The sequence below is a fragment of the Oncorhynchus nerka genome, linkage group LG6, assembly GCF_034236695.1.
Source record: "Oncorhynchus nerka isolate Pitt River linkage group LG6, Oner_Uvic_2.0, whole genome shotgun sequence".
NCBI classification, from domain to species: Eukaryota; Metazoa; Chordata; class Actinopteri; order Salmoniformes; family Salmonidae; genus Oncorhynchus; species Oncorhynchus nerka.
This window is the reverse complement of record NC_088401.1, coordinates 90,328,078-90,389,025: the sequence shown is the minus strand read 5'-3', so window position 1 is coordinate 90,389,025 and position 60,948 is coordinate 90,328,078. Positions and strand designations below refer to the sequence as shown.

General features: G+C 43.8%; 1 protein-coding gene across 1 annotated transcript; it reads right to left on the bottom strand.

Annotated features, from left to right (window-relative positions):
* Positions 1-1,937: 1,937 nt before the first annotated feature.
* LOC115126396 (protein FAM193B-like) lies at positions 1,938-48,201 on the bottom strand. The gene is given in 12 exon segments (XM_065019997.1): positions 1,938-2,559; positions 3,046-3,121; positions 3,972-5,292; positions 14,492-14,731; positions 17,098-17,334; positions 22,303-22,492; positions 36,101-36,945; positions 36,947-36,996; positions 38,612-38,824; positions 39,805-39,991; positions 45,685-45,963; positions 47,908-48,201. Coding segments are annotated over 12 exon segments (3,882 nt in total). The 5' UTR covers positions 48,055-48,201; the 3' UTR covers positions 1,938-2,462.
* Positions 48,202-60,948: the final 12,747 nt, after the last annotated feature.

The following is a 60,948-nucleotide window of genomic DNA, read 5'->3' as shown; positions in this document are numbered from 1 at the left end:
CAGTATGGATAACCAGCCCACACATGGTGTCTATGACAGTATAGATAACCAGCCCACACATGGTGGTGTCTATGACAGTATGGACAACCAGCCCACACATGGTGTCTATGACAGTATGGATAACCAGCCCACACATGGTGTCTATGACAGTATAGATAACCAGCCCACACATGGTGGTGTCTATGACAGTATAGATAACCAACCCACACGTGGTGGTGTCTATGACAGTATAGATAACCAGCCCACACATGGTGGTGTCTATGACAGTAGATAACCAGCCCACACATGGTGGTGTCTATGACAGTATGGATAACCAGCCCACACATGGTGGTGTATATGACAGTATAGATAACCAACCCACACATGGTGGTGTCTATGACATTTACATTTACATTTAAGTCATTTAGCAGACGCTCTTATCCAGAGCGACTTACAAATTCAGTATAGATAACCAGCCCACACATGGTGGTGTCTATGACAGTAGATAACCAGCCCACACACGATGGTGGTGTCTATGACAGTAGATAACCAGCCCACACACGGTGGTGGTGTCTATGACAGTATGGATAACCAGCCCACACACGATGGTGGTGTCTATGACAGTAGATAACCAGCCCACACACGATGGTGGTGTCTATGACAGTAGATAACCAGCCCACACACGATGGTGGTGTCTATGACAGTAGATAACCAGCCCACACACGATGGTGGTGTCTATGACAGTAGATAACCAGCCCACACACGATGGTGGTGTCTATGACAGTATAGATAACCAACCCACACATGGTGGTGTCTATGACAGTAGATAACCAGCCCACACACGGTGGTGGTGTCTATGACAGTATATAACCAACCCACACATGGTGGTGGTGTCTATGACAGTATGGATAACCAACCCACACATGGTGGTGTCTATGACAGTAGATAACCAGCCCACACATGGTGGTGGTGTCTATGACAGTATAGATAACTAGCCCACACATGGTGGTGGTGTCTATGACAGTATGGATAACCAGCCCACACACGATGGTGGTGTCTATGACAGTATAGATAACCAGCCCACACATGGTGGTGTCTATGACAGTATAGATAACCAACCCACACACGATGGTGGTGTCTATGACAGTATGGATAACCAACCCACACATGGTGGTGTCTATGACAGTATGGATAACCAACCCACACATGGTGGTGTCTATGACAGTATGGATAACCAACCCACACATGGTGGTGTCTATGACAGTATATAACCAACCCACACGTGGTGGTGTCTATGACAGTATAGATAACCAGCCCACACATGGTGGTGTCTATGACAGTAGATAACCAGCCCACACATGGTGGTGGTGTCTATGACAGTATACTGTGTTTTAACAGTTTTTAAAAAATGCCCGTGTCCTCCATACCATAAATCATAAACCTTGTTAAAAACCTTGTAAAATAATTCAGAGGCGATTCATCATCTTAACAGTGCCTATCCACAGACAGACAGATATCCACAGGGTTGTGCGTGGAGGGAGAGATACCCTAAACCTCGTGGGTCAGTGCCTATCCACAGACACAGACAGATATCCACAGGGTTGTGCGTGGAGGGAGAGATACCCTAAACCTCGTGGGTCAGTGCCTATCCACAGACACAGACAGATATCCACAGGGTTGTGCGTTGAGGGAGAGATACCCTAAACCTCGTGGGTCAGTGCCTATCCACAGACACAGACAGATATCCACAGGGTTGTGCGTGGAGGGAGAGATACCCTAAACCTTGTGGGTCAGTGCCTATCCACAGACACAGACAGATATCCACAGGGTTGTGCGTTGAGGGAGAGATACCCTAAACCTCGGGGTCGTGGGTCAGTACCTTTGGAGAACAGAAGCACCAAATAGAACCAACCAATGACAATCCAAGAGGTTTTCAACAATGTTAAAATGTGCCACAATTGCAATAAAAACACATTTTTTATTGTATAAGGTAACTGTTTTCCATACTACATAGTGAAGTATTACAGTAGATTAGATCTGATAAACAGAAGGGGGTCAATTCTCCATGTTTCAACCTGGATCTCTTCTCCCTCGTTGCAAAACAGCAAAGTCTAGTCTCAGTCGCCCCTGTGTGTCAATGATCCCTGGCTGTCAGCCAATAGCAATGCAGTATCGCAGTCCTGAATGGAAAATGGTTGTTGCACCAGGGTCCCTCGGCTTGGTGAGGAAAAAGAGGAGGACGACGAAGAGTGGGAATGAGAGAAGGCCTCAGGCCGTCGGGGTTGTATGGACATAGTTGTGTTGGGGGGGGGGGGGTTCTGCATTCTAGAACCCGTCAGTTACTGGGCTGGTTCTGTATTCTAGAACCCCGTCAGTTACTGGGCTGGTTCTGCATTCTAGAACCCCGTCAGTTACTGGGCTGGTTCTGTATTCTAGAACCCCGTCAGTTACTGGGCTGGTTCTGCATTCTAGAACCCCGTCAGTTACTGGGCTGCGTTGGAAGGAACCTTTTTGAGGGTAAAGTTGGACCAGTTTACTGCAACCTTCTGGCGGGGCTGTTTAGCAGAGTCGAGGCAAAACCTACGGAGAGACGAGAGAGATATATCAGTATCTGGTTCAATGAACAGGAGGCTGGTGGAGGCAAAACAACAAACAAAACGAGGGCCAGTTTCCCAGACAAAGACCAAGTTTAGTCTTCTTAGGCTAAGAATCTCTGGTCTGTTTGGTAAAGCGGCCCTAAATGTTTTGGATTGTCACCGAGGCTAAGAATCTGGTCTGTTTGGTAAAGCGGCCCTAAATGTTTCGGATTGTCACCGAGGCTAAGAATCTCTGGTCTGTTTGGTAAAGCGGCCCTAAATGTTTTGGATTGTCACCGAGGCTAAGAATCTCTGGTCTGTTTGGTAAAGCGGCTCTAAATGTTTCAGATTGTCACCGAGGCTAAGAATCTCTGGTCTGTTTGGTAAAGCGGCCCTAAATGTTTCGGATTGTCACCGAGGCTAAGAATCTCTGGTCTGTTTGGTAAAGCGGCCCTAAATGTTTCGGATTGTCACCGAGGCCGAGCGTTACCTTTTGAAGTATTCCACCTCACGATCAATCTCATCCATTTCTTTTGGGTCCACGTCTTTAGGGAGAAACACATCGTCTGGGGAAGAAAGAAACAGGACAGAAACATCACAACCAACGAACGGTCGCGCTGTCTGATCGCTTTATCATTCACACTGACGTCTCCCTTCCTACATGTATAACACAAGAGACAGTCCACTAGAGGGTTATCTAAACTAACGTACCTGTCTCCTCTCCTACAGCATGTATAACACAAGAGACAGTCCACTAGAGGGTTATCTAAACTAACATACATGTCTCCCCTCTCCTACAACATGTATAACACAAGAGACAGTCAACTAGAGGGTTATCTAAACTAACATACCTGTCTCTCCTCTCCTACAGCATGTATAACACAAGAGACAGTCAACTAGAGGGTTATCTAAACTAACATACCTGACATGTCTCCTCTCCTACAGCATGTATAACACAAGAGACAGTCAACTAGAGGGTTATCTAAACTAACGTACATGTCTCCCCTCTCCTACAACATGTATAACACAAGAGACAGTCAACTAGAGGGTTATCTAAACTAACGTACATGTCTCCTCTCCTACAGCATGTATAACACAAGAGACAGTCCACTAGAGGGTTATCTAAACTAACGTACCTGTCTCCTCTCCTACAGCATGTATAACACAAGAGACAGTCCACTAGAGGGTTATCTAAACTAACATACCTGACATGTCTCCTACAGCATGTATAACACAAGAGACAGTCAACTAGAGGGTTATCTAAACTAACGTACATGTCTCCCCTCTCCTACAACATGTATAACACAAGAGACAGTCCACTAGAGGGTTATCTAAACTAACGTACATGTCTCCCCTCTCCTACAACATGTATAACACAAGAGACAGTCAACTAGAGGGTTATCTAAACTAACGTACCGATGTTGCGGCTGGTTTTCTCTCCCTTGTTCTTGTTCTTCTTATTCTTCCCCTTGGGTTGCTGCTGCTGCTGGGCTTGGTTGTGATTGGTTGAGGTGACAGAGTGACCTTTGGCCTCTTGCTCCTCCCCCTTCCCTCTTTGGGTGCTGGGAGCACCAGAGCTACTCGCTGTCCCGTTGGTGGCCTGCTGCCGGGTGGGTCTGGTCTCCTCTGCCCTCTTTGCCCCGGTTCTCTGGCTCTCAGCCGAGTGAGGTGGTGGTTTGGAACCAGAACCAGCCTTAGAACCCACAGCATCAGAACTGTTGGAAACAGTTTTCTGCAACTCCGCAGCTGCTTTGGATCCGGGTCTGGTCTGGTTCTGTTCTGGAGGCAGCTGGTCCTGACGTTGCTGCTTCTTGCCCTTCTTCAGCTTGCCGGCCCCAGCATTAACCCCAGACCCAGGAGTAGTAATGTTCTTACCAGCCCCAGCATTAACCCCAGACCCAGGAGTAGTAATGTTCTTACCAGCCCCAGCATTAACCCCAGGAGTAGGAGTAGTAATGTTCTTACCAGCCCCAACATTAACCCCAGACCCAGGAGTAGTAATGTTCTTACCAGCCCCAACATTAACCCCAGACCCAGGAGTAGCAATGTTCTTACCAGCCCCAGCATTAACCCCAGGAGTAGGGGTAGTAATGTTCTTACCAGCCCCAACATTAACCCCAGGAGTAGGAGTAGTCATGTTCTTACCAGCCCCAACATTAACCCCAGGAGTAGGAGTAGTCATGTTCTTACCAGCCCCAACATTAACCCCAGGAGTAGGAGTAGTCATGTTCTTACCAGCCCCAACATTAACCCCAGGAGTAGGAGTAGTCATGTTCTTGGGCTCCGCTGGGGTCTCCTCTTTAGGCTTAGCTATCTTAATAGCAGGGGCCTGGTGTTTATTCTCAAGCCTAGCAGAGGGGCACCTCTCTGGGGAGCGCACCCGGATCAGCTTGGAGAGGCTGGGGGTGGTGTGGAGCCTCCGAACATCCTTCGCCCCAGTACCAACCCCTGGTCCCCCTACCCCAGGTACAGTAGCACAAGCCGGAGGTGAGATGGGGCCGATGGGGGAGTTGTCCCGGGGATGGGCCTCCTCCCAGCCGCTGACCAGGTCCAGATGGCTCTTGAAGGTACCCAGGGAGAGAGGGGCCAGGTCGAGGTCTATCTGCTGCAGGTCAGAGCAGGAGGAGCCGTTGAGGTGGGAGAGAAGATGGTTGCCCTCCAGAGTAGCCGCTTTTTTGGGGAAGTCATTCACATCCAGGTTGAGGTCGTACATGGAGAACGAGGCCCGGATAGAGTCCTGCAAGGTCAAAGGTCAACATTTTTATTTTGGAAAAGAGAAGAAAAGCGGCAATAAGTTTAATAAACCAACATTTAAAACAGCTAAAAATGCCTTAAAATCAGGGTTTCAACTGTTTGTCAGATTGCAGAGAGTTTACACACTGAAACAGATTAAGGACTGGTTTCATGGACAGATTAAGGACCGGTTTCATGGACAGATTAAGGACCGGTTTCATGGTCAGATTAAGGACCGGTTTCATGGTCAGATTAAGGACCGGTTTCATGGTCAGATTAAGGATTGGTTTCATGGTCAGATTAAGGACCGGTTTCATGGTCAGATTAAGGATTGGTTTCATGGACAGATTAAGGACCGGTTTCATAGACAGATTAAGGACCGGTATCATGGACAGATTAAGGACCGGTTTCATAGACAGATTAAGGACCGGTATCATGGACAGATTAAGGACTGGTTTCATAGACAGATTAAGGACTGGTTTCATATACAGATTAAGGACTGGTTTCATAGACAGATTAAGGACTGGTTTCATGGACAGATTAAGGACTGGTTTCATGGACAGATTAAGGACTGGTTTCATGGACAGATTAAGGACTGGTTTCATAGATTAAGGACTGGTTTCATAGACAGATTACGGACTGGTTTCATAGACAGATTAAGGACTGGTTTCATAGACAGATTAAGGACTGGTTTCATAGACAGATTAAGGATTAAGATTAAGCCTAGCACTGGACTACATTTAGCTTCCGATGTATATGCTAGATTATTTGCTAGATTATTTCCCACAAGACTATGCTTCATGTCTGAGAAACACCCCTTTAAAAGACTCCACCTCCAGATTATATTCACGAGACAATGTGCAACTAATAACATGTAAAATAAAAACAACACATCAATAGATAGACAAACAACATCAAAACAATAAGTCCTGCCATAGACTAGTGTCCTGTCCAGGGGGTGTCAAGCTGCCTCAATACAATAGGTCTGGCCATATTTATTTCACCTTTATTTAACCAGGTAGGCTAGTTGAGAAAAAGTTCTCATTTACAACTACGACCTGGCCAAGATAAAGCAAAGCAGTTCGACACAAACAACAACACAGAGTTACACATGGAATTAACAAACATACAGTCAATAATACAGTAGAGTGAAGTCTATATGTGCAAATGGCGTGAGGAGGTAAGGCAATAAATAGGCCATAGTAGCGAAGTAATTACTATTATTAGTGATAGATGAGCAGATGATGATGTGCAAGTAGAAATACTGGTGTGCAAAAGAGCAGAAAAGTAAATAAAAACAATATGGGGATGAGGTCGGTAGATTGGATGGGCTATTTACAGATGGACTATATACAGCTGCAGAGATCGGTTAGCTGCTCAGGTAGCTGATGTTTAAAGTTAGTGAGGGAAATAAAAGTCTCCAGATTCAGCGATTTTTTGCAATTCGTTCGGGTCACAGGCAATTCATTCCAGTCATTGGCAGCAGAGAACTGGAAGGCAGCCAAATGACGTGTTGGCTTTGGGGACGACCAGTGCAATATACCTGCTGGAGTGCTACCGATGTTGCTATGGTGACCAGTGAGCTGAGATAAGGCAGAGCTTTACCTAGCAAAGACTTATAGATGACCTGGAGCCAGTGGGTCTTGCGACGAATATGTAGCGAAGGCCAGCCGATTAGAGCATACAGGTCGCAGTAGTGGGTGTTATAAGGGGCTTTGGTGACAAAACGGATGGCACTGTGATAAGACTGCATCCAGTTTGATGAGTAGAGTATTGGAGGCGATTTTCCAAATGACAACGCCGAAGTCGAGGATCGGTAGGATAGTCAGTTTTACAAGGGTATGTTTGGTGGCAGAAGGCTTTGTTGCAGAATAGAAAGACTATTCTAGATTTAATTTTGGATTGGAGATGTTTAATAGAAGTCTGGAAGGAGAGTTTACAGCCTAGGTATTTGTCGTTGTCTAGGGTTATCTTACAGTCTAACCAGATACCTAGGTATTTGTCGTTGTCTAGGGTTATCTTACAGTCTAACCAGATACCTAGGTATTTGTCGTTGTCTAGGGTTATCTTACAGTCTAACCAGATACCTAGGTATTTGTCGTTGTCTAGGGTTATCTTACAGTCTAACCAGATACCTAGGTATTTGTCGTTGTCTAGGGTTATCTTACAGTCTAACCAGATACCTAGGTATTTGTCGTTGTCTAGGGTTAGGGTTATCCTAAGTCGGAACCGTCCAGAGTAGTGATGCTAGTCGGGCGGGCAGGCGGGTGCGGGCAGCGATCTGTTGAATAGCATGCATTTAGTTTTACTAGCGTTTAAGAGCAGTTGGAGGCCACGGAAGGAGAGTTGTATGGCATTGAAGCTCGTTTGGAGGTTAGTTAGCACCGTGTTCAAGGAAGGGCCAGAAGTATACAGAATGGTGTCGTCTGCATAGAGGTGGATCAGAGAATCACCAGCAGCAAGAGCAACATCATTGATGTATATAGAGAAAAGAGTCGGCCCGAGAATTGAACCCTGTGGTACCCCCATAGAGACTGCCAGAGGTCCGGACAACAGGCCTTCCGATTTGACACACTGAACTCTATCAGAGAAGTAGTTGGTGAACCAGGCGAGGCAGTCATTTGAGAAACCAAGGATGTTGAGTCTGCCGAAAGTCGAATGCCTTGGCCAGGTCGATGAAGACGGCTGCAGAGTACAATCTTTTATCGATGGCGGTTATGATATCGTTTAGGACCTGGAGCGTGGCTGAAGTGTAGCGGAGAAGGTACGGTGGGATTCGAAATGGCCAGTGGTCTGTTTATTAACTTGGCTTTCGAAGGCAGGATGGATATAGGTCTATAACAGTTTGGGTCTAGAGTGCTATCTGGATTTGGGTGAAGGAGAAGCTGGGGAGGCGAGTAGCTGCGGGGGAGGGGGAGGAGTAGCTGCGGGGAGGGGGAGTAGCTGCGGGGGAGGGGGAGTAGCTGCGGGGGGGGGAGTAGCTGCGGGGGGGGGTAGCCAGGAAAAAAGCATTGCCAGCCGTAGGGAAATACTTATTGAAATGATCGATTATCGTGGATTTATCAGTGGTGACAGTGTTACCTAGCCTCAGTGCAGTGGGCAGCTGGGAGGAGGTGCTCTTGTTCTCCATGGACTTTAGTGTCCCAAAACTTTTGGAGTCAGAGCTACAGGATGACATTTAAAAAAAAAAAATTTAATCGAACCTTGGCTTTCCTGACTGACTGCGTGTATTGGTTCCTGACTGACTGCGTGTATTGGTTCCTGACTGACTGCGTGTATTGGTTCCTGACTTCCCTGAACAGTTGCATATCGCGGGGACTATTCGATGCTATTGCAGTCCGCCACAGGATGTTTTTGTGCTGGTCGAGGGCAGTCAGGTCTGGAGTGAACCAAGGGCTATATCTGTTATTAGTTCTGCATTTTTTTAAAGGGGCTTATTTAAGATAGTGAGGAAATTACTTTTAAAGAATAACCAGGCATCCTCTACTGACGGGATGAGGTCAACATCCTTCCAGGATACCCCGGCCAGGTCGATTAGAAAGGCCTGCTCGCAGAAGTGTTTTAGGGAGCGTTTGACAGTGATGAGGGGTGGTCGTTTGACCGCAGACCCATAGCGGATGTATTTGGAGGGCAAGTTGATCAGGATGATATCTATGAGGGTTCCCGTGTTTACAGATGTGGGTTGTGCCTGGTGGGTTCCTTGATAATGTGTGTGAGATTGAGGGCATCTAGCTTAGATTGTAGGACGGCCGGGGTGTTAAGCGTATCCCAGTTTAGGTCACCTAACAGAACGAACTCTGAAGATGGATGGGAGGCGATCAATTCACAGGGCACAGCTGGGAGCTGACAGGCAGCAACAGTGAGAGACTTATTTCTGGAGATTCATTTTTAAAATTAGAAGCTCAAACTGCTTGGGCATAGACCTGGAAAGTATGACATTACTTTGCAGGCTATCTCTGGAGTAGATTGCAACTTCTCCCCCTTTTGGCAGCTCTATCTTGACGGAAATTGTTGTAGTTGGATATGGAAACCTCAGATTTTTTGGTGGCCTTCCTAAGCCAGGATTCAGACACGGCAAGGACATCAGGGTTGGCGGACTGTGCTAACAGCAGTGAGTAAAACAAAGTTAGGGAGGAGGCTTCTGATGTTAACATGCATGAAACCAAGGCTTTTTCCTGTTACAGAAGTCAACAAATGAGAACGCCTGGGGACACACAGGGCCTGGGTTAACCTCCACATCACCCGAGGAACAGAGGAGTAGTAGGATGAGGGTATGGCTGAAGGCTATCAAGACTGGTCGTCTAGTGCGTTGGGGATAGAGAATGAAAGGGGCAGATTTCTGGGCGGGGTAAAATATACTAGTGACGTTTCCAGAGGTATGTTAGTTTAGATAACCCTTTAGTTGACTGTCAAGCTGGCTCAATACAGACACAGGAGATGCTATTCTGGCTCAGACAAACTTACTTTACAATATAACAAGAGACAACCATTAGGCGATAACTACATGTTATCAGTGGGTCCATTATGATCTTTTACATTTTTCGCCTAAATATCCATTATAGGTTTAGTTTTTCTAAGGTTCAGATTTTTTTGTCCTTCAAAAATCACACTTTCTTTATAGAAAAAAACAACCAAATTGGATCTAAATCCGTAAGGATACAGAAAACAACAGCAGGAGACCACTGAGGAATCGACCACTTTTTTATTTTGGTGTGATTGCCGAGTTTACTAAACAAATCACCACTGGATTGATGCAAATAATCATGGTATCATTCTGCCGGGTAAGCCATAGACTACTCTGTAGTTAACATTTCATTAATTGAGAAGTTTTTTTGGGAAAGCCTTTCCATCTAGGGGCGGCAGCGTAGCCTAGTGGTTAGAGCGTTGGACTAGTAACCGGAAGGTTGCAAGTTCAAACCCCCGAGCTGACAAGGTACAAATCTGTCGTTCTGCCCCTGAACAGGCAGTTAACCCACTGTTCCTAGGCAGTCATTGAAAATAAGAATTTGTTCTTAACTGACTTGCCTAGTTAAATAAAGGTTAAAAAAATAAAATAAATCTACCAGAAGATGGTCATCATTAGCATCATCGCTAACGGCTACACAAAGTGGTAGAAAAACACAATTCCTGTGTTAGCATCATCGCTAATGGCTACACAAAGTGGTAGGAAAACAGACAGGGGCATTCCTGTGTTAGCATCATCGCTAACAGCTACACAAAGTGGTAGAAAAACACAATTCCTGTGTTAGCATCATCGTTAACGGCTACACAAAGTGGTAGGAAAACAGACAGGGGCATTCCTGTGTTAGCATCATCGCTAACGGCTACACAAAGTGGTAGGAAAACAGACAGGGGCATTCCTGTGTTAGCATCATCGCTAACGGCTACACAAAGTGGTAGGAAAACAGACAGGGGCATTCCTGTGTTAGCATCATTGCTAACGGCTACACAAAGTGGTAGGAAAACAGACAGGGGCATTCCTGTGCTAGCATCATCGCTAACGGCTACACAAAGTGGTAGGAAAACAGACAGGGGCATTCCTGTGTTGCCTCTTCAGAAAGTTGAAGGACAATACGCATCACTGATGAATTTTGTCCATGTCTTGTCATAATCTTGGGTAAATTAATACATTTTAAAATAAATTCAATACATTTATACTGAACGAAAATATAAAAACGCAACTTGCAACAATTTCAAAAGATTTTACCGAGTTTACATTTCATATTATGAAATCAGTCAATTTAAATAAAATCATTAAACCCTGGATTTCAATTGACTGGGCAGTGGCGCAGACATGGGTGGGCCCAGGCCAAACCACTGAGGAGCCAGGCCAAACCACTGAGGAGCCAGGCCAAACCACTGAGGAGCCAGGCCAAACCACTGAGGAGCCAGGCCAAACCACTGAGGAGCCAGGCCAAACCACTGAGGAGCCAGGCCAAACCACTGAGGAGCCAGGCCAAACCACTGAGGAGCCAGGCCAAACCACTGAGGAGCCAGGCCATACCACTGAGGAGCCAGGCCAAACCACTGAGGAGCCAGGCCAAACCACTGAGGAGCCAGGCCAAACCACTGAGGAGCCAGGCCAAACCACTGAGGAGCCAGGCCAAACCACTGAGGAGCCAGGCCAAACCACTGAGGAGCCAGGCCAAACCACTGAGGAGCCAGGCCAAACCACTGAGGAGCCAGGCCAAACCACTGAGGAGCCAGGCCAAACCACTGAGGAGCCAGGCCAAACCACTGAGGAGCCAGGCCAAACCACTGAGGAGCCAGGCCAAACCACTGAGGAGCCAGGCCAAACCACTGAGGAGCCAGGCCAAACCACTGAGGAGCCAGGCCAAACCACTGAGGAGCCAGGCCAAACCACTGAGGAGCCAGGCCAAACCACTGAGGAGCCAGGCCAAACCATTGAGGAGCCATGTCCAGCTAATCAGAATGCGTTTTTCCCCACAAAAAAGGCTTTATTACAGACAGAAATGCTCCTCAGCTTCATCAGCTGTCCTGGTGGCTGGTCTCAGACGATTCCGCAGGTCGTGGACCTCAGATGATCCTGCAGTTGAAGAACCCGGATGTGGAGGTCCTGGACTGGTGTGGTTACAACGTGGTCTGAGGTTGTGGTGGTCCTGGACTGGTGTGGTTACAACGTGGTCTGAGGTTGTGGAGGTCCTGGACTGGTGTGGTTACAACGTGGTCTGAGGTTGTGGAGGTCCTGGACTGGTGTGGTTACAACGTGGTCTGAGGTTGTGGAGGTCCTGGACTGGTGTGGTTACAACGTGGTCTGAGGTTGTGGAGGTCCTGGACTGGTGTGGTTACAACGTGGTCTGAGGTTGTGGAGGTCCTGGACTGGTGTGGTTACAACGTGGTCTGAGGTTGTGGAGGTCCTGGACTGGTGTGGTTACAACGTGGTCTGAGGTTGTGGAGGTCCTGGACTGGTGTGGTTACAACGTGGTCTGAGGTTGTGGAGGTCCTGGACTGGTGTGGTTACAACGTGGTCTGAGGTTGTGGAGGTCCTGGACTGGTGTGGTTACAACGTGGTCTGAGGTTGTGGAGGTCCTGGACTGGTGTGGTTACAACGTGGTCTGAGGTTGTGGAGGTCCTGGACTGGTGTGGTTACAACGTGGTCTGAGGTTGTGGAGGTCCTGGACTGGTGTGGTTACAACGTGGTCTGAGGTTGTGGAGGTCCTGGACTGGTGTTGGGAGGTCCTGGACAACGTGGTCTGAGGTTGTGGAGGTCCTGGACTGGTGTGGTTACAACGTGGTCTGAGGTTGTGGAGGTCCTGGACTGGTGTGGTTACAACGTGGTCTGAGGTTGTGGAGGTCCTGGACTGGGTGTGGTTACAACGTGGTCTGAGGTTGTGGAGGTCCTGGACTGGTGTGGTTACAACGTGGTCTGAGGTTGTGGAGTGGTCTGAGGTTGTGGAGGTCTGGACTGGTGTGGTTACAACGTGGTCTGAGGTTGTGGAGGTCCTGGACTGGTGTGGTTACAACGTGGTCTGAGGTTGTGGAGGTCCTGGACTGGTGTGGTTACAACGTGGTCTGAGGTTGTGGAGGTCCTGGACTGGTGTGGTTACAACGTGGTCTGAGGTTGTGGAGGTCCTGGACTGGTGTGGTTACAACGTGGTCTGAGGTTGTGGAGGTCCTGGACTGGTGTGGTTACAACGTGGTCTGAGGTTGTGGAGGTCCTGGACTGGTGTGGTTACAACGTGGTCTGCCTGGACTTATGGTTAGGGTCCCGGTTGGACGTGTGGCCAAATTCTCTAAAACGATGTTGGAGGCGGCTTATGGTAGAGAAATAAACATTCAATTATCTGGAAGCAGCTCTGTTGGACATTCCTGCAGTCATCATGCCAATTGCACAATCCCTCAAAACTTGAGCCATCAGCAGCATTCTGCTGTGTGACAAAACTGCACATTTTAAAGTGTCCTTTTACTGTCCCCAGCACAAGGTGCACCTGTGTGATGATCATGCTGTTCAATCAGCTTCTTTGACATGCCACACCTGTCAGGTGGATGTTAACAAATTTGTGCAGAAAGTTTGAGAGAAATAAGCTTTATCTGCATATGGAACATTTCTGGTATCTTTTTATTTCAGTTCATGAAACATGAGACCAACACTTTACATGTTGTGTTTATATTTCTGTTCAGTATAGTTGATTTCCTACTAAATTCGATCAAAAATGTTGTTGAATTCCTTCCGCCTTCCGGATTTTATAGTGCCCTACATATGGACAATGATCAGATGAGTCCCAGATGGCTCCCGCACAACGATCAGATGAGTCCCAGATGGCTCCCGCACAACGAGTCCCAGATGGCTCCCGGACAACGAGTCCCAGATGGCTCCCGGACAACGAGTCCCAGATGGCTCCCGGACAACGAGTCCCAGATGGCTCCCGGACAACGAGTCCCAGATGGCTCCCGGACAACGAGTCCCAGATGGCTCCCGGACAACGTCCCAGATGGCTCCCACAACGGTCCCAGATGGCCTCCGGACAACGAGTCCCAGATGGCTCCCGGTTACAACGAGTCCCAGATGGCTCTGACAACGAGTCCCAGATGGTCCCGGACAACGAGTCCCAGATGGCTCCCGGACAACGAGTCCCAGATGGCTCCCCGGACAACGAGTCCCAGATGGCTCCCGGACAACGAGTCCCAGATGGCTCCCGGACAACGATGGCTCCCAGATGGCTCCCCGGACAACGAGTCCCAGATGGCTCCAGGACAACGAGTCCCAGATGGCTCCCTGGACAACGAGTCCCAGATGAACAACGAGTCCCAGATGGCTGGACAACAGTCCCAGATGGCTCCCGGACAACGAGTCCCAGATGGCTCCCGGACAACGAGTCCCAGATGGCTCCCAGACAACGATCAGATGAGTCCCAGATGGCTCCCGGACAACGAGTCCCAGATGGCTCCCGGACAACGAGTCCCAGATGGCTCCCGGACAACGAGTCCCAGATGGCTCCCGGACAACGAGTCCCAGATGGCTCCCGGACAACGAGTCCCAGATGGCTCCCGGACAACGAGTCCCAGATGGCTCCCGGACAACGAGTCCCAGATGGCTCCCGGACAACGATCATATGAGTCCCAGATGGCTCCTTATTCCCTATATAGTATTAGTATTAGCATTAGTTTTGCCCATGGGCCCTGGTTAAAAGTAGCGCACTATTTAGGGAATAGGGAGTTATTTGGGACGCAGATATCCTTACCTTGATGGTGTTTTTGATCTCCTCTAGCCGAGAGGTCAGGAAGGAGTTGACCCTCTCTAGTTCCAGCTGGGGCCACTCCAGCAGCCGACTAGCCTCCGGGCCCTCACCGTACTCCCCATCCACATCCTCCTCCTCCTCCAGGCTGAGGTGGTCTGGGTCCTCACTGGGCTCTGGAGGGGTGGAGGGGGGGTCGCTACCAGCTCCCTCACCATCACCACTACCCGCCTGGGTCTGCTTCTCCTGAGGTGGGGAGAGACAGACAGATGTTTCGACAGGAGGCAGTCATTGTAAATAAGAATTTGTTCTTAACTGACTTGCCTAGTTAAATCAAGGTTAAACAGAAATAACATTAGACAGGACACAGTCTCACTACAGAAACAGGAGACTAGTGTCCTGTCCAGGGGGAGTCCTGGTACATCAAGCTGTCTCACTACAGAAACAGGAGATAGACTAGTGTCCTGTCCAGGGGGTGTCCTGTACATCAGAAACATGATATAGACTAGTGTCCTGTCCAGGGGGTGTCCTGTACATCAGAAACAGGATATAGACTAGTGTCCTGTCCAGGGGGTGTCCTGGTACATCAAGCTGTCTCACTACAGAAACAGGAGATAGACTAGTGTCCTGTCCAGGGGGTGTCCTGTACATCAGAAACAGGATATAGACTAGTGTCCTGTCCAGGGGGTGTCCTGGTACATCAAGCTGTCTCTCTACAGAAACAGGAAATAGACTAGTGTCCTGTCCAGGGGGTGTCCTGGTACATCAAGCTGTCTCTCTACAGAAACAGGAAATAGACTAGTGTCCTGTCCAGGGGGTGTCCTGGTACATAAAGCTGTCTCACTACAGAAACAGGAAACAGACTAGTGTCCTGTCCAGGGGGTGTCCTGTACATCAAGCTGTCTCACTACAGAAACAGGAAACAGACTAGTGTCCTGTCCAGATAGACTAGTGTCCTGTACATCAAGCTGTCTCACTACAGAAACAGGAGATAGACTAGTGTCCTGTACATCAAGCTGCCTCACTACAGAAACAGGAGACAGACTAGTGTCCTGTACATCAAGCTGCCTCACTACAGAAACAGGAGATAGACTAGTGTCCTGTACATCAAGCTGTCTCACTACAGAAACAGGAGATAGACTAGTGTCCTGTACATCAAGCTGTCTCACTACAGAAACAGGAGATAGACTAGTGTCCTGTACATCAAGCTGCCTCACTACAGAAACAGGAGATAGACTAGTGTCCTGTACATCAAGCTGTCTCACTACAGAAACAGGAGATAGACTAGTGTCCTGTACATCAAGCTGCCTCACTACAGAAACAGGAGATAGACTAGTGTCCTGTACATCAAGCTGTCTCACTACAGAAACAGGAAACAGACTAGTGTCCTGTCCAGATAGACTAGTGTCCTGTACATCAAGCTGTCTCACTACAGAAACAGGAGATAGACTAGTGTCCTGTACATCAAGCTGCCTCACTACAGAAACAGGAGATAGACTAGTGTCCTGTACATCAAGCTGCCTCACTACAGAAACAGGAGATAGACTAGTGTCCTGTACATCAAGCTGCCTCACTACAGAAACAGGAGATAGACTAGTGTCCTGTACATCAAGCTGTCTATACTACAGAAACAGGAGATAGACTAGTGTCCTGTACATCAAGCTGCCTCACTACAGAAACAGGAGATAGACTAGTGTCCTGTACATCAAGCTGCCTCACTACAGAAACAGGAGATAGACTAGTGTCCTGTACATCAAGCTGTCTCACTACAGAAACAGGAGATAGACTAGTGTCCTGTACATCAAGCTGCCTCACTACAGAAACAGGAGATAGACTAGTGTCCTGTACATCAAGCTGCCTCACTACAGAAACAGGAGATAGACTGTGCGCGTGAGTGTCCTGTACATCAAGCTGCCTCACTACAGAAACAGGAGATAGACTAGTGTCCTGTACATCAAGCTGTCTATACTACAGAAACAGGAGATAGACTAGTGTCCTGTACATCAAGCTGCCTCACTACAGAAACAGGAGATAGACTAGTGTCCTGTACATCAAGCTGCCTCACTACAGAAACAGGAGATAGACTAGTGTCCTGTACATCAAGCTGTCTCACTACAGAAACAGGAGATAGACTAGTGTCCTGTACATCAAGCTGTCTCACTACAGAAACAGGAGATAGACTAGTGTCCTGTACATCAAGCTGTCTCACTACAGAAACAGGAGATAGACTAGTGTCCTGTACATCAAGCTGCCTCACTACAGAAACAGGAGATAGACTAGTGTCCTGTACATCAAGCTGTCTCACTACAGAAACAGGAGATAGACTAGTGTCCTGTCCAGATAGACTAGTGTCCTGTACATCAAGCTGTCTCACTACAGAAACAGGAGATAGACTAGTGTCCTGTACATCAAGCTGTCTCACTACAGAAACAGGAGATAGACTAGTGTCCTGTACATCAAGCTGTCTCACTACAGAAACAGGAGATTACTACTGATATTACATCCTACTTACACAAATACACATGTAGATGTTCTGAACCAATACCAAATACTTTAATATGTATTAACTGATCTGTATTGGTGACTATTCCCACCACGTCATGTGACATCACCTTCTTCTTCTGTTTATGGCGTGCCCGCTTGGCAGCCTTAGCGCTGTTGGCTGGTTTGTGCTCTGAGGAGTTGATGAAGTCCAGCAGCTCGTCCACGTCTCGGTGGTCGATGGAGGTGGACACGGCCGGGTCAGAGTCCCGTCTCTGGGGAAGACACTCCTCCTTGCGACGCGTCAGCCGGGACCGGAGCTTCTCTCGGATCTCTGTGTAGTTACGGCTGGTCGGAGCCGCCGGGGGCTAGAGGTGAGAGAGAGATAACCCTTATTTAATAGGATGCGTTTCATTTCAATGACTTGCTGCCTTCCTTTGCCCTTTGTTCACTCCCCTTAGGTGACAGAAACAGAAACAAGCCATCTCAGATTTAGGGGAAGGATGGCAGAAGGGAGGAGAGCATCTTTATGGATTGAAACCCAGCCACAATCTGATTTAGCTTTTTGTATGTTTATTGGCTAGAGAGAGAGAGAGACCAAGATGAAAGGTAGGGCAGAGAGTGCTGAAATAGCTGTGGGTCTGATTCCAACCCATGCTGGCAGTGGTATATCGAACATTTGAACATCTTGGCCATGTTCTGTTATAATCTCCACCCGGCACAGCCAGAAGAGGACTGGCCACCCCACATAGCCTGGTTCCTCTCTAGGTTTCTTCCTAGGTTCCTGCCTTTCTAGGGAGTTTCTCTTAGCCAACGTGCTTCTACACCTGCATTGCTTGCTGTTTGGGGTTTTAGGCTGGGTTTCTGTACAGCACTTTGAGATATCAGCTGATGTACGAAGGGCTATATAAATACATTTGATTTGATCTTCAACGAGGAACAAGCAAAGTATGTTACGCTAGTTAGCTAAGTGCACCACATATACATGCTCAAATGCGTGTGTGTGTGTGGGGGGGTATATATAAAAAAACACAGACGACACGCCAACCATGTCTCACCTTCCTCCCTGCGCTTCGTAACCACAGAAGGATGTCCATATTTGACCAAGTACAGAGGACATTGTAGTAAACTAAAACAGAGGGACTCTAGCTCTGCTTTCTTTTTGTTGGCTCCAACTCATTTCTACCTCGAATTAATCATTTTGGGAAGTTTTTCCTTGGTAAGCCCGTCACATAATACATTAATAAAACTAAAATCAGACCTTCACTACCTGCCTGTATTTTGTTTTGTTGTCTCCTGACCCCTCCTGTCTCAGCCTCCAGTATTTATGCTGCAGTAGTTTATGTGTCGGGGGGCTAGGGTCAGTTTGTTATATCTGGAGTACTTCTCCTGTCCTATTCGGTGTCCTGTGTGAATTTAAGTGTGCTCTCTCTAATTCTCTCTTTCTTTCTCTCTCTCGGAGGACCTGGTCCTAGGACCATGCCTCAGGACTACCTGGCCTGATGACTCCTTGCTGTCCCCAGTCCACCTGGTCCTAGGACCATGCCTCAGGACTACCTGGTCTGATGACTTCATGCTGTCCACCTGGCCCTAGGACCATGCCTCAGGACTACCTGGTCTGATGACTTCATGCTGTCCACCTGGCCCAAGGACCATGCCTCAGGACTACCTGGTCTGATGACTTCATGCTGTCCACCTGGTCCTAGGACCATGCCTCAGGTCTACCTGGCCTGATGACTCCTTGCTGTCCCCAGTCCACCTGGTCCTAGGACCATGCCTCAGGACTACCTGGTCTGATGACTCCTTGCTGTCCCCAGTCCACCTGGCCCTAGGACCATGCCTCAGGACTACCTGGCCTGATGACTCCTTGCTGTCCCCAGTCCACCTGGCCCTAGGACCATGCCTCAGGACTACCTGGCCTGATGACTCCTTGCTGTCCCCAGTCCACCTGGCCCTAGGACCATGCCTCAGGACTACCTGGTCTGATGACTCCTTGCTGTCCCCAGTCAACCTGGCAGTGCTGCTGCTCCAGTTTATTATTATTTGACCATGCTGGTCATCTATGAACATTTGAATATCTTGGCCATGTTCTGTTATAATCTCCTGCTGGTTATCTATGAACATTTGAATATCTTGGTCATGTTCTGTTATAATCTCCTGCTGGTTATCTATGAACATTTGAATATCTTGGCCATGTTCTGTTATAATCTCCTGCTGGTTATCTATGAACATTTGAATATCTTGGCCATGTTCTGTTATAATCTCCTGCTGGTCATCTATGAACATTTGAATATCTTGGCCATGTTCTGTTATAATCTCCTGCTGGTCATCTATGAACATTTGAATATCTTGGTCATGTTCTGTTATAATCTCCACCCGGCACAGCCAGAAGAGGACTGGCCACCGCTCATAGCCTGGTTCCTCTCCAGGTTTCTTCCTAGGGAGTTTTTCCTAGCCACAGTGCTGCTACACTTGCATTGCTTGCTGTTTGGGGTTTTAGGCTGAGTTTCTGTACAGCACTTTGAGATATCAGCTGATGTAAGAAGGGATTTATAAATACATTTGATTTGATCTAGGTAGGCTATAGCCTCCATTGCTGGAATGACAGTCCTATTGAAGACAAGCTGCTCTAGCTAACGTTAGCCTAAATGTTTCACTGCCTATTTCACCAGCTGTGGTATTCTTCATCCCTGTATCCCACAAAACAAAATGAGCTAGCTAACAAGTTCATGTTAATTCATTGAGGAAAGAGAATCCCCTTCGTCTGTGTGTGTATGAAAACATTTTTCATCTCTGTGACAATTTACTTTATTGTTAGAGCCAAATAAAAAAGACTGATAAAGTACTGAAACATGTTTTTTCTCCCTCGGGGTTAGATGGGGAAGGGCAGGCTCATAGATCTGGAGACCAGCACTGGATCCAAGATGGCCGTCACCATGGAACCCTCAGCTTAGGTAAGAGTGATGACCTAGTAGTTTGTTAGTGATCTCTGTGTTCGTTTGTCTCAAGCTCTGTCAGGTTGGATGGGGAGCGTCGCTGCACAGCTATTTTCAGGTCTCTCCAGAGATGTTCGATCGGGTTCATCAAGGCGGTGGCCCGTTCCTGTAGGTTCATGCTCTACAACATCCGCAGAGTACGACCCTGCCTCACACAGGAAGCGGCGCAGGTCCTAATCCAGGCACTTGTCATCTCCCGTCTGGATTACTGCAACTCGCTGTTGGCTGGGCTCCCTGCCTGTGCCATTAAACCCCTACAACTCATCCAGAACGCCGCAGCCCGTCTGGTGTTCAACCTTCCCAAGTTCTCTCACGTCACCCCGCTCCTCCGCTCTCTCCACTGGCTTCCAGTTGAAGCTCGCATCCGCTACAAGACCATGGTGCTTGCCTACGGAGCTGTGAGGGGAACGGCACCTCAGTACCTCCAGGCTCTGATCAGGCCCTACACCCAAACAAGGGCACTGCGTTCATCCACCTCTGGCCTGCTCGCCTCCCTACCACTGAGGAAGTACAGTTCCCGCTCAGCCCAGTCAAAACTGTTCGCTGCTCTGGCCCCCCAATGGTGGAACAAACTCCCTCACGACGCCAGGACAGCGGAGTAAATCACCACCTTCCGGAGACACCTGAAACCCCACCTCTTTAAGGAATACCTAGGAGAGGATAAAGTAATCCTTCTCACCCCCCTTAAAAGATTTAGATGCACTATTGTAAAGTGGCTGTTCCACTGGATGTCATAAGGTGAATGCACCAATTTGTAAGTCGCTCTGGATAAGAGCGTCTGCTAAATGACTTAAATGTAATGTAAATGTTCAAGTCCGGGCCACTCAAGGACACAGTCCTTTAGGTGCCTTTTGGCAAACTATATAGTCCATCTGTAAATAGCCCACCCAATCTTACCTACCTCATCCCCATATTGTTTTTATTTACTTTTCTGCTCTTTTGCACACCAGTATTTCTACTTGCACATCATCATCTGCTCAGCTATCACTCCAGTGTTAATCTGCTAAACTGTAATTACTTCGCTACTATGGCCTATTCATTGCCTCACCTCCTCACGCCATTTGCACTCACTGTATATAGACTTTCTTTTTTCTATTGTGTTATTGACTGTACACTTGTTTATGTATAACTCTGTGTTGTTTCTGTCGCATTGCTTTGCTTCATCTTGTCTCAGTAAATGAGAACTTGTTCTCATCTGGTCTACCTGGTGAAATAAAGGTGGTGATCTGGTCTACCTGGTGATCTGGTCTACCTGGTGAAATAAAGGTGGTGATCTGGTCTACCTGGTGAAATAAAGGTGATCTGGTCTACCTGGTGAAATAAAGGTGATCTGGTCTACCTGGTGAAATAAAGGTGATCTGGTCTACCTGGTGAAATAAAGGTGGTGATCTGGTCTACCTGGTGAAATAAAGGTGGTGATCTGGTCTACCTGGTGAAATAAAGGTGGTGATCTGGTCTACCTGGTGAAATAAAGGTGATCTGGTCTACCTGGTGAAATAAAGGTGATCTGGTCTACCTGGTGAAATAAAGGTGATCTGGTCTACCTGGTGAAATAAAGGTGATCTGGTCTACCTGGTGAAATAAAGGTGATCTGGTCTACCTGGTGAAATAAAGGTGATCTGGTCTACCTGGTTAAATAAAGGTGATCTGGTCTACCTGGTTAAATAAAGGTGATCTGGTCTACCTGGTTAAATAAAGGTGATCTGGTCTACCTGGTTAAATAAAGGTGATCTGGTCTACCTGGTTAAATAAAGGTGATCTGGTCTACCTGGTTAAATAAAGGTGATCTGGTCTACCTGGTTAAATAAAGGTGATCTGGTCTACCTGGTTAAATAAAGGTGATCTGGTCTACCTGGTTAAATAAAGGTGATCTGGTTAAATAAAGGTGATCTGGTCTACCTGGTTAAATAAAAGGTGATCTGGTCTACCTGGTTAAATAAAGGTGATCTGGTCTACCTGGTTAAATAAAGGTGATCTGGTCTACCTGGTTAAATAAAGGTGATCTGGTCTACCTGGTGAAATAAAATAAATAAATATAATCCCCCCCCGGAGCCATGTGTAGCTGTATAATATGGCTGATGTGTAGCTGTATAATATGGCTGATGTGTAGCTGTATAATATGGCTGATGTGTATAATATGGCTGATGTGTAGCTGTATAATATGGCTGATGTGTAGCTGTATAATACTGTAATGTAGCTGTATGTATTTCACCCCACAATGACATCACAACACCCCACAATGACATCACAACACCCCACAATGACATCACAACACCCCACAATGACATCACAACACCCCATAATGACATCACAACACCCCTCCATCACTACTATACATACCGCGTTGTGTCCGAAGAACTCACAGTAGCAGCAGTCACAGTACTTCCCATCCTTCTGGTTGTTTGAGGAGGAAGCACAGGAGCTCCTCTCAGAACTAGAGTCCTCGTCCTCTCCCTCCTCCAGCTCCGAAGGGGGGTGACACAACCCCCCCGCCCCGTTAGACAGCTTATGTCCTTTACACGCCTGGTCCCTGGAGCATGGACAAGGGATGCAGAGAACAGACAGACAGACCATGCTTAGTGAGGTGACATTTTTAATTGAGCAGTGATGACGGGTAGAACCACGACCATGTGTCATCACTAGATTCTAGAGCAGTGATGACCGGTAGAACCACGACCATGTCTCATCACTAGATTCTAGAGCAGTGATGACCGGTAGAACCACGACCATGTCTCATCACTAGATTCTAGAGCAGTGATGACAGGTAGAACCACGACCATGTCTCACCACTAGATTCTAGAGCAGTGATGACAGGTCTAGATTCTAGAGCAGTGATGACCGGTAGAACCATGTCTCATCACTAGATTCTAGAGCAGTGATGACAGGTAGAACCTTCTCATCACTAGATTCTAGAGCAGTGATGACAGGTAGAACCCGACCATGTCTCATCACTAGATTCTAGAGCAGTGATGACAGGTAGAACCACGACCATGTCTCATCACTAGATTCTAGAGCAGTGATGACAGGTAGAACCAGACCATGTCCATGATCTCTAGAGCAGTGATGACAGGTAGAACCAGCATGTCTCATCACTAGATTCTAGAGCAGTGATGACAGGTAGAACCACGACCATGTCTCATCACTAGATTCTAGAGCAGTGATGACAGGTAGAACCACGACCATGTCTCATCACTAGATTCTAGAGCAGTGATGACAGGTAGAACCACGACCATGTCTCATCACTAGATTCTAGAGCAGTGATGACAGGTAGAACCACGACCATGTCTCATCACTAGATTCTAGAGCAGCAGCGATATTTCACTCTTTATTTGTCATTAAAACAGTCTCCATATACAGTATACTTCCCATTCATTTTATTCCCAAATGGTACAGGGGGACAATCAGAAATCGACTCTAGGGTGTAAAACAGCATGATCATTACACAGATGCACCTTGTGCTGGGGATAATAAAAGGCCCCACTGAAATGTCCAGTTTGTTCTCACAGCGCCACAGATGTCTCATGTTTTGAGGGAGCGTGCAATTGGCATGCTGACTGCAGGAATGTCCACCAGAGCTGTTGCCAGAGATTTTATGTTAATTTCTCTACCATAAAATTTTGTTTTTTGAGAATTTGGCAGTGTGTCCAACCGGCCTCACAACCTCAGACCACGTTGTAACCACACCAGTCCAGGACCACCACAACCTCAGACCACGTTGTAACCACACCAGTCCAGGACCTCCACAACCTCAGACCACGTTGTAACCACACCAGTCCAGGACCTCCACAACCTCAGACCACGTTGTAACCACACCAGTCCAGGACCTCCACAACCTCAGACCACGTTGTAACCACACCAGTCCAGGACCTCCACAACCTCAGACCACGTTGTAACCACACCAGTCCAGGACCTCCACAACCTCAGACCACGTTGTAACCACACCAGTCCAGGACCTCCACAACCTCAGACCACGTTGTAACCACACCCGTCCAGGACCTCCACAACCTCAGACCACGTTGTAACCACACCAGTCCAGGACCTCCACAACCTCAGACCACGTTGTAACCACACCAGTCCAGGACCTCCACAACCTCAGACCACGTTGTAACCACACCAGTCCAGGACCTCCACAACCGGCTTCTTCAACTGCGGGATCATCTGAGGAGTATTTCGGGAAAAACTCATTCTGATTGGCTGGGTAAAATCTTTGAAATTGTTGCATGTTGCGTTTTTATTTAGTGTATATCAACTTCCATTATTATACTAGACAAGGTGTCTATTACTGTACATTCCATGAAAACAACAAACATCAACCTATCAACAGAACACCATTACCGTAGAAACATCAACCTATCAACGGAATACCATTACCGTAGAAACATCAACCTATCAACGAAACACATTCACCGTAAAAACATCAACGGAACACCATTACCGTAGAAACATCAACCTATCAACAGAACACCATTACCGTAGAAACATCAAGGAACACCATTACCGTAGAAACATCAACCTATCAACAGAACACCATTACCGTAGAAACATCAAGGAACACCATTACCGTAGAAACATCAACCTATCAACAGAACACCATTACCGTAGAAACATCAACCTATCAACGGAACACCATCACCGTAGAAACATCAACAGAACACCATTACCATAGAAACATCAACCTATCAACGAAACACCATTACCGTAGAAACATCAACCTATCAACGAAACACCATTACCGTAGAAACATCAACCTATCAACAGAACACCATTACCGTAGAAACATCAACCTATCAATGGAACACCATTACCGTAGAAACATCAACGGAACACCATTACCGTAGAAACATCAACCTATCAACGAAACACCATTACCGTAGAAACATCAACCTATCAACGAAACACCATTACCGTAGAAACATCAAAGGAACACCATTACCGTAGAAACATCAACCTATCAACAGAACACCATTACCGTAGAAACATCAACCTATCAACAGAACACCATTACCGTAGAAACATCAACCTATCAACGGAACACCATTACCGTAGAAACATCAACCTATCAACGAAACACCATTACCGTAGAAACATCAACCTATCAAAGGAACACCATTACCGTAGAAACATCAACCTATCAACGAAACACCATTACCGTAGAAACATCAACCTATCAAAGGAACACCATTACCGTAGAAACATCAACCTACCAACGAAACACCATTACCGTAGAAACATCAAGGAACACCATTACCGTAGAAACATCAACCTATCAACGGAACACCATTACCGTAGAAACATCAACCTATCAACGGAACACCATTACCGTAGAAACATCAACCTATCAACGGAACACCATTACCGTAGAAACATAACCCTATCAACGGAATACCATTACCGTAGAAACATCAACCTATCAACGGAATACCATTACCGTAGAAACATCAACCTATCAACGGAACACCATTACCGTAGAAACATCAACCTATCAACGGAATACCATTACCATAGAAACATCAACCTATCAACGGAATACCATTACCGTAGAAACATCAACCTATCAACGAAACACATTCACCGTAAAAACATCAACGGAACACCATTACCGTAGAAACATCAACCTATCAACGGAACACCATTACCGTAGAAACATCAACCTATCAACAGAACACCGTTACCGTAGAAACATCAACCTATCAACGGAATACCATTACCGTAGAAACATCAACCTATCAACGAAACACATTCACCGTAAAAACATCAACGGAACACCATTACCGTAGAAACATCAACCTATCAACAGAACACCATTACCGTAGAAACATCAAACTATCAACGAAACACCATTACCGTAGAAACATCAACCTATCAAAGGAACACCATTACCGTAGAAACATCAACCTACCAACGAAACACCATTACCGTAGAAACATCAAGGAACACCATTACCGTAGAAACATCAACCTATCAACGGAACACCATTACCGTAGAAACATCAACCTATCAACGGAACACCATTACCGTAGAAACATCAACCTATCAACGGAACACCATTACCGTAGAAACATAACCCTATCAACGGAATACCATTACCGTAGAAACATCAACCTATCAACGGAATACCATTACCGTAGAAACATCAACCTATCAACGGAACACCATTACCGTAGAAACATCAACCTATCAACGGAATACCATTACCATAGAAACATCAACCTATCAACGGAATACCATTACCGTCCATCAACCTATCAACGAAACACATTCACCGTAAAAACATCAACGGAACACCATTACCGTAGAAACATCAACCTATCAACGGAACACCATTACCGTAGAAACATCAACCTATCAACAGAACACCGTTACCGTAGAAACATCAACCTATCAACGGAATACCATTACCGTAGAAACATCAACCTATCAACGACATTCACCGTAAAAACATCAACGGAACACCATTACCGTAGAAACATCAACCTATCAACAGAACACCATTACCGTAGAAACATCAAACTATCAACGAAACACCATTACCGTAGAAACATCAACCTATCAACGAAACACCATTACCGTAGAAACATCAACCTACCAACAGAACACCATTACCGTGAGAAACATCAACCTATCAATGGAACACCATTACCGTAAAAACATCAACGGAACACCATTACCGTAGAAACATCAACCTATCAATGGAATACCATTACCGTAAAAACATCAACGGAACACCATTACCGTAGAAACATCAACCTATCAACGAAACACCATTACCGTAGAAACATCAACCTATCAACGGAACACCATTACCGTAGAAACATCAAAGGAACATCATTACCGTAGAAACATCAACCTATCAACGAAACACCATTACCATAGAAACATCAAAGGAACACCATTACCGTAGAAACATCAACCTATCAACGGAATACCATTACCGTAGAAACATCAACCTATCAACAGAACACCATTACCGTAGAAACATCAACCTATCAACGGAATACCATTACCGTAGAAACATCAACCTATCAACGAAACACATTCACCGTAAAAACATCAACGGAACACCATTACCGTAGAAACATCAACCTATCAACAGAACACCATTACCGTAGAAACATCAAGGAACACCATTACCGTAGAAACATCAACCTATCAACAGAACACCATTACCGTAGAAACATCAAGGAACACCATTACCGTAGAAACATCAACCTATCAACAGAACACCATTACCGTAGAAACATCAACCTATCAACGGAACACCATCACCGTAGAAACATCAACAGAACACCATTACCATAGAAACATCAACCTATCAACGAAACACCATTACCGTAGAAACATCAACCTATCAACGAAACACCATTACCGTAGAAACATCAACCTATCAACAGAACACCATTACCGTAGAAACATCAACCTATCAATGGAACACCATTACCAGTAAAAACATCAACGGAACACCATTACCGTAGAAACATCAACCTATCAACGAAACACCATTACCGTAGAAACATCAACCTATCAACGAAACACCATTACCGTAGAAACATCAAAGGAACACCATTACCGTGAAACATCAACCTATCAACAGAACACCATTACCGTAGAAACATCAACCTATCAACAGAACACCATTACCGTAGAAACATCAACCTATCAACGAAACACCATTACCGTGAAACATCAACCTATCAAAGGAACACCATTACCGTGAAACATCAACCTATCAACGAAACACCATTACCGTAGAAACATCAACCTATCAAAGGAACACCATTACCGTAGAAACATCAACCTACCAACGAAACACCATTACCGTAGAAACATCAAGGAACACCATTACCGTAGAAACATCAACCTATCAACGGAACACCATTACCGTAGAAACATCAACCTATCAACGGAACACCATTACCGTAGAAACATCAACCTATCAACGGAACACCATTACCGTAGAAACATAACCCTATCAACGGAATACCATTACCGTAGAAACATCAACCTATCAACGGAATACCATTACCGTAGAAACATCAACCTATCAACGGAACACCATTACTGTAGAAACATCAACCTATCAACGGAATACCATTACCATAGAAACATCAACCTATCAACGGAATACCATTACCGTAGAAACATCAACCTATCAACGAAACACATTCACCGTAAAAACATCAACGGAACACCATTACCGTAGAAACATCAACCTATCAACGGAACACCATTACCGTAGAAACATCAACCTATCAACAGAACACCGTTACCTAGAAACATCAACCTATCAACGGAATACCATTACCGTAGAAACATCAACCTATCAACGAAACACATTCACCGTAAAAACATCAACGGAACACCATTACCGTTAGAAACATCAACCTATCAACAGAACACCATTACCGTAGAAACATCAAACTATCAACGAAACACCATTACCGTGAAACATCAACCTATCAACGGAACACCATTACCGTGGAAACATCAACCTATCAACGGAACACCATTACCGTGGAAACATCAACCTATCAACGGAACACCATTACCGTGGAAAATAACCCTATCAACGGAATACCATTACCGTAGAAACATCAACCTATCAACGGAATACCATTACCGTTAAACAAACCTATCAACGGAACACCATTACCGAAAACACCATTAATACCATTACCATAGAAACATCAACCTATCAACGGAATACATACCTGGTTAAATAAAGGTGAAACACATTCACCGTGGAAACATCAACGGAACACCATTATCATCAACCTATCAACGGAACACCATTACCGTAGAAACATCAACCTATCAACAGAACACCGTTACCGTAGAAACATCAACCTATCAACGGAATACCATTACCGTAGAAACATCAACCTACCAACAGAACACCATTATAGAAACATCAACCTATCAATGGAACACCATTACCGTAAAAACATCAACGGAACACCATTACCGTTAAACATCAACCTATCAATGGAATACCATTACCGTTAAAAACATCAACGGAACACCATTACCGTAGAAACATCAACCTATCAACGAAACACCATTACCGTAGAAACATCAACCTATCAACGGAACACCATTACCCGTAGAAACATCAAAGGAACATCATTACCGTAGAAACATCAACCTATCAACGAAACACCATTACCGTAGAAACATCAAAGGAACACCATTACCGTAGAAACATCAACCTATCAACGGAATACCATTACCGTAGAAACATCAACCTATCAACAGAACACCATTACCGTAGAAACATCAACCTATCAACGGAATACCATTACCGTAGAAACATCAACCTATCAACGAAACACATTCACCGTAAAAACATCAACGGAACACCATTACCGTAGAAACATCAACCTATCAACAGAACACCATTACCGTAGAAACATCAAGGAACACCATTACCGTAGAAACATCAACCTATCAACAGAACACCATTACCGTAGAAACATCAAGGAACACCATTACAGAGAAACATCAACCTATCAACAGAACACCATTACCGTAGAAACATCAACCTATCAACGGAACACCATCACCGTAGAAACATCAACAGAACACCATTACCATAGAAACATCAACCTATCAACGAAACACCATTACCGTAGAAACATCAACCTATCAACGAAACACCATTACCGTAGAAACATCAACCTATCAACAGAACACCATTACCGTAGAAACATCAACCTATCAATGGAACACCATTACCGTAAAACATCAACGGAACACCATTACCGTAGAAACATCAACCTATCAACGAAACACCATTACCGTAGAAACATCAACCTATCAACGAAACACCATTACCGTAGAAACATCAAAGGAACACCATTACCGTAGAAACATCAACCTATCAACAGAACACCATTACCGTAGAAACATCAACCTATCAACAGAACACCATTACCGTAGAAACATCAACCTATCAACGAAACACCATTACCGTAGAAACATCAACCTATCAAAGGAACACCATTACCGTAGAAACATCAACCTATCAACGAAACACCATTACCGTAGAAACATCAACCTATCAAAGGAACACCATTACCGAGAAACATCAACCTACCAACGAAACACCATTACCGTAGAAACATCAAGGAACACCATGCAATTCAACCTATCAACGGAACACCATTACCGTAGAAACATCAACCTATCAACGGAACACCATTACCGTAGAAACATCAACCTATCAACGGAACACCATTACCGTAGAAACATAACCCTATCAACGGAATACCATTACCGTAGAAACATCAACCTATCAACGGAATACCATTACCGTAGAAACATCAACCTATCAACGGAACACCATTACCGTAGAAACATCAACCTATCAACGGAATACCATTACCATAGAAACATCAACCTATCAACGGAATACCATTACCGTAGAAACATCAACCTATCAACGAAACACATTCACCGTAAAAACATCAACGGAACACCATTACCGTAGAAACATCAACCTATCAACGGAACACCATTACCGTAGAAACATCAACCTATCAACAGAACACCGTTACCAGTAGAAACATCAACCTATCAACGGAATACCATTACCGTAGAAACATCAACCTATCAACGAAACACATTCACCGTAAAAACATCAACGGAACACCATTACCGTAGAAACATCAACCTATCAACAGAACACCATTACCGTAGAAACATCAAACTATCAACGAAACACCATTACCGTAGAAACATCAACCTATCAACGAAACACCATTACCGTAGAAACATCAACCTACCAACAGAACACCATTACCGTAGAAACATCAACCTATCAATGGAACACCATTACCGTAAAAACATCAACGGAACACCATTACCGTAGAAACATCAACCTATCAATGGAATACCATTACCGTAAAAACATCAACGGAACACCATTACCGTAGAAACATCAACCTATCAACGAAACACCATTACCGTAGAAACATCAACCTATCAACGGAACACCATTACCGTAGAAACATCAAAGGAACATCATTACCGTAGAAACATCAACCTATCAACGAAACACCATTACCGTAGAAACATCAAAGGAACACCATTACCGTAGAAACATCAACCTATCAACGGAATACCATTACCGTAGAAACATCAACCTATCAACAGAACACCATTACCGTAGAAACATCAACCTATCAACGGAATACCATTACCGTAGAAACATCAACCTATCAACGAAACACATTCACCGTAAAAACATCAACGGAACACCATTACCGTAGAAACATCAACCTATCAACAGAACACCATTACCGTAGAAACATCAAGGAACACCATTACCGTAGAAACATCAACCTATCAACAGAACACCATTACCGTAGAAACATCAAGGAACACCATTACCGTAGAAACATCAACCTATCAACAGAACACCATTACCGTAGAAACATCAACCTATCAACGGAACACCATCACCGTAGAAACATCAACAGAACACCATTACCATAGAAACATCAACCTATCAACGAAACACCATTACCGTAGAAACATCAACCTATCAACGAAACACCATTACCGTAGAAACATCAACCTATCAACAGAACACCATTACCGTAGAAACATCAACCTATCAATGGAACACCATTACCGTAAAAACATCAACGGAACACCATTACCGTAGAAACATCAACCTATCAACGAAACACCATTACCGTAGAAACATCAACCTATCAACGAAACACCATTACCGTAGAAACATCAAAGGAACACCATTACCGTAGAAACATCAACCTATCAACAGAACACCATTACCGTAGAAACATCAACCTATCAACAGAACACCATTACCGTAGAAACATCAACCTATCAACGAAACACCATTACCGTAGAAACATCAACCTATCAAAGGAACACCATTACCGTAGAAACATCAACCTATCAACGAAACACCATTACCGTAGAAACATCAACCTATCAAAGGAACACCATTACCGTAGAAACATCAACCTACCAACGAAACACCATTACCGTAGAAACATCAAGGAACACCATTACCGTAGAAACATCAACCTATCAACGGAACACCATTACCGTAGAAACATCAACCTATCAACGGAACACCATTACCGTAGAAACATCAACCTATCAACGGAACACCATTACCGTAGAAACATAACCCTATCAACGGAATACCATTACCGTAGAAACATCAACCTATCAACGGAATACCATTACCGTAGAAACATCAACCTATCAACGGAACACCATTACTGTAGAAACATCAACCTATCAACGGAATACCATTACCATAGAAACATCAACCTATCAACGGAATACCATTACCGTAGAAACATCAACCTATCAACGAAACACATTCACCGTAAAAACATCAACGGAACACCATTACCGTAGAAACATCAACCTATCAACGGAACACCATTACCGTAGAAACATCAACCTATCAACAGAACACCGTTACCGTAGAAACATCAACCTATCAACGGAATACCATTACCGTAGAAACATCAACCTATCAACGAAACACATTCACCGTAAAAACATCAACGGAACACCATTACCGTAGAAACATCAACCTATCAACAGAACACCATTACCGTAGAAACATCAAACTATCAACGAAACACCATTACCGTAGAAACATCAACCTATCAACGGAACACCATTACCGTAGAAACATCAACCTATCAACGGAACACCATTACCGTAGAAACATCAACCTATCAACGGAACACCATTACCGTAGAAACATAACCCTATCAACGGAATACCATTACCGTAGAAACATCAACCTATCAACGGAATACCATTACCGTAGAAACATCAACCTATCAACGGAACACCATTACCGTAGAAACATCAACCTATCAACGGAATACCATTACCATAGAAACATCAACCTATCAACGGAATACCATTACCGTAGAAACATCAACCTATCAACGAAACACATTCACCGTAAAAACATCAACGGAACACCATTACCGTAGAAACATCAACCTATCAACGGAACACCATTACCGTAGAAACATCAACCTATCAACAGAACACCATTACCGTAGAAACATCAACCTATCAACGGAATACCATTACCGTAGAAACATCAACCTATCAACGAAACACATTCACCGTAAAAACATCAACGGAACACCATTACCGTAGAAACATCAACCTATCAACAGAACACCATTACCGTAGAAACATCAAACTATCAACGAAACACCATTACCGTAGAAACATCAACCTATCAACGAAACACCATTACCGTAGAAACATCAACCTACCAACAGAACACCATTACCGTAGAAACATCAACCTATCAATGGAACACCATTACCGTAAAAACATCAACGGAACACCATTACCGTAGAAACATCAACCTATCAATGGAATACCATTACCGTAAAAACATCAACGGAACACCATTACCGTAGAAACATCAACCTATCAACGAAACACCATTACCGTAGAAACATCAACCTATCAACGGAACACCATTACCGTAGAAACATCAAAGGAACATCATTACCGTAGAAACATCAACCTATCAACGAAACACCATTACCGTAGAAACATCAAAGGAACACCATTACCAGTAGAAACATCAACCTATCAACGGAATACCATTACCGTAGAAACATCAACCTATCAACAGAACACCATTACCGTAGAAACATCAACCTATCAACGGAATACCATTACCGTAGAAACATCAACCTATCAACGAAACACATTCACCGTAAAAACATCAACGGAACACCATTACCGTAGAAACATCAACCTATCAACAGAACACCATTACCGTAGAAACATCAAGGAACACCATTACCGTAGAAACATCAACCTATCAACAGAACACCATTACCGTAGAAACATCAAGGAACACCATTACCGTAGAAACATCAACCTATCAACAGAACACCATTACCGTAGAAACATCAACCTATCAACGGAACACCATCACCGTAGAAACATCAACAGAACACCATTACCATAGAAACATCAACCTATCAACGAAACACCATTACCGTAGAAACATCAACCTATCAACGAAACACCATTACCGTAGAAACATCAACCTATCAACAGAACACCATTACCGTAGAAACATCAACCTATCAATGGAACACCATTACCGTAAAAACATCAACGGAACACCATTACCGTAGAAACATCAACCTATCAACGAAACACCATTACCGTAGAAACATCAACCTATCAACGAAACACCATTACCGTAGAAACATCAAAGGAACACCATTACCGTAGAAACATCAACCTATCAACAGAACACCATTACCGTAGAAACATCAACCTATCAACAGAACACCATTACCGTAGAAACATCAACCTATCAACGAAACACCATTACCGTAGAAACATCAACCTATCAAAGGAACACCATTACCGTAGAAACATCAACCTATCAACGAAACACCATTACCGTAGAAACATCAACCTATCAAAGGAACACCATTACCGTAGAAACATCAACCTACCAACGAAACACCATTACCGTAGAAACATCAAGGAACACCATTACCGTAGAAACATCAACCTATCAACGGAACACCATTACCGTAGAAACATCAACCTATCAACGGAACACCATTACCGTAGAAACATAACCCTATCAACGGAATACCATTACCGTAGAAACATCAACCTATCAACGGAATACCATTACCGTAGAAACATCAACCTATCAACGGAACACCATTACTGTAGAAACATCAACCTATCAACGGAATACCATTACCATAGAAACATCAACCTATCAACGGAATACCATTACCGTAGAAACATCAACCTATCAACGAAACACATTCACCGTAAAAACATCAACGGAACACCATTACCGTAGAAACATCAACCTATCAACGGAACACCATTACCGTAGAAACATCAACCTATCAACAGAACACCGTTACCGTAGAAACATCAACCTATCAACGGAATACCATTACCGTAGAAACATCAACCTATCAACGAAACACATTCACCGTAAAAACATCAACGGAACACCATTACCGTAGAAACATCAACCTATCAACAGAACACCATTACCGTAGAAACATCAAACTATCAACGAAACACCATTACCGTAGAAACATCAACCTATCAACGAAACACCATTACCGTAGAAACATCAACCTACCAACAGAACACCATTACCGTAGAAACATCAACCTATCAATGGAACACCATTACCGTAAAAACATCAACGGAACACCATTACCGTAGAAACATCAACCTATCAATGGAATACCATTACCGTAAAAACATCAACGGAACACCATTACCGTAGAAACATCAACCTATCAACGAAACACCATTACCGTAGAAACATCAACCTATCAACGGAACACCATTACCGTAGAAACATCAAAGGAACATCATTACCGTAGAAACATCAACCTATCAACGAAACACCATTACCGTAGAAACATCAAAGGAACACCATTACCGTAGAAACATCAACCTATCAACAGAATTCCATTACCGTAGAAACATCAAGGAACACCATTACCGTAGAAACATCAACCTATCAACGGAACACCATTACCGTAGAAACATCAACCTATCAACAGAACACCATTACCGCAGAAACATCAACCTATCAACGAAACACCATTACCGTAGAAACATCAACCTATCAAAGGAACACCATTACCGTAGAAACATCAACCTATCAACGAAACACCATTACCGTAGAAACATCAACCTATCAACGAAACACCATTACCGTAGAAACATCAACCTATCAACAGAACACCATTACCGTAGCAACATCAACCTATCAACGGAACACCATTACCGTAGAAACATCAACCTATCAACGGAACACCATTACCGTAGAAACATCAACCTATCAACGGAACACCATTACCGTAGAAACATCAACCTATCAACAGAACACCATTACCGTAGAAACATCAACCTATCAAAGGAACACCATTACCGTAGAAACATCAACCTATCAACGGAACACCATTACCGTAGAAACATCAACCTAACAAAGGAACACCACTAAGAGCCTGTCTTATCACTAGATAGATACTATCACTACATGTTATGAACCTACATAGTTTCACAGGAATCTGGATGGAGAAGAACAATCTATCAAACTACCAACCTGCAGGCGCCAGCAGTCAGGTGTTGCCCAGCGGTCAGGTGTTGCCCAGCGGTCAGGTGTTGCCCAGCGGACAGGTGTTGCCCAGCGGTCAGGTGTTGCCCAGCGGTCAGGTGTTGCCCAGCGGACAGGTGTTGCCCAGCGGACAGGTGTTGCCCAGGGGTCAGGTGTTGCCCAGCGGACAGGTGTTGCCCAGCGGACAGGTGTTGCCCAGCGGACAGGTGTTGCCCAGCGGACAGGTGTTGCCCAGCGGTCAGGTGTTGCCCAGCGGACAGGTGTTGCCCAGCGGACAGGTGTTGCCCAGCGGACAGGTGTTGCCCAGCGGACAGGTGTTGCCCAGCGGTCAGGTGTTGCCCAGCGGTCAGGTGTTGCCCAGCGGACAGGTGTTGCCCAGCGGTCAACGTGTTGGAAGAGGGCAGCGCCCCCCCACTGTGGCCATTACAGGGGTGGTTACAGCCCATCTGGGAGGGGCCCAGTTTGCTGTGCTGGCCGTTCACAGGAGGAATGTGTGAGTTTTTACATGCCAAGGGCTTATGGAGGGCCGCTGCTGAGCAGTCAGGGCCACTCAGGGCCCCCAGCTTGGCCCCTGTTGGGCAGTCAGGGCCACCCAAGGCCCCCAGCTTGGCCCCTGCTGAGCAGTCAGGGCCACCCAGGGCCCCCAGCTTGGCCCCTGCCGCAGGGACGTGGAGGTTTGGTACCAGCGGGGAGAAGGGGGCGTGAGCAGCTAGACCGGGAGAGGAGGAGGAGGATGTGACATGGCCGTGCTGCTGCCCTCCGGAGCTCGGCTTGAGGGGCAGGAGAGAGGAATGCTGAGAGGAGGGGGAGAGGCCAGTGGGGCTGTTGGGGGGGGACAGACAGGTCTGAGTGTTGGTGGTGGTCGCTGGGGTGGAATGCTTCACCTGGAGGAGAGACAAAAGTGTTAAGAGGAATATTGGACAAATATATTTGTGATTCCCAGTGGATACAGATGTCTGCTTCTCTCTAGATTAATAATCTATTGGCTTTATCTCTGCTTCTCTCTAGATTAATAATCTATTGGCTTTATCTCTGCTTCTCTCTAGATTAATAATCTATGGGCCATATCTCTGCTTCTCCCTAGATTAATAATCTATGGGCCATATCTCTGCCTCTCTCTAGATTAATAATTTATGGGCCATATCTCTGCTTCTCTCTAGAGGTGTAATCTATGGGCCATAACTCTGCTTCTCTCTAGATTAATAATATATGGGCCATATCACTGCTTCTCTCTAGATTAATAATATATGGGCCATATCACTGCTTCTCTCTAGATTAATAATATATGGGCCATATCTCTGCTGCTCTCTAGAGGTGTAATCTATGGGCCATAACTCTGCTTCTCTCTAGAGGTGTAATCTATGGGCCATATCTCTGCTTCTCTCTAGATTAATAATCTATGGGTCATATCTCTGCTTGTCCCTAGATTAATAATCTATGGGTCATATATCTGCTTCTCCCTAGATTAATAATCTATGGGCCATATCTCTGCTTCTCTCTAGATTAATAATCTATGGGCCAAATCTCTGTTTCTCCCTAGATTAATAATCTATGGGCCATATCTCTGATTCTCTCTAGATTAATAATCTATGGGCCATATCTCTGCTTCTCTCTAGAGGTGTAATCTATGGGCCATATCTCTGCTTCTCTCTAGAGGTGTAATCCATGGGCCATATCTCTGCTTCTCTCTGGAGGTGTAATCCATGGGCCATATCTCTGCTTCTCACTAGAGGTGTAATCCATGGGCCATATCTCTGCTTCTCTCTAGATTAATAATCCATGGGCCATATCTCTGCTTCTCTCTAGAGGTGTAATCCATGGTCCATATCTCTGCTTCTCTCTAGAGCTGTAATCTATGGGCGTATCTCTGCTTCTCTCTAGATTAATAATCCATGGGCCATATCTCTGCCTCTCTCTAAAGGTGTAATCTATGGGCCATATCTCTGCCTCTCTCTAGAAGTGTAATCCATGGGCCATATCTCTGCTTCTCTCTAGAGCTGTAATCTATGGGCCTTATCTCTGCTTCTCTCTAGATTAATAATCTATGGGCCATATCTCTGCTTCTCTCGAAAGGTGTAATCTATGGGCATATCTCTGCTTCTCTCTAGATTAATAATCCATGGGCCATATCTCTGCTTCTCTCTAGAGCTGTAATCCATGGGCCATATCTCTGCTTCTCTCTAGAGCTGTAATCTATGGGCCATATCTCTGCTTCTCTCTAGATTAATAATCTATGGGCCATATCTCTGCTTCTCTCTAGAGGTGTAATCTATGGGCCATATCTCTGCTTCTCTCTAGAGGTGTAATCTATGGGCCATATCTCTGCTTCTCTCTAGAGGTGTAATCTATGGGCACAATCCTTCCCTGAGATTTGTGTGTGTATGCATTAATAAGGCGCTATTGTCAACAGGACACGTGAACAGTAATTCAGGTTAGATGCCAGTATGTCTTGAATTCTCTGTGTCCTAAAAAGGGTGGAGAGAAAAAGAGAGATCTCACCAGGCGGTGTTGGTCGTCGGCACATGGTCTTGAAGTGCTTTGGGGTGGTCTTACAGAGGTCCCCGGAGGTAGAGAGCGGGTTCCCGGGGGAAGAACCACTGGAATTCTGGGAAGGGTGGCTGTAGGGGCACACTTTGGCCCCAGGCGTTTTAGCAGATTTCCCAGGAGCCTCATGAGAGCCTCGCTTCTCGTGACACGCTGGTCCCCCTGTTCCTATTGGACCAGAGGAGGGGGGGGGAGATAATGAAGAGGAGGAAGATGAACGTTTGAACATCTTGTTCTGTTATAATTTCCACCTGGCACAGCCAGAAGAGTACTGGCCACCCCTCAGAGCCTGGTTCCTCTCCACCCGGCACAGCCAGAAGAGTACTGGCCACCCCTCAGAGCCTGGTTCCTCTCTTCCTGGCACAGCCAGAAGAGTACTGGCCACCCCTCAGAGCCTGGTTCCTCTCTTCCTGGCACAGCCAGAAGAGTACTGGCCACCCCTCAGAGCCTGGTTCCTCTCTTCCTGGCACAGCCAGAAGAGTACTGGCCACCCCTCAGAGCCTGGTTCCTCTCTTCCTGGCACAGCCAGAAGAGGACTGGCCACCCCACATAGCCTGGTTCCTCTCTTTGTTTCTTCCTAGGTTCTGGCCTTTCTAGGGAGTTTTAGCCACCTTGCTACTACACCTGCATTGCTTGCTGTTTGGGGTTTTAGGCTGGGTTTCTGTACAGGCTGGGTTTTTTGTGACATCGGCTGATGTAAGAAGAGATTTATAAATACATTTGATTTGATTGATTGAAGAGTAACAGGTTGTGTTTCAGTAGACACACACTGGAGTACAGTTCCCTCCATGTTGTCAGTGTAAATGGCTGCAAATGTTACAATTCTGTTACAGTAAATGAATTGAAAACTATTTTTTTTAATTTTTTATTTTACCAGGCAAGTCAGTTCAGAACAAATTCTTATTTTCAATGACAGCTTAGGAACAGTGGGTTAACTGCCTGTTCAGGGGCAGAACGACAGATTTGTACCTTGTCAGCTCGGGGGTTTGAACTTGCAACCTTCCGGTTACTAGTCCAACGCTCTAACCACTAGGCTACGCTGCCGCCCCGGTAGCCTAAATAATGAAATGTCTACAGTGGTTTGCATCCGTGTATGACTTAACCTTGAGAGACCCGAGCAGAGAGGTGTGAGGTCAAGGTGTGTTTACCTTGCTGTGCGTGCGAGGCAGTGCTGTGGTTGCAGTGAATCCCTCCGTTGCTGTGAGCCGAGTTCCAGAGACCAGAAAGCTTGTGGGCTGAGAGGAAGGAGGATGGGTCCCAGTCTACCGAGCTCTGCTCTGGGTAACCATTCCCACAACTCTGAGCCTTACACAACGATGAGTGAGACAACGGAACCTGGGGGGGGGAGAAGATGCAAGTTCAGGACATGGTTGATTAGGTATAGCCTCGTTGTGTTAGCCAATCCAAGTTTAGCATTTTAAAAGGCTAATTGATCATTAGAAAACCCTTTTGTAATTATGTTAGCACAGCTGAAAACTGTTGTCCTGATTAAAGAAGCAATAAAACTGGCCTTCTTAAGACTAGTTGAGTATCTGGAGCATCAGCATTTGTGGGTTCGATTACAGGCTTAAAATGGCCAGAAGAACTTTCTTCTGAAACTCGTCAGTCTATTCTTGTTCTGAGAAATGAAGGCTATTCCATGTGAGAAATTGCCAAGAAACTGAAGATCTCGTACAATGCTGTGTACTACTCCCTTCACAGAACAGCACAAACTGGCCCTAACCAGAATAGAAAGAGGAGTGGGAGGCCCCGGTGCACAACTGAGCAAGAGGATAAGTACATTAGAGTGTCTAGTTTGAGAAACAGACACCTCACAAGTCCTCAACTGGCAGCTTCATTAAATAGTATGCTCAAAACACCAGTCTCAACGTCAACAGTGGAGAGGCGACTCCGGGATGCTGGTTTTCTAGGCAGAGTTCCTCTGTCCAGTCTCAACATCAACAGTGGAGAGGCGACTCCGGGATGCTGGCCTTCTAGGCAGAGTTCCTCTGTCCAGTCTCAACATCAACAGTGGAGAGGCGACTCCGGGATGCTGGTTTTCTAGGCAGAGTTCCTCTGTCCAGTCTCAACATCAACAGTGGAGAGGCGACTCCGGGATGCTGGCCTTCTAGGCAGAGTTCCTCTGTCCAGTCTCAACATCAACAGTGGAGAGGCGACTCCGGGATGCTGGTTTTCTAGGCAGAGTTCCTCTGTCCAGTCTCAACATCAACAGTGGAGAGGCGACTCCAGGATGCTGGCCTTCTAGGCAGAGTTCCTCTGTCCAGTCTCAACATCAACAGTGGAGAGGCGACTCCGGGATGCTGGTTTTCTAGGCAGAGTTGCAAAGAAAAAGCCACATCTCAGACTGGACAATAAAAAGAAAAGATTAAGATGGGCAAAAGAACACAGACACTGGACTGAGGAACTCTGTCTAGAAGGCCAGCATCACGGAGTCGCCTCTTCACTGTTGACGTTGAGACTGGTGTTTTGTGGGTACTATTTAATGAAGCTGCACCACAGTTCATAACATTAACGAGCCCCACAGTTCATAACATTAACGAGCCCCACAGTTCATAACATTAACGAGCCCCACAGTTCATAACATTAACGAGCCCCACAGTTCATAACATTAACGAGCCCCACAGTTCATAACATTAACGAGCCCCACAGTTCATAACATTAACGAGCCCCACAGTTCATAACATTAACGAGCCCCACAGTTCATAACATTAACGAGCCCCACAGTTCATAACATTAACGAGCCCCACAGTTCATAACATTAATGAGCCCCACAGTTCATAACATTAATGAGCCCCACAGTTCATAACATTAATGAGCCCCACAGTTCATAACATTAATGAGCCCCACAGTTCATAACATTAATGAGCCCCACAGTTCATAACATTAATGAGCCCCACAGTTCATAACATTAATGAGCCCCACAGTTCATAACATTAATGAGCCCCACAGTTCATAACATTAACGAGCCCCACAGTTCATAACATTAATGAGCCCCACAGTTCATAACATTAATGAGCCCCACAGTTCATAACATTAATGAGCCCCACAGTTCATAACATTAATGAGCCCCACAGTTCATAACATTAATGAGCCCCACAGTTCATAACATTAATGAGCCCCACAGTTCATAACATTAATGAGCCCCACAGTTCATAACATTAATGAGCCCCACAGTTCATAACATTAACGAGCCCCACAGTTTAACATTAACGAGCCCCACAGTTCATAACATTAATGAGCCCCACAGTTCATAACATTAATGAGCCCCACAGTTCATAACATTAATGAGCCCCACAGTTCATAACATTAATGAGCCCCACAGTTCATAACATTAATGAGCCCCACAGTTCATAACATTAATGAGCCCCACAGTTCATAACATTAATGAGCCCCACAGTTCATAACATTAATGAGCCCCACAGTTCATAACATTAATGAGCCCCACAGTTTAACATTAATGAGCCCCACAGTTCATAACATTAATGAGCCCCACAGTTCATAACATTAATGAGCCCCACAGTTCATAAGATTAATGAGCCCCACAGTTTAACATTAACGAGCCCCACAGTTTAACATTAACGAGCCCCACAGTTCATAACATTAATGAGCCCCACAGTTCATAACATTAATGAGCCCCACAGTTCATAACATTAATGAGCCCCACAGTTTAACATTAATGAGCCCCACAGTTCATAACATTAATGAGCCCCACAGTTTAACATTAACGAGCCCCACAGTTTAACATTAATGAGCCCCACAGTTCATAACATCAATGAGCCCCACAGTTTAACATTAATGAGCCCCACAGTTCATAACATTAATGAGCCCCACAGTTCATAACATTAATGAGCCCCACAGTTCATAACATTAATGAGCCCCACAGTTCATAACATTAATGAGCCCCACAGTTCATAACATTAATGAGCCCCACAGTTTAACATTAATGAGCCCCACAGTTCATAACATTAATGAGCCCGACAGTTCATAACATTAATGAGCCCCACAGTTTAACATTAATGAGCCCCACAGTTTAACATTAATGAGCCCCACAGTTCATAACATTAATGAGCCCCACAGTTCATAACATCAATGAGCCCCACAGTTCATAACATTAATGAGCCCCACAGTTTAACATTAATGAGCCCCACAGTTTAACATTAACGAGCCCCACAGTTTAACATTAATGAGCCCCACAGTTCATAACATCAATGAGCCCCACAGTTCATAACATTAATGAGCCCCACAGTTCATAACATTAATGAGCCCCACAGTTCATAACATTAATGAGCCCCACAGTTCATAACATTAATGAGCCCCACAGTTCATAACATTAATGAGCCCCACAGTTCATAACATTAATGAGCCCCACAGTTTAACATTAATGAGCCCCACAGTTTAACATTAATGAGCCCCACAGTTCATAACATTAATGAGCCCCACAGTTTAACATTAGCCCTACATTAATGAGCCCACAGTTTAACATTAATGAGCCCCACAGTTTAACATTAATGAGCCCCACAGTTTAACATTAATGAGCCCCACAGTTTAACATTAATGAGCCCCACAGTTTAACATTAATGAGCCCCACAGTTTAACATTAATGAGCCCCACAGTTTAACATTAATGAGCCCCACAGTTTAACATTAATGAGCCCCACAGTTTAACATTAATGAGCCCCACAGTTTAACATTAATGAGCCCCACAGTTTAACATTAATGAGCCCCACAGTTCATAACATTAATGAGCCCCACAGTTCATAACATTAATGAGCCCCACAGTTCATAACATCAATGAGCCCCACAGTTCATAACATTAATGAGCCCCACAGTTCATAACATTAATGAGCCCCACAGTTCATAACATTAATGAGCCCCACAGTTCATAACATTAATGAGCCCCACAGTTCATAACATTAATGAGCCCCACAGTTCATAACATTAATGAGCCCCACAGTTCATAACATTAATGAGCCCCACAGTTCATAACATTAATGAGCCCCACAGTTTAACATTAATGAGCCCCACAGTTTAACATTAACGAGCCCCACAGTTTAACATTAATGAGCCCCACAGTTTAACATTAATGAGCCCCACAGTTTAACATTAATGAGCCCCACAGTTTAACATTAATGAGCCCCACAGTTCATAACATTAATGAGCCCCACAGTTCATAACATTAATGAGCCCCACAGTTCATAACATTAATGAGCCCCACAGTTTAACATTAATGAGCCCCACAGTTTAACATTAATGAGCCCCACAGTTTATAACATTAATATAATCCCTTTAAACTAATACTACCAGTCTGATGGTTGTAGGCATTCATTGTCTCATTAACAATCACCCATATTAGCAAACGCATTTAATTTCAAAACTTGACATTTCTCTAGTATAGAGAATATCAGCTAAACGCCTCTGATAAGTGATCGGTCGTGTCGATCGTTTTAGGTTCGTCACCCTCTTCTCAAACCCTATGGGGCCGTTCTGTCTCTGACAACACTATTTATTTACCTTACCTGGAAGCACAGAGCAATCGCTTAGATTTTGTATTGCATTTAAATACGGATAGTTTTTTTTATATATATATATATATATATAAAAACGCCTCGTCTAAGACGAAAAGTATATTTTCTCCAGAATCCACATGAATAAGACTACCTCTGCTTGTGACGAGAGAAGGCCCAGTCTGACAGACAGCTTTAGAAGAGACTGATCTTATGTCAGGATGCTTAGATGTGGTATTCATTTAGCCGTGCAGAATGAAGCACTGTAACACCATAAAGAGTCACGGCATAACAGTCCCAAAGCTGCCTGTCTCCATCACCACCAAATCCAGTGCCTTTCAGCTTGTTGGCGTATAAGCTGACCAAACACACACACTATCGTAAAAACATTTTATTTTATTTTATAGACCTTCAGAAAACAGCTATAAACACAACCCATAGCTAGCAGGCTGGAACATGGGTGCTGTGAAACATAACTGTAGATAGTGCTAATACTAGGCTTGAGGTGCATGCATGGTCTTGTCATATGCAGCAGTGCAGAAGTCTCCTCACCTCCCTTCTCTCCTCTCCTCTCCCTCGCCTAACTCTTCCACTCCCCTACGTTCCCCACCTCCTACCAGCTCAGCCCCCCCCCCCCCTCACTCATTCTTCTCCTTACAGTGCAGACGTCTCCTCACCTCCCTTCTCTCCTCTCCTCTCCCTCGCCTAACTCTTCCACTCCCCTACGTTCCCCACCTCCTACCAGCTCAGCCCCCCCCCTCACTCATTCTTCTCCTTACGGCGCAGGTGTCTCCTGGGCACTCTGTCTCTCCTCATCTTCTCCCCTCCCTACCTCCTCTCCTCTCCCCCCGCCTCCCTACCTACCTCCTCCTCACCCCCCTCCCTACCTCCTCCTCTCCTCTCCTCTCCCTCCCTACCTCCTCCTCCCCTCCCCCTCCCTCCCTCCTCCTCTCCCCTCCCTACCTACCTCCTCCTCTCCCCTCCCTACCTACCTCCTCCTCTCCCCTCCCTACCTACCTCCTCCTCTCCCCTCCCTACCTACCTCCTCCTCTCCCTCTCCCTCCCTACCTACCTTCTCCTCTCCTCTCCCCTCCCTACCTACCTCCTCCTCTCCCCTCCCTACCTACCTCCTCCTCCTCCTCCTCCTCCCCTACCTACCTACCTCCTCTCCCCTCCCTACCTCCTCCTCACCCCCTCTTACCGATGCAGGTGTCTCCTGGCGCTCAGTCTCTCCTCATCTTCCACCCCTCCCTACCTCTTCTCCCCTCCCACCCCTTCTTACTGGTGCAGGTGTCTCTCCTCATCTTCCACACTCTCCCCATACCACCTCCTCTCCCCTCCCTACCTCCCTTCTTACCGGTGAAGGCGTTTCCTGGGTGCTCTGTCTCTCCCCTCCCTACCTCCTTCTCCCTCTCCTTCTTACAGGCATACCGGTGCAGGCGTTTCCTGGGTGCTCAGTCTCTCCTCATCTTCCTCCTCGCATACCACCTTCTATCCCCTTCCCCCTCCTCCCTCCCCTTCTTACCGGTGCAGGCGTTTCCTGGGTGCTCTGTCTCTCCTCTTCCTCAACACTCTTCCGGCAGCTCTGGCAGATCCAGAGCGGAACCTCTCCCAGTAGAGACTGGCTCAGCGAAGGCACGGTGTCAGACAGCTTCTGGCCCGGCACCTCTCGGAGCAGGGCCTGGGACAGGGCTGGGACAGCGTCAGCTAGCTTCGCCCCGTGACCCCCAGGCAGACCGTTGGCAGAGCTCGCCCCCCAGTCCTTAAACTCACGGTGACACAGGAGGCAGCAGGTGTGCCTCGGCTGGGGGAGAGCGAAAGAGAGGTGAGCCAGTGACATTAGGAATGCAGTGGAGAGGAGGAGAGAGAAAGGTCAATCATCTAGGTGAAGGGCAGGAGAGGAAGAGAGAATGGAATGAGAAGAGAGGGTTGGAGAGGAGGACGGGGGAGAGGAGAATGGATTTGGTCAATAAGATTAGGTGGGGGGGGGGGTCAGTGAGATAGACATGGAGCATGATGAAGTTGCCCTCTGGACCACTGATCTGAGGTCGGGTTTTTAACAGACAAGAATTTCACTAGTAAGATCTGACTATGTTGACCACGATCACAACATCTATATAGCAAAGAGGAAGTAAAAGTTGGCCGTGGAGGCAGCTTGGCACATGCACAGTGGCAAGTTTGTAGTGATTTAATGTGGCCCAGGTCCACACTAGCTAGTGGTCTGCTGGTAAAGTAAGCTTTGTTGACCACAAAACCCCATACACCTACAAGGGCGTCCATGTAATGTTTAGGTAACAACTTCGACTCATGCATATGACACAGAGTAGAAATGCGCGCAGAGAAACTGTATGAAAATACTAGACGCTGATCTCGCATGCAAAGTGCAAACATAACAAAACAAGCCATGCATGGTGCTAGCCAAACGTTAAAACCATTTACAGCTGGCCAGATGAATACCCCTGGGATGTAGTGTGTTGGCCAACTAGCTACAACATGTAGTAATAGCACCGGTGCTCGGTATATGGTGTACCAACTGCCAAGTGCGGTTAAAATGTAAGCAAACGTGCAATACCACGGCGAGCTAGGAGCTAACAAGCTAGATACAAATTAGATGGCAACATTTTACAACTTATCCGTCCGTGGCTGACACCCAACTACTACCAGCAAATGCAGACTGGATGTAGTTGGTTACTGTAGCTAGACTAGTTGGCTAAATGCAGACTGGATGTAGTTGGTTACTGTAGCTAGTCTATTTGGCTAAATGCAGACTGGATGTAGTTGGTTACTGTAGCTAGTCTATTTGGCTAAATGCAGACTGGATGTAGTTAGTTACTGTAGCTAGTCTATTTGGCTAAATGCAGACTGGATGTAGTTAGTTACTGTAGCTAGTCTATTTGGCTAAATGCAGACTGGATGTAGTTAGTTACTGTAGCTAGTCTATTTGGCTAAATGCAGACTGGATGTAGTTGGTTACTGTAGCTAGACTAGTTGGCTAAATGCATACTGGATGTAGTTGGTTACTGTAGCTAGACTAGTTGGCTAAATGCATACTGGATGTAGTTGGTTACTGTAGCTAGACTAGTTGGCTAAATGCAGACTGGATGTAGTTAGTTACTGTAGCTAGTCTATTTGGCTAAATGCAGACTGGATGTAGTTGGTTACTGTAGCTAGACTAGTTGGCTAAATGCAGACTGGATGTAGTTGGTTACTGTAGCTAGACTAGTTGGCTAAATGCATACTGGATGTAGTTGGTTACTGTAGCTAGACTAGTTGGCTAAATGCATACTGGATGTAGTTGGTTACTGTAGCTAGACTAGTTGGCTAAATGCAGACTGGATGTAGTTGGTTACTGTAGCTAGACTAGTTGGCTAAATGCATACTGGATGTAGTTGGTTACTGTAGCTAGACTAGTTGGCTAAATGCAGACTGGATGTAGTTGGTTACTGTAGCTAGACTAGTTGGTTAAAACTGATGCGAATGGGTCTTTATTGTCGACTTGCTGGCTAAGTTTTAATGATGTATTATGCTAGTGGAGCTAGCTATAATTCCGCCCCGATCACAAATAGTAAATGAACGAAAATACAAAACCTGGAGCACAAGCTAGTTATACAACTGAGCTAGAATCAACCACCCAAACCCCCTCTCTAAAGAAATAAGCAGAACTACAGGATGGCTCTAACTGATCGGTAGGTTAGCTAACCTTTTAACTAGCCCGCTGGTAGTTTTCTCTGCTTGCTAGGCTAGTTACCTGATTCGCCCTGGCCGCCAGTCTATCCAGCCCTGCATCACCGCCAGCTGCATCTCCGGGAGAGACGGGGCTCTTCGATATGCTCTGTTGTCCGGACACTAACTCCTTGCTCGCGACTCCTTGTTGTTTGCTTTTCTTCCTCGCCATCACGCAGATATCGGATATATCCTTTGGTCACGGTTGCACTAGTTTAGAGATGTTTAAAAGCACGGTTTCTATTTGTTCTAGGATCACAAATGTTTCCCTATCTTCTCCAGTCAAGACAACAGTCAATATGGCGGAGCGCTGCCACACTCTGGGGGTTCATAGGTCAAAGATAGTACTGGCAAAATGGCTTCACCGTGATGACGCTAAGCAGTCGCCATGTTGAATGAGGGCAACCGTTCCAGGTTAGTCTCACACAGTATAGCATGTTGTACAGAATCTCTGGTTACAGGCCACAAATTAGTGCATTTATTGGCATAATGAAGCTATCAATGATTGGCTACCACATCATTCAACGTCATGTTATTACACACGTTCTTATATGAATTGCAATATATGTCTAAGATATCTAAATGTTGTCTAAGATCTAAATGTAAACTAGAAAATAACAATTCAGATTTTATGCAGCCATTCATTTGCATATGCGTTTCAATATGCCAGTGTAATCTTGTAAAATGTTGCTCAAGTGTTCAAACCATAGAGTTGGGGCCATGTCTATGTTCCCTGGGCCTTATATGTTCCCGGTGGCTGAGGGAACATAGGGGTGTATCATACCTAAAGGTCATTCAATTTTGCATTAGGAGAACATTTTGTAGCAAACTATTGTTGATGTCAGTGTACAATTAAATACTTTGTATCTTCATCACAATAATGCTCAGATTTGTTGGCAGCCCTAGAGATGAGGGTTCCCCCAACTCTCGGTTTTATTTGGACCCCAAAGTTTTTGGAGAAAAAAATATATTTTCATTGTTGGACATAAAAGACTGTAAAAAATGTTTTTAAAAGAAGCTCAAGTGATTTTCATTTAAGAAATCCTTTCCCAAGTATTCCCACACATAATAGACAAGGGATGTATACAAATATAAGCAAGGTTTGAAATGATTATGTTTTAGTCAAACATTATATCTGTTTGTGTTTCGTGTGGTCAATTTGCAGTGTAGAAATGATTTGTAATTATGTTCTGGCCCCCGACCTGCTCAAGAAACAAATCGTCCAGCAGCTGAAACTAGTTGATGATCCCTGCCCTAGACTTGTGGAACAGTTATTGATATGAAAACACAATTCAAATCAGAAGACCAAACGACTGACTGGGCATAACAATTTCTCTCTTGAAATTTTCAGTTTCAATGTGCATAAAAACTGTAGATACGTCTCATTATAAAGAACAAAACATTTTTTTTAGATGTCAATACAACCATGTTCTGGATTTAAAAAACGTTATCGTTCAAGGTCGTATTTCGAGAATATCAGTCGATCAGTTCTGTTCTATTAATAGGCTGCTCATAATTCAAAGTCAAAATCGCGCCCGTTCCGACTGAGGCCGATGGAAAACAAGAGAGCGCTTGTCGAGGAGGACGGGAGGGGATGACGTCATTACGTAGCGGAAGAAGGCGATTTCTTTGCTGAAGTGCAGAAGACGTAGCACATCGTCTTGCAGCACTCTGTCGTCGAGATACATCTTTCTTGGTATATTTACCTATATTTCAACCAGTGGCGATTTTAGCATGTAGATCTTGGTGGGGGAAAAAAAAAGTGGAACGCATGCCAGCAAAGTCACTACACAAAAGAACACTAAACAAAACATTAATTGCACTATAAGGTGACAAACGATGCCCACAAACTGTTAGGGCCTACAGTACATAACGCTATCCCAACAGCGGAGTCACAACAGCAGTCCCAACACCCCCTACACCTGGCTATCAGCAGAGGCTTGACTGGCAGCGAAGTTCATTGAGCCTCATTTACTGCCTTTAAAAAAAACATAGCTGATATGGCTGACTTGCTTAAACAAATGTGGTTTCTACTGACAATTGAGATGTACAAACTATGGCATAAGGTATAAGAGACCATCCGTAATTTTGATTAAGACATTAATGAGTGAGCCAGGATTGACATAGTTAATATAACTATTTGTTCAGCACTTTTGAAATGTACAGTGACAGAATTCAGAACATGGGCCGTTCTTAGTGTTCTCTGTACACCAAGTCAGAACCGTAGGATAAATAAAGGGGGCATATAAGCAGACATCGAAACTCTTACAATATTCAATGATTACATTTCTCAAAACAGATTATAGGCTACATGTGCACCACCGAGTCAGAACAGTAACGTCAGGTGAAATTAAGAGGTGAAAATAGACAAAGTTATTAGGTGAGGCACATGGGCTACTAACAACTTACTACACAACATACACTTAGTATTACTTAGTATTACTTTCTTAGCTACAGTATACATATCTCCCTGGCATATTACATCATTTATACAGCAGCATACAATACATTTGTGGACTCACCTTGTTGTCATGTGCTCACTTGAACAGGAAGGAGGCACGGCAGTCCTTTGTGGGCAAATTTTGTCATCAAAGAAAGACAAAGAGGCCGGATTTACAATTCCAAGTTGGATTTGAATGACTGTTCAAAACGTATGATGATGACTGCTAGCTAAGATTTCGAAAGTAAGATGTTAACCTGATCCGTCCAATCAAAGCTACTGTACATTTAACGTGATTTGACATAATTTTATCCGTTAGCCAATGACCTTGAGCCTTCTTGGAAGGGCACTACTAATGTAAGTCTATGGCAGGAGTCAAAGGGCTTGAATGTTCGATGAATGTCTAATCTACTTGGCTGTGACATAAAGTCCCCATGAGTGACAGAAGACTGAGCCAATCACGGCGCAACGCTCCTATTTTCTGCTGGCTTGACCCACCACCCCAGAAAGCACTGAGCTAGGCTGAAACACCTGTATTTTGGAGCTGCCTTACTCAAGAAAACAAAAAAAGAGACCATGTTTGTTCGCAGCTTTTTTAACTCCATGATGTATATATATATTTTTACATTGTTTGCCAAGTGATATGTGACTCGTATTAATGCCAAAATAACATGCAAAACAGGTCAAAATATATATATATATAAAGAATATACAAAAAATGTGAGGCTCAAAACTTGGTGTCTAGCTGTAGACTAGTTGTCTAGTGATATTGGTGTCTAGTGATATTGGTGTCTAGTGATGTTGGTGTCTAGTGATGTTGGTGTCTGGTGATGTTGGTGTCTAGTGATGTTGGTGTCTAGTGATGTTGGTGTCTAGTGATATTGGTGTCTGGTGATATTGGTGTCTATCTGTAGGCTAGTTGTCTAGTGATATTGGTGTCTAGCTGTAGGCTAGTTGGCTAGTGATATTGGTGTCTAGCTGTAGGCTAGTTGTCTTGTGATATTGGTGTCTAGCTGTAGACTAGTTGTCTAGTGATATTGGTGTCTAGCTGTAGGCTAGTTGTCTGGTGATATTGGTATCTAGCTGTAGACTAGGTGTCTAGTGATATTGGTGTCTAGCTGTATAGTTGTCTAGTGATACTGGTGTCTAGTGATATTGGTGTCTAGCTGTAGACTAGTTGTCTAGTGATATTGGTGTCTAGCTGTATAGTTGTCTAGTGATATTGGTATCTAGTGATATTGGTGTCTAGCTGTAGGCTAGTTGTCTAGTGATATTGGTGTCTAGTGATATTGGTGTCTAGTGATATCGGTGTCTAGTGATATTGGTGTCTAGTGATGTTGGTGTCTAGTGATATTGGTGTCTAGTGATATTGGTGTCTAGTGATATTGGTGTCTGGTGATATTGGTGTCTAGTGATATTGGTGTCTAGTGATGTTGGTGTCTAGTGATGTTGGTGTCTAGTGATATTGGTGTCTAGTGATATTGGTGTCTAGTGATATTGGTGTCTAGTGATATTGGTGTCTAGTGATATTGGTGTCTGGTGATATTGGTGTCTAGTGATGTTGGTGTCTAGTGATATTGGTGTCTAGTGATATTGGTGTCTAGTGATGTTGGTGTCTAGTGATGTTGGTCTCTATATTCTCTATGGTCTTTATGGTCTCTATATTCTCTATGGTCTTTATGATCTCTATATTCTCTATGGTCTTTATGGTCTCTATATTCTCTATGGTCTTTATGGTCTCTATATTCTCTATGGTCTTTATGATCTCTATATTCTCTATGGTCTTTATGGTCTCTATATTCTCTATGGTCTTTATGGTCTCTATATTCTCTATGGTCTTTATGGTCTCTATATTCTCTATGGTCTTTATGGTCTCTATATTCTCTATGGTCTTTATGGTCTCTATATTCTCTATGGTCTTTATGGTCTCTATATTCTCTATGGTCTTTATGGTCTCTATATTCTATATTGTCTTTATGGTCTCTATATTCTCTATGGTCTTTATGGTCTTTATGGTCTCTATATTCTCTATGGTCTTTATGATCTCTATATTCTCTATATTCTCTATGGTCTTTATGGTCTCTGTGGTCTCTATATTCACTATGGTCTCTATATTCTCTATATTCTATATGGTCTTTATGGTCTCTATATTCACTATGGTCTCTATATTCTCTATATTCTCTATGGTCTTTATGGTCTCTATATTCTCTATGGTCTTTATGGTCTCTATATTCTCTATATTCTCTATGGTCTTTATGGTCTCCATATTCTCTATGGTCTCTATATTCTCTATGGTCTTTATGGTCTCTATATTCTCTATATTCTCTATGGTCTCTATATTCTCTATGGTCTTTATGGTCTCTATATTCTCTATATTCTCTATGTTCTTTATGGTCTCTATATTCTCTATGGTCTTTATGGTCTCTATATTCTCTATGGTCTTTATGGTCTCTATATTCTCTATGGTCTTTATGGTCTCTATATTCTCTATGGTCTTTATGGTCTCTATATTCTCTATATTCTCTATGATCTATATTCTCGCCTGGTTCACCAACTATTCTCTGATAGAGTTCAGTGTGTCAAATCGGAGGGTCTGCTGTCCGGACCTCTGGCAGTCTCTATGGTCTGCCACAGGGTTCAATTCTTGGACCGACTCTCTTCTCTGTATACATCAATGATGTTGCTATTGCTGCTGGTAGTCTCTATATTCTCTATATACTTCCGGCCTCTTTGGACACTGTGTTAACAACCCTCCAGGCAAGCTTCAATGCCATACAACTCTCCTTCCGTGGCCTCCAATTGCTCTTAAATCAAGTAAAACTAAATGCATGCTCTTCAACCGATCGCTACCTGCACCTACCCGCCTGTCCAACATCACTACTCTATGGTCTGACTAGAATACGGGACAACTACAAATATTCTTATATTCTCTGGTCTTTAAACTCTCCTTCCATTCTCTATCAAACTCTCCAATCCAAAGTTAAATCTATATTCTTCCTATTTATTCTCTAAGCATCCTTCACTCTATATGCTCAAACATACCCTTATAAAATTGACCATCCTACCAATCCTCTCTTTGGCGGTCTCATTTACAAAATAGCCTCTACCTATATTGGATGCAGTCTATCACAGTGCTATCCGTTTTGTCTAAAGCCCTATATTCCCACCATTGCTACCTGTACGCTCTCGTTGGCTGGCCCTCGCTATACTCTCTAAACCCACTGGCTCTCTGTCATCTACAAGACCCTGCTATATTCCCCCTTATCTCAGCTATGGTCACCATAGCATCTCCCACCTGGCACTCTATATCCAGCTATATCTCTCTAGTATTCTCAAAATTCTTTCTTTGGTCTCCTTCCATGGTCTCTGCTAATGACTGGATGAACTACAAAATCTCTTAAATTGGAAACACTTATCTCCCTCATAGCTTTAAACACCAATTGTCAGAGCATCTTACAGATTACTGCACCTGTCTATGCCCTCCTATAATTTAGCTAAACAACTACCTCTTTCCTAACTGTATTTAATTTATTTATTTATTTTGCTCCTTTGGTCCCCATTATTTTTATTTCTACTTTGCACATTCTTCCATTCAATACTACCATTCCAGTGTTTTACTTGCTATATTGTATTTACTTTGCCACCATGGCCTTTTTGCCTTTACTCCTTCTCATAATTTGCTCTATTGTATATAGATTGTTTTTTTTTACTGTCTTATACTGTATGTTTGTTTTACTCCATATATTAACTCTATGTCGTTGTATGTGTCGATCTGCTTTGCTTTATCTTGGCCAGGTGGTCTTGTAAATAGAACTTGTTCTCAACTTTATTACCTATTTAAATAAAGGTCTCTAAAAAATAAAAATAAAAATAAAATAAAAAATCTATATGGTCTTTATGGTCTCTATAGTCTTTATGGTCTCTATAGTCTTTATGGTCTCTATAGTCTTTATGGTCTCTATATTCTCTATATTCTCTATGGTCTTTATGGTCTCTATATTCTATATATTCTCTATGGTCTTTATGGTCTCTATGGTCTTTATGGTCTCTATATTCTATATGGTCTCTATATTCTCTATGGTCTTTATGGTCTCTATATTCTCTATTGTCTTTATGGTCTCTATATTCTTTATGGTCTCTATATTCTCTATTGTCTTTATGGTCTCTATAGTCTTTATGGTCTCTATATTCTCTATGGTCTCTATATTCTCTATGGTCTCTATATTCTCTATGGTCTCTATATTCTCTATGGTCTTTATGGTCTCTATATTCTCTATGGTCTTTATGGTCTCTATATTCTCTATGGTCTTTATGGTCTCTATATTCTATATTGTCTTTATGGTCTCTATATTCTCTATGGTCTTTATGATCTCTATATTCTCTATGGTCTTTATGATCTCTATATTCTCTATGGTCTTTATGGTCGCTATGGTCTCTATATTCACTATGGTCTCTATATTCTCTATATTCTCTATGGTCTTTATGGTCTCTATATTCTCTATATTCTCTATGGTCTTTATGGTCTCTATATTCTCTATGGTCTCTATATTCTCTATGGTCTTTATGGTCTCTATATTCTCTATGGTCTTTATGATCTCTATATTCTCTATGGTCTCTATATTCTCTATGATCTTTATGGTCTCTATATTCTCTATGATCTCTATATTCTCTATGGTCTTTATGGTCTCTATATTCTATATTGTCTCTATATTCTCTATATTCTATATTGTCTCTATATTCTCTATATTCTTTATGGTCTCTATATTCTCTATGGTCTTTATGGTCTCTATATTCTCTATGGTCTCTATATTCTCTATGGTCTTAATGGTCTCTATATTCTCTATGGTCTTTATGGTCTCTATATTCTCTATATTCTCTATGATCTATGATTGCCTCGCCTGGTTCACCAACTACTTCTCTGATAGAGTTCAGTGTGTCAAATCGGAGGGTCTGCTGTCCGGACCTCTGGCAGTCTCTATATGCCACAGGGTTCTTCTTGGATGGTCTCTATTCTCTGTATACATCAATGATGTTGCTCTTGCTGCTGGTGAGTCTCTGATCCACCTCTATCTTCTGTATACTCTCTATATTCTTTGGACACTGTGTTAACATATTCTCCAGGCAAGCTTCAATGCCATACAACTCTCCTTCCGTGGTCTTTATGGTCTCTAAATTCAAGTAAAACTAAATGGTCTTTCAACCGATCTACTGCACCTACCCGGTCTCATCACTCTCTATGGTCTGACTTATACGTCAACTACAAATACTTATGTGTCTTTATGTAAACTCTCTTCCAGACCCATTCAAACATCTCCAATAAAGTTAAATCTATTGGCTTCTCTATTTCTCAAAGGTCCTTCACTCATGCTGTCTCTATATTCTCCTACCAATCCTCGATTTGGTCTCATTTACAAAATAGCCTCCAATACCTACTCAACAAATTGGATGCAGTCTATCACAGTGCTATCCGTTTTGTCACCAAAGCCCCTATACTCTCTATTGCGACCTGTATGCTCTCGTTGGCTGGCCCTGGTCTTCATATGGTCTCTAAACCCACTGGCTCCATGTCATCTACAAGACCCTGCTAGGTAAAGTCCCCCTTATCTCAGCTCGCTGGTCACCATATATCTCCCACCTGTAGCACACGCTCCAGCAGGTATATCTCTATAGTCACCCCAAAACCAATTCTTTCTTTGGTCCTCTCCTTCCAGTTCTCTGCTGCCAATGACTGGAACGAACTCAAAAATCTCTTAAATTGGTCACTTATCTCCCTCACTAGCTTTAAACACCAACTGTCAGAGCATCTTACAGATTACTGCACCTGTACATAGCCCACCTATAATTTAGCCCAAACAACTACCTCTTTCCTAACTGTATTTAATTTATTTATTTATTTTGCTCCTTTGCACCCCATTATTTTTATTTCTACTTTGCACATTCTTCCATTGCAATACTACCATTCCAGTGTTTTACTTGCTATATTGTATTTACTTTGCCACCATGGCCTTTTTGCCTTTACCTCCCTTCTCACCTAATTTGCTCTTGTATATAGACTTGTTTTTTTTTACTGTATTATTGACTGTATGTTTGTTTTATATTCTCTGTGTCTTGTATGTGTCTCTACTGCTTTGCTTTATCTTGGTCTTTAAATGAGAACTATGTTCTCAACTTGCTTACCTGGTTAAATAAAGGTGAAATAAAAAATAAAAATAAAAATAAAATAAAAAATCTATATGGTCTTTATGGTCTCTATAGTCTTTATGGTCTCTATAGTCTTTATGGTCTCTATAGTCTTTATGGTCTCTATATTCTCTATATTCTCTATGGTCTTTATGGTCTCTATATTCTATATATTCTCTATGGTCTCTATAGTCTTTATGGTCTCTATATTCTCTATATTCTCTATGGTCTTTATGGTCTCTATATTCTATATATTCTCTATGGTCTTTATGGTCTCTATGGTCTTTATGGTCTCTATATTCTCTATAGTCTTTATGGTCTCTATATTCTCTATGGTCTCTATATTCTCTATATTCTCTATGGTCTTTATGGTCTCTATATTCTATATATTCTCTATGGTCTTTATGGTCTCTATGGTCTTTATGGTCTCTATATTCTATATGGTCTCTATATTCTCTATGGTCTTTATGGTCTCTATATTCTCTATTGTCTTTATGGTCTCTATAGTCTTTATGGTCTCTATATTCTCTATTGTCTTTATGGTCTCTATAGTCTTTATGGTCTCTATATTCTCTATGGTCTCTATATTCTCTATGGTCTCTATATTCTCTATGGTCTCTATATTCTCTATGGTCTTTGTGGTCTCTATATTCTCTATGGTCTTTATGGTCTTTATGGTCTCTATATTCTCTATGGTCTTTATGGTCTCTATATTCTATATTGTCTTTATGGTCTCTATATTCTCTATGGTCTTTATGGTCTTTATGGTCTCTATATTCTCTATGGTCTTTATGATCTCTATATTCTCTATGGTCTTTATGGTCTCTATATTCTCTATGGTCTCTATATTCTCTATATTCTCTATATTCTTTATGGTCTCTATATTCTCTATGGTCTTTATGATCTCTATATTCTCTATGGTCTCTATATTCTCTATGGTCTTTATGGTCTCTATATTCTCTATATTCTCTTTGGTCTCTATATTTTCTATGGTCTCTATATTCTCTATGGTCTTTATGGTCTCTATATTCTCTATGGTCTCTATATTCTCTATGGTCTCTATGGTCTTTATGGTCTCTATATTCTCTATGGTCTTTATGGTCTCTATATTCTCTATGGTCTTGCTGCTTCCTATACATGTAAATAACACCCCTTTTTGTACCCTCCTTCTACATCTTTATGTTACATTTTATTGGTTCTATATATATATATATATTCTATATCTATATATCTATATATCATTTTTTTTATATATACAGATTCATTAAAATTGACTTACTGAAATCAGTTGCCATCCCTCAATTGTTGGCAGATGATGAGTCTCCTCCTGGGCAGCTCCCAGTCAAGGTCTGTTCTGGATGGGTCCTCGTCCTCTTTTGGTCAGATGGGAGTTTCCCTCACAGACCCCCACTGGAAAGCTTTGCCGGCAGAATCAATCATCCTGTTCGTTGACGCCAAATTGTCATGGAAATTGGTACACAGGGACACTCGAATTCAAATCTTAGATTAATAATTGTTTATTTGTCGGCGAGCTGGAGAGTTTCCAACCAACATGCACCATAGTAAACATGTCATCAGGAGCTCTTCCCGGGCAGTCCCAGTCATCAGGAGCTCTTCCCGGGCAGTCCCAGTCATCAGGAGCTCTTCCCGGGCAGTCCCAGTCATCAGGAGCTCTTCCCGGGCAGTCCCAGTCATCAGGAGCTCTTCCCGGGCAGTCCCAGTCATCAGGAGCTCTTCCCGGGCAGTCCCAGTCATCAGGAGCTCTTCCCGGGCAGTCCCAGTCATCAGGAGCTCTTCCCGGGCAGTCCCAGTCATCAGGAGCTCTTCCTGGGCAGTCCCAGTCATCAGGAGCTCTTCCTGGGCAGTCCCAGTCATCAGGAGCTCTTCCTGGGCAGTCCCAGTCATCAGGAGCTCTTCCTGGGAGGTCCCAGCAGTTGTTTTATATACGGCCATACACAGACAAGTTATATTTGTATGGTTTAGCATAATTAATGAATCATTACCATTTTGCTTCATTCATGTAACAGACCAATACTGGTTCATAACATGACAGACAAATACTGGTTCATAACATGACAGACCAATACTGGTTCATAACATTTAACAGACCAATACTGGTTTATAACATGACAGACCATTACTGGTTCATAACATGACAGACCAATACTGGTTTTAACATGTAACAGACCAATACTGGTTCATAACATTTAACAGACCAATACTGGTTCATAACATGACAGACCAATACTGGTTCATAACATTTAACAGACCACTACTGGTTTATAACAGGTAACAGACCAACACCTCACCAGTCTTCTCTCTAAGCTGAGACCTTGATACGGAGATATCTCTTTCTCTAAACAAGGTTGTGGGCATACTGCCATATGGCAGATACTGATAGTTAGGATTCGTTAAATCAGTCACTTGCATGAACACAGAAATTAGTTATTAGAACTGCACATGAATAGAACACAGAAATTAGTTGTTAGAACTGCACATGAATAGAACACAGAAATTAGTTATTAGAACTGCACATGAATAGAACACAGACATTAGTTATTAGAACTGCACATGAATAGAACACAGACATTAGTTATTAGAACTGCACATGAATAGAACACAGACATTAGTTATTAGAACTGCACATGAATAGAACACAGACATGAGTTATTAGAACTGCACATGAATAGAACACAGACATTAGTTATTAGAACTGCACATGAATAGAACACAGACATTAGTTATTAGAACTGCACATGAATAGAACACAGACATTAGTTATTAGAACTGCACATGAATAGAACACAGACATTAGTTATTAGAACTGCACATGAATAGAACACAGACATTAGTTATTAGAACTGCACATGAATAGAACACAGACATTAGTTATTAGAACTGCACATGAATAGAACACAGACATTAGTTATTAGAACTGCACATGAATAGAACACAGACATTAGTTATTAGAACTGCACATGAATAGAACACAGACATTAGTTATTAGAACTGCACATGAATAGAACACAGACATTAGTTATTAGAACTGCACATGAATAGAACACAGACATTAGTTATTAGAACTGCACATGAATAGAACACAGACATTAGTTATTAGAACTGCACATGAATAGAACACAGACATTAGTTATTAGAACTGCACACCCCTGAATAGAACACAGACATTAATTATTAGAACTGCACATGAATAGAACACAGACATTAGTTATTAGAACTGCACATGAATAGAACACAGACATTAGTTATTAGAACTGCACATGAATAGAACACAGACATTAGTTATTAGAACTGCACATGAATAGAATCAGACACAGTTATTAGAACTGCACATGAATAGAACACAGACATTAGTTAATAGAACTGCACATGAATAGAACACAGAAATTAGTTGTTAGAACTGCACATGAATAGAACACAGACATGAGTTATTAGAACTGCACATGAATAGAACACATACATTAGTTATTAGAACTGCACATGAATAGAACACAGACATTAGTTATTAGAACTGCACATGAATAGAACACAGAAATTAGTTGTTAGAACTGCACATGAATAGAACACAGAAATTAGTTGTTAGAACTGCACATGAATAGAACACAGACATGAGTTATTAGAACTGCACATGAATAGAACACAGACATTAGTTATTAGAACTGCACATGAATAGAACACAGACATTAGTTATTAGAACTGCACAAACATTACAATTCCATTACAAGAACACAACACCCCACCCCTAATAAATCAGAACACAACACCCCCCTAATAAATCAGAACACAACAACCCCCTAATAAATCAGAACACAACACCCCTAATAAATCAGAACACAACACCCCCCTAATAAATCAGAACACAACACCCCTCCCTAATAAATCAGAACACAACACCCCCTAATAAATCAGAACACAACAACCCCTCCCTAATAAATCAGAACACAACACCCCCTAATAAATCAGAACACAACACCCCCCCTAATAAATCAGAACACAACACCCCCTAATAAATCAGAACACAACACCCCCCTAATAAATCAGAACACAACAACCCCCCTAATAAATCAGAACACAACACCCCCCTAATAAATCAGAACACAACAACCCCTCTCCCTAATAAATCAGAACACAACAACCCCCCTAATAAATCAGAACACAACACCCCCCTAATAAATCAGAACACAACAACCCCCCCTAATAAATCAGAACACAACAACCCCCCCTCCTAATAAATCAGAACACAACAATCCCCCTAATAAATCAGAACACAACAACCCCCCTAATAAATCAGAACACAACAACCTCCCCCTAATAAATCAGAACACAACCCCTCCCCTAATAAATCAGAACACAACAACCCCCTAATAAATCAGAACACAACAACCCCCCTAATAAATCAGAACACAACAACCCCCCCTAATAAATCAG